The sequence below is a fragment of the Trichosurus vulpecula genome, chromosome 4, assembly GCF_011100635.1.
Source record: "Trichosurus vulpecula isolate mTriVul1 chromosome 4, mTriVul1.pri, whole genome shotgun sequence".
Taxonomy (NCBI): Eukaryota; Metazoa; Chordata; class Mammalia; order Diprotodontia; family Phalangeridae; genus Trichosurus; species Trichosurus vulpecula.
The window spans coordinates 294,778,496-294,850,584 of NC_050576.1; the positions used below are offsets into that span (position 1 = coordinate 294,778,496).

A 72,089-nucleotide genomic window follows, 5' to 3' on the forward strand; every position below is an offset into this window, starting at 1 on the left:
CCGGGCTCGCTGGACATTACTCCCTCTTGTACATTCTGCAATTCAGGCAAACTGGCCTTCTCTCTATTACCCACACATAATACTCCATCTCCTGTCTCTGATTATTTGCAATGACCAACCCACATGCCTGAAATGGATTCCCTTTTTACTTCCTCCCAGTAGAATTAATTCTTTCCAATAAGATGAAGCTCAGGTATCACATTTTCTGCTTGAAGTCTTTCCTAATCCACCTAACCACTTAATTCCCTCCCTCCTAAGTTAACTTGAGAAGTAAATACACATTTAAACTAATTTTTTTTAAATTTAAATTTTTAAATAACAAAACATCAATTTTTTTAAAATTTGTACTCTTTATTTATGTTGTATACATTTATATATGTCCTTGCTGTTCTCCCATTAGAAAATAAGCTCCTTGAGACTCAGGATTGTTTTTGCATCCCTAAAGCCTAACACATAGTAGGTGCTTAATAAATATGTATTCATGTTTTATTTATCTTCATTCCAAAGTGGTAAAGTCTAAGAAGAATGAATCCTTCATCAAGGAATTGATTTCTTCCTTACAGCAAATTTTTCTTCTCAAATCAAAATTAAATGTAATAAAATATCTCATAATAATACACATATTAAAGAAATACCTCTAAAGTTCTACTACATTGGAAACCCAGAGATCTAATTGGTCATATGAATGGGAAAACTGTTGTTACATCCCATTGTAAGCCACTGGGCAGCTCTTCCATGGCAAGGAGATTAATTGATGACATTTGTTGCAGATTAAGCCTAGAACTAGACATCTGATCCTCTTTGTCAGAGCTGCCTGGCATCTGGAGTCTGAAGCAGCAGATGCCCAAGCTGTGGACCTCCATTCAGTCAGGGAACACAGACATGCCACATGGACTCCTGACTTCCTTTCCCAGGGGATCAGACAAGCTGCCTAGCACATCAATGTAAAGGTTAACACAAAGAAACTCTAGACTTCCCGGAACCAAGCTGCTAGCCTTACCTGGCCATCCTTGTAACGTTCTCTCTTACCCTGGAAAGTTTGTCCTGTCTTAAGTCTCTTCCTAAACTGTGTGCGTGTGGAAATGCCAATTTTAATCTCCATTAAGTGGTCCAAATGGCACTATTTCCTCTCCCTCATTTTAATGTTTTCTCATAGACTGGTTCCTCCTATTTGAGGTCAGAAAGCATAGGCCTAACCCCTGAGTGTTCTCCCTGGATTTAAAGTTTATTCATTCAGATATCAGAGGTGAGGGATAGTCATTTGTAACATCCCTGGTCCTAGTTATAAGCTGAATCTGGGGGAAAATAAAAAAAAAACAGAGGGGGAGATGGAGATAGAGAATTCTTGCCCCAATGTATAAGGGTATTTAGAGCTTGAGGCTGTGTATACTTTTCTGGTTTACAAAAATATTTACATAATAATTCGTTTCTGAAGCTCTTTAGGACAGCTCGGTGGTAGAGTGGATAGAGTGTCCAGTCTACAGTCAGGAAGACTAATCTTTCTGAGCTCAGATCTGACCTCAGACACTTACTAGATGTGTGACCCTGGACAAGTCAGTTTTTCTCAATTTCCTCATTTGTAAAATGAGCCAGATAAAGAAATGGCAAACCACTGCAATATCTTTGCCAAGACAATGCCAGACAGGGTCATGAAGAGTTGGGCACAACTGGAATGACGGAACAACAACAAAGCTCTTTAAATTTCCTAAAGTACCTTACAAATGTCATCTCACTGGAGCCTCACAACCACCCACAGAAACATGGGTTAGTTTTGTTATCCTCATTTTACACAATAAAAAATAATGAGGCTCAGAGAGATAAAGTATCTTGACCATGGTCACACAGTTGTTAAGGGTCAGAGGCAATCTTCAAAGCCAATTCTTCCTGACTTCCTGTCCACTAATCTTTCTATCATAGGTACCTTCTTCATTCAGCAGTCATTTCATTCATATAAATGCCGTGTGAGGTGTATAGTATCTGAATTATCATTTCCATTTATTTTACTGATGCTCAGAGACACTGAATCACCCAAGATCACACAGATAGTAAGTGCAAAGCTGGGTCTTTGAACTTTCCAAAGCCCATGCTTTCTTCAACATGTATGCTATCCCCTCTGGAGTGAAGGAAAACATCATCTTCTGGCTGGAAGGCTAGGCTGACAGACAAGAAATTATAGAGTTGGGAAGGGAACAGTTTCTGGATCAGAAAATATAAACTGGGTGCCCCACCTACCAGCAGTTTCCCCTTGCTTAGTTATAATAATAAATAGTTGACATTTATGTAATTCTCAATGTTTGCAAAGTACTTCGTAGACACAATCTCATTTGAACAATTGGTTTATCGCTGCCTTTGTTGCTCTATGGGTCAAATGGATCCACATTGTTTAAACTGGACATGTGTGTTTATAGGACCTTGGTAATGCTGGGATAGTCCTCTGGGAAATTTTTTCTTTCTAAAATCAATTACAATTATTTTTTGAGATGGAGTTCCCAATCAGTAACGATGGTTTTAGTCATTCACCTACTCAAGTGTGGTTCCTGATGGCTCTAAACTAAAATATAAATTTTGATTTTTAAAGCCCTTGAAGACCTAGCCCTGACCTGCCTTTTGAGCCTTATTATATATTACTTCCCTTCCCATACTCTCTACTCCAGTCAAACTCATCATCTGGCTCTCTACATCTTTGTACTGGCTATCCCTCAAACCTGGAATCCACTCCTTCCCAACCTCTGCCATTTTGGATCCCTTACTTCTTTTAAGACAGCTCAAGCACTACCTGCTAGGACAAAGGTCCTGAATCTAGGGTCCGCAAATACCTACAGGATCTGTGAATTTGTTGTTTTTTAAGAATATATCATGGTAACCATTTCAGCTTAATTGGCTTTCTTTGTAGTCCTATCTATTTTATGCATTTAAAAACATTATTTTAAGAAGGGAGCCATGGGTTTCACTAGACTGGCAATGGAGACCATGACAAAAAAGAGGGTCTCGAGGAAACCTTTCCTGATTCCCCCAACTACTAGCATTCTCCCTCCAAAAACTAACTTGTATTTATTCTGTATAAGCGCATGTATGTGGATGTTGTATACCTTGATAAAATATAAGATCCTCAAAAAGCAGGGACAATTTCATTTTTATTGCTACATTTCTGGTGCCTAGCACAACGATTTGAACTTGATAGTAGGTACTTAATAAATGATCATTAATCAGATGATTCATTTTATATGGGTCCCTTATCTCTTATGCACTAAATTGTACAGTCACAACTTTTAGTCATTGATACGAGCTGTCTTCCTTGTTAAATCATTTGCTTTCTGTACAACAAACAAATATTTTGAAAGTACAGTGCTCTGAACTTTCATTGAATTGAGTTCACTTGAATTATATCCACAAGAATAGGGATTCCTAGTGGAGCTGTGACAGATGTCCTTAAAAGAAAAGCATGAGTGACAGGAAGACACTGAGCCCTATGGCAGCTGGGGAGAGCACCACTGCTCTGCCTGAGCCCCATTCTTTCTTATAGATCTCCTCAAGCATGCACAGGACAGCTGTCATGGTCTCCTCACAAGTGGGCTGGATCTGGTTTTCTGGAAGCATGAACTTATAGGTTCCATTGTCTCTCAATTCAAATGTGTAAGCAAAAGGAATCCCAATATCATAAGCCCAGTCTCGTGAGGATCCAGATAGAGAGTCTATTAAGTAAAACAAGAAGAGAGGATAAATAGCATGGATACCAGTCTCTGACAATGGCAGGGAAGGGGGTGACTTCAGAGGAGTAAAATGCACATTCTGATGAAATAAATTTTAGAAATGTAGAATCTAAGAGTAGGAAGGGACATCAGAGGTCATCCAGGTCCTGGACCCATTGGATCAATTGGATCCATCCAATCCTCATGCAAAGCATGAATCCCATTGACAAGAAAATATGTCGCTTTAGCTTTTGTCTGAACATCTCTAATGAGAAGAAATCCATGAGGCAGCCCATTTAAATTTTTAAAAGCTCTATTTTTTTAAACCTGACCTATGATGCCACCATTTATAGGGAAACTTACTGAGGAAACTCCCTCTACCAATACAGGCTGGCACCTGCTTTAAACCTTCCAGTCTTAAAGCACCCAAGAGCTTCGGTGTCTTGCCCAAGGTTACACAGCCATTATGTGTCATAGACAGGATTAAAATCTAGGTCTTTCTGACACAAAGACCAGCTCTCTCCCTGTGATGCCACATTGTCTCTCCTAGCTATTATTTAGTTCTTATTTTAATCTAAAATCTGTCTGTTGGCCATTTCTACTTCTCACCCCAAGCAGACCAAGGTCTTTTTCATGACAATTTTTCAAATACTAAAGGTGAAGCTCATATCCACCCTAAATCTCCCTTTTCCATTGCAATACATGCCCAGTCCTTTCAGTCAATCTTCATACGACATCATTTGGGGTCCCCTTATCATTCTCTTTTAAGGAAGTAAGAGGTAACTTAATAATTTAAAAATATGAAATTATTCGAATCGATGATCCGAGTTTGAATGACTTACGTGTTAATGTAATCTGGGTGGGCTCTGGAGGTGTACAGAAGAAAAAAAATCTCTTCCTAGATTCTTTTGCTTTCAGATCTATCCTCCCAGCCCCACCCTACACTACTCTTGTTGCCTGATAAGTCCTCTGGGAGCTGAGTCAACAGATCAGCTGCCACTGGACATCATCCTTTCTTCTAACTTCCAGAAGAGAGTCTGGGCTGAGCCTGGGAGTTCATTCTTTTTTCTGGTTCACACCTTGTCCCTAGAGATCACAGTTCAGATTGTGTACAAAAAAATCCCTTCTCTCCAGCTGCTAAGCCCAGGATCTTCCCTTTCTCCCTTGAAGTCCAGTAACTTCCTCCATGCCTTGGATAATGTCAAAGAAGCCAAACAGACACTTACATAACATTTCTGAGCTTGATCCAACTTTATAATTGCTCCCATGCTTTGCTTTCAATTCTTTTGCTGTCTTCTGTCCAATTCGAATCTGTTAGTGGGAAATGCAGAAAAAGATGCCTGGTTTTAAAACAGAAACAACAACTCATGGAGTTTTGCATTTTATTTTTTAAAAGCTAGAGAGAATAATACAAGAAGCTCTCCTCTCTCTCCTTCTCTCCTCTCTCTCTCTCTCTCTCTCTCTCTCTCTCTCTCTCTCTCTCTCTCTCTCTTTCTCTCTCTCTCTGTGTGTCTCTCTTCTCTTTGTCTCTGTCTCTCCCCCGCCCCCCAACTTGATTCCGTAGGTAGTACTGCCTTGAAATTTTATCATCGCTAATTAGCATGTCTTCAGAAGAAACTGAGCACAACATTTCAGGATATGACAGAGCTGGCGTTTTCATGCTAGAAAAAAATCACCCTATCAGTCGTATATTCCCTGAAAGCCAGAGTGTGAAAAACCAAAGTTCCTCTCAAGTTTAGCTTGCCACCCATATCTTTAAGCCCATTTTAACCAAGGGATCATGGCTACATAAAAATGGGTGCCTGGGGACAGATGATGGGGTGAAGAAGACAGATGACAAAAAGAGGAAAAAAAATTGTTGAGTCAAGGAAGTAATGAGAAGAGATAATAAGATAGGTATCAAATATGGTGAACATTTGCTGAGAAAGGATGATAATGGTGGGAAGGACCGAGATTCTGAGGAAGGAACATAAATTAGGATGTATAACTAGGGTGGTGTAATTGGGATTTTTCCCAAGGGGTCAAAATTTAGAAAGTGTTGACAGCAATTGTATTGCTTTACCATGTAGAAACAACCAAACTTAGAACTTAGTTACCAAGAATAATGCGTTAAAATAAAAAGAGAAGCAGATCTCTTCCCTCTAGTGATTCCATCCTAAGTAAGCTCCTTTTAGTTCCCTCCCCCTGAGCTACAACCTCAACAGTGGCAGCCTCTTAATGTCTTGGGTTCTCTGTTTCTCCACATCTCCCTTATGGGATTCCTCCCATGCATTGTACCTTGTTTGCTGAAGTCTACTCGCAAGTTTTCTTTCTCCTATATCCTCCCCACCCCTACCACTCAAATTACTTTGTCATAAAAATTAATCTAACAGAATCTTTTGTCCTGCTTGCTTCAGATGCATCTTATGGTGCTTAGCCTAGGGAAACAATAACTAGTTACAAGTCTACATGTTAAAACATCATATTTTTACTTTAAAACTGATTTTTATAGCTGTTGAGATCTTTAGCTACTATGCTTAACTATGTATCTAGTGATTGTTCTAAGAAAGCAAGATGGCCCCTAGCATATTGGGTGAACCATTGGTGGGAGATCTTTGGGAGGACATGGACATGAGTTACACAGAACGGACAAGCATGGATGGGTTGCAAACTGGACTAAGAAGAAATTCCAGAATTAATGAGATCATGGGTCAATCGATATATCTGAAATAATTTGTATATGTTGATTTTACATACCTATGTGTATATAAGTACATAATGTATGTGTGTGCAGACATGCCCAAACACACACACATGCACACACACACAAAGTTTTATTCTGATGCCTTCTTATGGTCTAGAAGTTATTCTGGGCTCCTACAGGCTATAATCACTGAAGAACAAACTCAAAAAGGCTCTACCAAGCTGAAAGTTTCCCTTATAGGTCTGACAATAGATTTCTATTGTCCAAAGACAAGACTAAATTTAGAGAGATTAATTCCAGAGGGTTCCTTTCCAAGTTATTTTTTTTAATTGGCCAGAGCAATTCATGAAGACTATATGTTAAAGGCATGGAGAGGTTTCAACTAGAGAAAAAAGTAAGTACCTATACTAATTAAATCCTGGATCATCAAAGCTTGATTTTAAGATTATAAATTATATAATATTATGTATAACATGTACATTGCATTACATATATTATATAATTTAGTATTAGTTTGACCTAACCATCTATATAGGAAAAGACACATGGATAAGGAATGTCTATTGTTCAGATTAGAACATACAGTTAGATGGATAGCCCATAGAGCTTGTCCATCTGTCTATATGTCTTGGGCAGATGGTGCAAATGGACATTGAGTTGGACCTATAATTAAATAGGATGATGGGAGCAAGCTGGATTGCCTTTAGGAAATCACGGAACTTCTTTAATAACCCTAGGCTTCTTCCAGAAATAAAAGCCCATCTTTTTAATGTCAATATTATTCTGGTACTGTGTGTTTGTGAGTCATGGAACACCACAGTCTACAAGAAATTAAAAATGAGTATCACTTAGAAGGGAATAGAGAGGCTTATGGTGGGTATAATCACAGAACAACACATAGCGCGCACACACAAAACCCAGAAATAAAGAATGTGCACAAAGGCTGAACAAATTGTGGTATATGAATGTAATGGAATACTATTGTGCTATAAGAAATGATGAGCAGGTGGACTTCAGAAAATACCTGGAAAGACTTATACGAACTGATGCTGAGTGAAGTGAGCAGAACCAGGAGAACACTGTACACAGTCAGAGCCACATTGTGTGATGACTGACTTTCATAGACTTTGCTCTTCTCAGCAATGCAAGGATCTAAGACAACTCCAAGACTCATGATGGAAAATGCTATCCATATCCAGAGAAAGAACCATGGCATCTGAATGCAGATTGAGGCATGCTATTTGTTCTCTCTCTCTCTTTTTTTGTTTTGCTCCTTTTCTCAAAGTTTTCCCCATTGGTTCTAATTCTTCTTTACAACATGACATGTGAAAATATGTTTAATATGAATGTATATGTGGTGCCTATAAGAGACTGCATGCTGTCTTGGAGAGGGGGATGGGGAGGGAGTGGGAGAAAATTTAAAACTTAAAAGCTTATTAAAAGCTTAATATTGAAAACTAAAAATAATTAATTAAAGAAAAGAATGTGCACAGATAAATATGGGACTTAAAAATGAGGTGAATTGGTTGCAGGCAAGAAGAAGAAATAGCTAGTACACAAACTACTAGCCCATTTGATATCCTTGCCCAGCTGATACCCTTAGATGTCAGGAGAAAGAAAGAGAGGAGGCCTTCAGCAAGTAGGCTGGCCCTCCTGTGGCAAAACTATGGAATGATATTGACAAGAGTTGCACAAGATAGACAATCACAGATAGGTTGCCATTTGCATTATTGGATGGAGCTTCCAAACTGTTAAGCTTACAGATCCATTTGAATTGTTTTGAATATTTAATCATCCAAATCTCTAAAATATATGCATATGAGTGTGTATATGTACACATACACAATAGAGATGGATATGTGAGTAATTTCTGAGAATTTAAAATTGATCCTAATTTGAACATTTGGTCAGTAATTTCTGGGAACTTTAAATTGATCTTAATTTGAGCACTTAATCAATTATTTTTGGCTTTGAAAAGCAGATGCCATAGTGAATAGATTATTAGAAATGGAGGAACATTATTCTTCTGATATTTAATGTGTAACCATGGTCAAATCTTCCAAATTCTCTAAAGCTTCCATCTCACAGAGGTTGTTGGGAGGCAGGTCAGTGGATAGAGAAGTGGACCTAGGATCAGGAAGACCTGAATTCAAATCCGGCCTTAGATACTTTTAAGCTGTGTGACTCTGACTTTTTCCCACTTAATAGCATTTTATTTTTTCCAATTACATGTAAAAATAGTTTTCAGCATTCACTTTTCTAAAATTTTGAGTTCCAATTTTTTTCTTCCTCTCCCTCTCCTCTCCCTCTTCCCCAAGATGGGAAGCAATCTGATACAGACCACACATGTACAATCATATTAAACATATCTCTACACTAGTCATGTTGTGAAAGAAGAATCAAAGCAAAAGGGAAAAACCATGAGAAAGAAAAAAAGAGAAAATAGTGCACTTCGATCTACATTCAGACTCCATAATTCTTTCTCTGGTTGTGGATAGCATTTCCTATCATGAGTCTTTTGGAATTGTCTTAGTTGCATTGCTGAGAAGAGCTAGTCTATCAAATTTGATCATTGCACAGTGCTGCTGTTACTGTGTACAGTGTTCTGGTTCTGCTCACTTCACTCAGCATCAGTTCATGTAAGTCTTTCCAGGTTTTCTGAAATCTACCTGCTCATCATTTCTTATATCACAATAGTATTCCATTACATTCTTATACCACAACTTGTTCAGCCATTCCCCATTTGATGGACATCCCCTCACTTTCTAATTATTGGCCACCACAAAAAGAGTGGCTATAAATATTTTTGCACATGTGAGTGCTTTTCCCTTTTTTATGATCTCTTTAGGATACAGACCTAATAGTGATATTGCTGGATCAAAGGGTATGCACACTTTTATAGCCCTTTGGGCTATAGCTCCAAATTGCTCTCCAGAATACTCAGATCAGATCACAACTCCACCAACAATGCATTAGTGTTCCAATTTTCCCACATCTTCTCCAACACCTAACATTTTCCTTTTTTGTCATATTAGCCAATCAGATAGATGTGAGGTAATATCTCAGAGTTGTTTTAATTTGCATTTTCTTTAATCAGTAGTGATTTAGAGCATTTTTTATGACCATAAATAGCTTTAATTTCTTTGTCTGGAAACTTCCTGTTCATATCTTTTGACAATTTATCAACTGAGGAATGACTTGTGTTCTTATAAATTTGATTCAGTCCCCTACATATTTTAGAAATTAGGCCTTTATCAGAAACACTGGCAGTAAAAATTATTTCCTAGTTTTCTGCTTTCCTTCTAATCTTGCTTGCATTGGTTTTGTTTGTGCAAAACCTTTTAATTTAATGTAATCAAAATTATCAACTTTGCGTTTCATAATGTTCTCTATCTCTTGTTTGGTTATAAATTCTTCCATTCTCCATAAATCTCACAGGCAAACTATTCCTTGTTCTCCTAATTTGCTTATGGTACCAACCTTTATGTCTAAGTCATTGACTAATTTTGACCTTATCTTGGTATACAGTGTAAGATGTTGGTCTACGCCTAGGTCTGCCATACTGTTTTCCAGTTTTCTCAGCAGTTTTTGTCAAATACTGAGTTCTTTTTATATATATATATATATATATACATATATATATATATATATATATATATGTATGTATGTATGTATTTTTTATTTTTTTTATCCTTTTTATTTATTTATTTATTTATTTAACATATTTAGTTTTCAGCATTGATTTTCATAAGAGTTTGAATTACAAATTTTCTCCCCATTTCTACCCTCCCCCCACTCCAAGATGGCATATATTCTGGTTGCCCTGTTCCCCAGTCAGCCCTCCCTTCTGTCATCCCACTCCCCTGCCATCACCTTTTCCCTTCCTTTCTTGTAGGGCAACATAAATTTCTACGCCCCATTGCCTGTGTATCTTATTTTCTAGTTGCATGCAAAAACTTTTTTTTTTGTTGTTTTTGAACATCTGTTTTTAAACCTTTGAGTTCCAAATTCTCCCCCCTCTTCACTTCCCACCCACCCTCCCTAAGAAGTCAAGCAATTCAACACAGGCCACATGTGTATCATTATGTATAACACTTCCACAATACTCACGTTGTGAAAGACTAACTATATTTTGCTCCTTCCCAACCCATCCCCCTCCATTGAAATTTCTCCCTTGACCCTTTCCCCTTTCAAAAGTGTTTGTTTTTGATTACCTCCACTGCCATCTGCCCTTCCCTCCATCAATACCTCCCTCTTTTTTATCTTCTTCCCTCTTCTTTCCTGTGGGGTAAGATACCCAATTGAGTATGTATGGTATTCCCTCCTCAGGCCAAATCTGAGGAGAGCAAGATTCGCTCATTCCCCCCTCACCTGCCCTCTCCCCTCCTCCCACAGAACTGCTTCCTCTTGCCACCTTTATGTGAGATAATCCACCCCATTCTATCTCTCCCTATCTCCCTCTCTCAATATATTCCTCTCTCATCCCTTAATTTGATTTTATTTCTTTTAGATATCTTCCCTTCATCTTCAACTCACCCTGTGTCCTCTCTCTCTCTCTCTCTCTCTCTCTCTCTATATATATATATATATATATATATATATATATATATATATGTATGTATATATGTATGTGTGTATATGTATATATATGTATACATATATACATGCATACACATTCACTTATATAAAAATATATACATAAACATAAACATATATATATATATGCATATTCCCTTCAGCTTCCCTAATACTGAGGTCTCATGAATCATACAAATCATCTTTCCATGTAGGAATGTAAACAAAACAGTTCAACTTTAGTAAGTCCCTTGCAATTTCTTTTTTCTTGATTACCTTTTCATACTTCTCTTGATTCTTGTGTTTGAAAGTCAAATTTTCTATTCAGCTCTGGTCTTTTCACTGAGAAAGCTTGGAAGTCCTCTATTTTATTGAAAATCCATATTTTCCCTTGGAGCATGATACTCAGTTTTGCTGGGTAGGTGAGTCTAGGTTTTAATCCTAGTTCCATTGATCTCCGGAATATCGTATTCCAAGCTCTTCGATCTCTTAATGTAGAAGCTGCCAGATCTTGGGTTATTCTAATTGTGTTTCCACAATACTCAAATTGTTTCTTTCTGGCTGCTTGATCTGGGAGCTCTGGAATTTGGCGACAATATTCCTAGGAGATTTCTTTTTGGGATCTATTTGAGGAGGCGATCGGTGGATTCTTTCAATTTCTATTTTGCCCTGTGGCTCTAGAATATCAGGGCAGTTCTCCTTGATAATTTCTTGAAAGATGGTATCTAAGCTCTTTTTTTGATCATGGCTTTCAGGTAGTCCAATAATTTTTAAATTATCTCTCCTGGATCTATTTTCCAGGTCAGTGGTTTTTCCAATGAGATATTTTACAGTCTTCCATTTTTTTCATTCCTTTGGTTCTGTTTTATAATATCTTGATTTCTCATAAAGTCACTAGCTTCAACTTGCTGCAATCTAATTTTTAAGGTGGTATTTTCTTCAGTGGTCCGTTGGACCTCCTTTTCCATTTGGGTAATTATGCCTTTCAAGGCATTCTTCTCCTCATTGGCTTTTTGGAGCTCTTTTGACATTTTTTAAGGTGTTGTTTTCTTCCGTGTATTTTTCAGTATTTTTTTGGCTCTCCTTTAGCAATCATTGAGTTGTTTTTCATGGTTTTCTCGCATCCTTCTCAATTTTTCCTCTAGTTCTCTAAATTGCTTTTCCAAATGCTTTTTGAGCTCTTCCATGGCCTGGGACCAGTTCATGTTTTTCTTGGAGGCTTCTGTTGTAGACTCTTTGTCTTTGTTGACTTCTTCTGCCTGTATGTTTTGGTCTTCTTTGTCTCTAAAGAAAGAATCCAAAGTCTGAAACTGAATCTGGGTGTGTTTTCACTGCCTGGCCATATTCCCAACCAACTAACTTGACCCTTGAGTTTTTCAATGGTGTATGACTGCTTGTAGACTAAAGAGTTCTATCTTCCACGTTTGGGGGGGATGTGCCAGCTCTGCCACACCAGCACTCCTCCTTCCCCAAGAACCCCCAACTGGTTCTGGGCTTAAATCTTCAGCAGGCTGTGCACTCCTGCTCTGATACACCACTTAATTCCTCCCACCAGGTGGGCCTGGGGCTGGAAGCAACTGCAGCTGTAGCTGCCCCACCTCCACTGCCCCGGGGGTGGTGGCCGAACCTGGAACTCCTTCCACTCCAACAGCTTTTCCCACTAACCTTCTCCGCTGTCTTTGGTGTTCGTGGGTTGAGACGTCTAGGAACTGCCACAGCTCACTGATTCAGGGCTCTAGGGCATGCTCCACCTGGCTCCTGGTCTGGTTGGTCCACGCCACTCATGCTGGGCTCTGCTCTGCTCTGCTCCCAGCTCCATGTGGGATAGACCTCACCCAGAGACCATCCAGGCTGTCCTGGGCTGGAGCCCTGCTTCCCTCTGCTGTTTTGTGGGTTCTGTAGTTCTAAAATTGGTTCAGAGCCATTTTTGTAGGCTTTTGGAGGGACTCGGTGGGGAGCTCATGCTAGTCCCTGCTTTCCAGCTGCCATCTTGGTTCCGCCCTCCCCAAATAGTGAGTTCTTATCCTAGAAGCTGGAGACTTTGAGTTTATGTAAAGGTAGATTACTATAGTCATTGACTATTCTGTCTTGCAGTTACCTATTCCACTGATCCACCACTCTACTTCTTAGCCAGTACCAAACGGTTTTGATGATTGCTGCTTTATGATATGGTATGAGATCTGGTTCATCTAGGTCACCTTCCTTTGCATTTTTTCATTAATTCCCTTGATATTCTTGATCTTTTGTTCTTCCAGATGAATTTTGTTATTATTTTTCTTAACTGTGTTACTCTGGACAAAGTCCCTGAACCTTTGTCAGCCTTGGTTCCTCATTGCGAAAATTGGGATAATAGCAGCACCTACATTCCAGAGTTGTTAGGAGATAATAATTGTAAAGCATTTTGCCCACCTTAAAGTACTTTTTAAATGATTGCTATTAAAATGAGGTAATGTATATGAAGTAGTTTCCAACTCTTGCAATGCTATGTAATGCCAGTTATTGTGACATTATATCTTTAAATGCTTATGCCCATTGCTCAATGTCTGAGAAAGTAAAAGATGTAGAAATGAAGCAATCTTTCCCATTTGGACACATGAGCCATTCTGAGAATGTACTACCCCCTTTCACTTAGATCAATGATGCTACCAGCCAACTATTTGTAGGGCATGCTCTCTGAGTTGCTTTCTGGTAATGACAGAATTACACCAATCCAGTCCCACTCTCTTGGTCCATTATAATGAGATCAAATATACACATCAGCAAGGTACCTGCACTCTCCCCAGGCCCTGTTCTCCATGACTCAGTCATTTCTAAACTCATAGAAGAAATGATCTAATTCAACCTCATCCTGAAGAGGAAGAATTTGAAGCCCCGAGTGGTGAAAGAATTTCTCCAGGGTTACGTAGCAGGTGAAGCCACAACCTTTAACTCCTAGTTTGAACCAAATCAACTAGCCCACAGAGTCTTCACATGTTTGAAACCAGAGCCATAACTATAGTGGGGCAGCCAGGGCTTTGTTCCAGGACAAAAAATTTAGAAGGCACCAACAATGCTTTGGGGGGTGGGGTGGGGGAGGGCAGTATTTCAACCGTGACTTCTTAGTGATGGTGCCCTTTTCCGCCAACCAGTTCCTCTTCTTCCCCTGTCCAGCTCTGACTCCTACAGTAGCACTGCATTTCTTCCCCTCAGCAGAAGCAATCTCAGAACAGAAACCTTGGGCAAATCAAGGTGTCATTCCTCCCCCTAGTGGTGACACTCCAGTTGAACAGAAATTTAGGCTTGATGTAGGTCACATTTGGGGTTCTGTGTTCAGCTCTTGGAATCGTATTTTAGAAATGATATTTGTAAGTGAGAGATTCCAGAGGAAGCAAATTAGTCCTGGGATCATACTATAGATTGTTTGGGACAACTGGGAATATTTCGCTTGGAGAAGACTCAGGGAAGACATGATTAATGGTCTTCCTATCTGCTTGTGCCAATGAAGAAATGAGTAGAAAGTGTTAAAAGGTAAATTTAGGTTTGAAGTAAGGAAGAACTTTCTAACAGTATACAAATGTGGAATAGGTCTCCTCCCTCAGAGAATAGAGGTTTGCCCTTCGTTGAAGGTCTGGATAATCACTTGTAGGATATATGTTGTAAAGGAGATTCTTACACATGGACTCCATGATTATGAGGTCTCCTAGTTCACTAAAACATCCAGACTTTCCCCCCATGAATCTAGCCATCTATTGCCCCATCCCATGCTTGGAAAATATTTTAAAACCCCAATATTTTATATTTATTCCCATTAAGTTTCATCTTAGTTTCAGTCCATCATTCTAGCTTGTTAAGATTTTTATACATTTAGCCACCAATCAACCAAGATATATTTATTAAGGACCTACTATGTGCCAGGGCCTGGTTCTTCCTTGAGTCTTTTTAACCAAAGTTCAAGGTTCATGTCATACACCAATTTAGCAAGCTTCTCTTTATTTGAGTCACCAATAAAAATGTTGAACAGCCCAAGGCCCAGGACAAAGGGAGCTCTACTAGAGACATCTTTCCCAATTAACACTAAGAACTAATTTTTGGATCTGGAAATTCAGCCAGTTCTGAATCCTCTTAACCCGTCACCTAGCCTGGCCTTTATCTTTCCACATGTTCACAAGGAGACTGTATGACAGTGGTGTCAAGCTCCTATAGAAACTGGGCAAGGAATACTAAACCCCACAAAAGCATCTCTGTGGTAGAAAGCCACAAATTACTATTATCTATGTTTTATTATATTTTTTGTTTTGTTAATATTTCCCAATTACATTTTAATCTGGGCCATACTCAAGAGTGTTTTAGGCCACCTGCAGACTGCTGGCAGCTTGGGTGACACCTCTTGTATAAATTAGTAGAGGGAGATAACCCATTCAGGAGTTCCCTACATGAATGAAATCAGAGGTTCAGTCCCTATTCCTTACTTCTTTCCTAAGCCTCAGTTTACTCACCTGTAAGATGGGAAAAACTTTGTTACCTTTTTCACAGGGTTGTTGAAAGGATAGTGTTTTGAAGATTCATTTCAACTCCAACAGTTATTAAATGCTTACTGTGTGTCAAGTACCATCCAGGCACTGAGGATATAAAGACACATACACGTGTGCATGTGCACACACATATACACACACACACACAAACATACATACATACACACATTCAGTGCCTACCTTCAAGAAGCTTATATCCCACAAGGAGGAAGTAGGGAGAGAGGTGGGGAGGGAAGGAGGCAAGGAAGGAAAGAAGGAAGGGAGGAAGGGAAGAAGGGAGGAAGGAAAGAAGGAAGGAAAAAAAGAAGGGAGGAAGGAAAGAAGGAAGGAAGGTAGAAAGGAAGGAAGGAAGGAAGGTAGAAAGGAAGGAAGGAAGCATTTATTAAGCACCTATTATGTTCCAGGCTCTGTGCTAAGCACTTTACAAATATCATCTCATTTGATCCTCAAAACAACCCTGTGAGGCAGATGTTATTATAGTCCTCATTTTAGTGGGGGAAATTGAGGCATATGGAGGTTAAATGACTTGCCCAGGGTCCCACAGCTAGTATCTATCAGAAGCCCTATTTGAATTCACGTCTTTCCGACTCCAGGTCCACATGCTCTGTTCACTGTACCATCTAAATACAAAAATACATACAAAACAAATACAAATAATTGAGGGGGGGTGTCACAAATGGAGGAAAAAGACCTCTTGTAGTAAAAGGCACTTAAGTTGAGCCTTGAAAGGACCTGAAGGCTCCTACCTTTAAGTTCTATGGAAACTTGACACTATGATCACAACTGTACAACACACAGTGGCTTGCACATAGTAGGTGTTTAATAAAATGTTTGAATTGAATTAGGTTCAAACAATTCCAAATGGGCAATCAGTTTTTCTTGTTGCCCTTGGGTACTCACAAAGAAGCAAAAATCAGAAGCCTTTTCCACTACTGCTCTTGTTCTGGCTCAGGTTTACATTGCCTGGTGAAATATAAGATGCCATTCCATAATGTGGATATGCATTTTCATTTGCAACACACTTTACAAATATTATCTCATTTTATTTTTACTATAACCTTTGGAGGTAGGTGCTATTATTATTCCCATTTCACAAATGAGTAAACTGAGGCATGTAGGGGTTAAATGATTTGCTCAGAGTCACACAGTTAGTAAGGGTCTGAGGCAACATTTAAACCTAGGTCTTCCTCACTCTAAGTTCAATGCTCTGTCCACTACACCACCTAGCTGCCTATTTTCATTGACATTTGCTCCTTAAAAGGCTCAGCAGAAAAATAAGAGGGGACAAAGTTGGGGGGGGGGGGGATGAGCATTGTGTATGGAAGAAAAGGGAGCAGAGATTACTTTGGGATTTTGTGGGGTTTTTTCTTGTTGTCATTTGGTTTCTTTGTTTTTAAAGAAAACATATTCCACTTTTGAGAACTCACAGCTGGTAACTTCTCAACAGACATCCAAGTGCTCTCTGGGGCTATAGTGATAAAGATGAAAGATTATCATTTCAAATGTTTAATATACTTACCTTATTTTTCTTATACTTATGAAAATGGAAGGTGTTTCTCAATTTGACACTTAAAGAAACAATATGGTACTTATTTAAAGTAGAGTAATGCTATTCAGACCTAGAGACAACACAGCAGGAATCTGGGAAAGCGGTGTAAATAGGAGAAAAAAAGAAAGGTGGAGAAAAGGAAAGGGAAGGATGGACATGATAGACCTAAATCAAACCCTAGCCTTGAAATTTAGAAGGCAGAGAAAGGGTGCTTTACTTTAACAGGGAGTGGACCAGAGGGGCTGATCTCTTACCAACTCAGCATAGTTACGTGGTCTCTTTTTGGTATAACCATAGGGAGTGAGGATGAACTGGCCATGAGAATGTATTGACAGGTAGCATAGGATGCTGCCCTTCTTGCCTTCAATAAAAGTAGAGATGGCTTTTGTTTCAGGTTCAGAGACTGGTCCTGTTCCACAGAATGTTGTGTGTTTGCAATTTTTAGAGGCTCCAATACCTGAAAAAGGGAAAGGAAAGAGACTATGAAAGTATGAATTCTGAAGTGATAGATGAAGAGTAGGTATTGGGGTCCTGGACCCAAAAGGCTTGACTTTGCCACTTACTAGCAGTGTAACCTTGTGTGAGGGGGGAGGGGAGGTCACTTTTGGGGGCCTCTGTTTCCTTTTCCATATAATGATAGGACCGAAATGGGTGGTCTCTAAGCCCCCTTCAAGCTTCAGCATTCTATGCTTCTACGTGGTAGAACTGAACAATACAGGACATTCCACTTGGAATTAGATTTGAGATTTGGCTTCCAGGTTGGTCATTCTAAACAACTAAAGGCTTCTTCAAAGATGAAATTCTAGGCAATCTGTGTCATGATAGCATATTCTCTGCCACTATACATTGAATCACTAAGTAAATATTCATTAAAAGCCTACTATAGCACTAATGACCCTAGGTGTTGAGAGATATAGAGAGACAAATAAAACACAGCCTCTGCCCTCAGAGAGCTTAAAGTCTGATGCAAAAGTTAATTTATATTCACAAATACTTAAAACACAAGAAAGCACTAAAAACATACATTATCGATATCTGACTCATAAAGGAAGCTATAAACCCAATGATGTTTAACTTACCATTTTCAAAGTCTCAAGGCAATATGGTGGAGTGGATAGTGTGCTGGGTATGGAGTCAGGAAGACCTGAGTTCAAATCCTGCCAATGACATTTACTGGTTGTAGAATCCTGGACAAATCACTTAATCTCTTTGTGCCCCCAGGCAACTCCAGTTGCCTATAACTCCTAAGTTGTAGAAGAGTTGTTGGTCTTTGGAATAAAGGGATGAAGGATGTTCCCAAATAGATTAAAAAAAAACCCTTTATCTGGGATCAATAGTTTTTTTTAAAAAATTAGTTTAGTAATTGCATCTCAAAATAATTGATTTCCTTTGTAATTCTATGTATTTTAACAGCTTAGGCATTTAAAAATATTCTGAGAAAGGGTTCATAGGTTTCATCTAACTGCCAAAGGGGCTCATGACACAAAAAAAAGATAAGAACCCCTATAATAGTAGGAGGTTGTTCTTATACCTAAGGGTCCTCCATTGGCAAAATTATATTTTCAAATTGACATTAGGCACTCATTTAAGTGGTTAAAATTGAGTATTTGAAATTCTATCCAATGTGCTAATTCTATATCACAGGCCAATATCTGCCATTGACCCTTTTGTGCTTTGTGTTTCCATTCTCAGCCACTTCCAGTTCATATAGGAATGTGTTACAGGGAGCATACTGGTAAATGTTTAACAACCAGCTCATCAAAACAATGTACCCAGGATAAACTTTAAAGTTTAATGTGCATTATCAACATTATCTCCATTACTTTCTTGTCTATAAGTTAATAACACAATAAATCAAGCCCTTGTTTGTAGGATTTGCTGATTGAAAACTTAACAATTGGCTCTCAAGAACCAGTCCAAGCTGACTCCAGCACACCTCTGGATGTATAGAATGGAACATGGATACCTTAGAACCCTCCAGCCCCCTCGAAAGAAAACCTGTCCCTTAGGATCCTTGGAGCATAGATTGTTATAGATTGAGTTAACAGGTAAAAAGACCTGTTGACCTAAAAAAGACCTCTTGCATACCTTAATATTTTAAATATTTGTGATTTCATTTGTGCAGCTATTCCTTGCACCAATGCAGATGGGCCACAACAGTATCCTTCTTTGGAGTCCATATCATTAGTTGCTGTGGCCCCAAACTTCCTCATTTGATGAGCCTCTTCTAATTTAGCTACATTGATATTTGGAGTACAGTTATCCCTTCTCCATCACAACTTTCCCCATCATGATTTTGACATAAGAAATTAAATGGCATTTTGGGAGGAGTCATGCAGAAGCTGCAGATGACACATAAAAGCTAACAGATGACACAGAAAATGTTTAAAAACTCAGAAATGCATAAAATATATGCATGGTATTGTATAATACCAACATATTTTATCTTTTAATACCATAATAATTCAGATTTCTTCTCTGGAATAAAGGGAGGGACAAAAAATTTTAATGGGTTTTCCAGATCGAGGCAGTGGAGTGGGTGAGGGTTGCCAAGCCGCTAACCCCCATGTGGTGGAAGGGATAACTAGATAGATCACAATCCATTTACTAAGCTAAGCTTTCAATTTGGTAGGACTTGACAAGATTGATGGTTAACTAGCATAGCTTTCAAAAGTCCATAGTTTCCATCATGACAGAAGGACTTTTGATGAAGTCTTGTAGTGTAGTTTAGAAAAATCATTACTGCCTTTCGAATGTATAGGTACGTATAAGTATGGCCAAATTAGTCCCAAAGTCCACCATGGGCTTCTCAACCTCACCTGGTCCAAGTAGAATACAAGATCGAAATTCTAATGTTTCTTATTGATGGATAACGATCATCTGACTAGGAGGAACATGATGAAGAAAGGAATTGGTGAAGACATCTGAGCTTGAGTATATTTTTGTAAGCGATATCTCTAGGAACTCATACCTTCCTGTTGCTTCTCTGCCTCCTATGCAGTTATCAACTCATGTCTCAAACTTGCACTTACTACACCAGGATGAGTTGAAATTCCTATTGAGGTCAGTCCCAAAGCAGGTGCCATTATTGTGGGATGAACGAGATTTTCTCCAGAGGCGATCCTAAATAGAAATACATAGCTGTTACAGCACCCAAAGATGTTCTAAACACCACAACATAAATCACTGTGTCAATGATTACATTTTGATTCTTGACTGTGAGGATGGTCATCCCAGGTTGACCTACTGGGGGAAATTTGTCAGCAACACTTCTGAGTGTTCTCAAGTAATTTTCAGTCATCCTGTTGGACCCATCATATGGCTTGAAACTACAGGAAGCAGGCATTTCTGTATACCCCAAAGGGTTAATTCCTCAAGGGAAACACAATCGTTGTTTCATACATTTAGAGTCGAAAGAGACCTCAGACACCATCTAGTCCAGATATTTTTAATGTGGCATCCCTGAATTTTATTTTAAAAATATTTTTATGATAACTGTATTTCAATATAATTGGTTTTCCTTTGCAATTCCACTAATTTTATTTTTCACTTTAAAAACATTCTGTCAGACATTAGTGTATGCCTATAACTTCTGCTACTGGGAAGGTTGGATTTGGCATCTCTCTTGAGGTTGGGAGATCTGACTCAAGTGGGATAAGCTGACCAGAGGCCCAAACTAGGTTTGGCATCACTATGGCCAGCCCAGGGAATCAAGGGGACACCAGGTTGCCTGTGGAGAGGCAAACTGTTTCAAGTCACAAAGGGGTACAGTAGATCAAATCTCTCATGCTAGCAGAGTGGACTGGCCATAGGTAATAGGGAGAACCAGCCTTAAACAAAACAAAACAAACAAACCAATAAAAACATTCTCTTGAAAAGGGTTCTATAGGTTTCACCAGGCCACCAAGGCCAAAGGAGTCCCTGACAAAAAAAATAGTTAAGTGCCACTAAACACATCTCCCATGCAGTGAAACAGAATCAGTTTGCTTACAGTTCTCCAGCTGTAGACATAGCCATCAATATTCAGAACAGGGAGGATATAGAAGTCCAGCTTCCTAAGAATTTTGCTTATCCTTAGGTCTGTTTTGTAGTTTTGTAGAATCTACAAATAAAAAGATGGAAACACCTGGAAGATTTTGGAGAGATTTCTTTCTCTTTTCCCTCTCCTCATCTCCCCAGCCTGATCACAAGAAATTATTGCATTCTTTTCCTCAGGACTTCTATTTTCCATGACTTCATAGGTTGCCAAGATTTGAAACTATTAATTTTGAAAACTTTATAAGCTGTTTGATATCCTCTTTTGAAGGTTAGTATATGTTCTGTTTAATATAGCTAATATGAAGATTTTCTTTAAAAAAATATCTTGGGTTCACACATATAGCTGTGTCAAATGTTGGCCTTCTCTAGTACAGGGATGGGAGGGATTGGTGTGTTTCATGTATATGCATATATACATATGTGTTGTGTATATGTGTGTATATAGATGTGCATATGTATATATATGTATATATGTGTATGCATATGTGTATATATGTGTATTATGTATATGTGTGTGAGAAAGGACTTAAATCCAGGACCTCCTAACTCCAAAGATGACCTTCTCACCATTATACTACACTGTCTTTCCCTTAAATTCCATTGAAAGCAAATTTTTAATGCCAAGGATAAGACCAGATTCTGCAATTCAGTTTTGTTTCCCAACCCGTTGATATACCTTGCTCCCTTGGAAGTAATGGATAGTTCTATCCATGTGCAAAAGAAAAAAGGCATTTTTCAGTAGCTGAGAGGTGACCACTGTCCCTATCATCATCTTCTTTATCATTGAACTCTTTGAAGGTGTTTTTCAGTTCACAAAGTGCTTTGCATACCTTCTTTCATCAACCTTGATAAATATGATAGGGGCACTCACTTCTCTCACAAACCACTGGCAAAAAGCAGGTGCAATCCACTCTCTGGCATGAATTCCACATTCTATCCAGATGATCTTTTTCAGGATATTTGTTGGCACTCTGATCTAAAGGGGATACACGTGGCAGTTTGAAAACAATCACCTGTTACAAGAACCCATCCCACCATATTTTAGTTGTCGAGGGCCAACCTCGGGCCAAATTAAACCCTGCGCAAATTTACTGTTTGGCATCTGAGGAGTCCTCCTTTATGGTTGTAAGCAGCAATAAGGATTCAGAAAGACACTTCAACCAATATGAGCCTCTCCCCTGCAACTGTTGAACCCCTGCTGAAAGTATAATTCAAGGTACAGTAAGTAGGAGGAATTCCAGTGGTCACAGCATAAAGTACACACACTTGCACAGGCCAAGGACTTAACTCATTAAAAGGCGCCTCATTCTCCTTTCCAGAAGTCAGAGCTATGGGTGTGGAACACTGTATACTATACCATCAGACTTTTTTGATACCCTGGTTGGTTTTGCTGAAATGCCCTCCTCCCCTGCCCACACACCTTTTATTTTTGTCTTAGTTGGAATGAATTGCTCACTAGGAAGGGCAGAGGGTATTTTGGGTAAATAGCCAATGTGGGAATTTATTTTCTTTGAGTATGTGTATGTGTTAGGAGGATTTTGTCCTTCCTTCCTTCCTTCCTTCCTTCCTTCCTTCCTTCCTTCCTTCCTTCCTTCCACATTTGGGGTTTTCTTGGCAAAGATACTGGAGCAGTTTGCTATTTCCTTTTCAAGATCATTTTACAGATGAGAAAACTGAGGCAAACAGGGTTAAGTGACTTGCTCAAGGTCACACAACTACTGAGTACCTGAGGTCACATTTGAATTCAAGAAGATGAATCTCGCTGATTCCAGACCCAGAGCTCTATCTACTGCACTGCCTCACTGCTTCTTTTAAATCATAGTAGCATCTTAAGCCCTTTTACTCACCTTCAGGTAATACATTGGTCGAACCTCATAGGTCATGCCTAGAAAGTGCTTTGTCACCACTTTACTGTACTTCTTTTCTATCTGAATCATCCATTTATAGATCTGAAATAGTCATACAGAATGGTTTATATCAATAAGATCACCATCTCCCTATCTCAGCTGAAGATAACTTATTTTTCTCAGTTACAGAGACTACACTGAACTCTATAGAGTATGGAATAAGTAAGTTGCACATCTGTATGGAAAACATTTTTTAAATAATATCCAGACTTATGATTTCAGCAATGAAGCTTAACTCTGGAAATTCCCTCCATTAATGTAGATTAGCAACTTCTCTCTAACTGATGGTTGTGGAGATTTGCCTGGGCCACTGAGAAGGGAGTGATTGGCTCATGATCACATAGATAAATGAGTAAGAGGCAAGATTCAAATTTGATGTTCTTTTATTTTTTCCTGACATTTATTTTATCTACTACCTCTCATGGAGAAAGTCTAATGGCTTTAAACTAATATATAAATACTATTGGCTTATTGGATTTTAAAAAAAGCTTTCTTTGCCACACTACCCAGGATACTTTCATAAGCATTTTTTAAAAATCACAATCATTGATCATCATTGAGCATCATTCTAAAACAGAAGAAATCAATAAATGTATCTGTCAAAATATTCACCAACCATAATTTCAAGGGGACATAAGGTCACAGAGAAATTGAAAGCCACATCAATTTGGAGAGATACCAAACTACACTCCTCCATACTTTGATGGACCAAAGGTGGTAAAATATCAGTAGCTGGCACTGATGCATGGCATCCGGGGCAACTAAATCATATTAATGCTGTTTTCTTTTCAATTTGGTAGTTTGGGTGGGCTGATTTAGATGATGAAGGAAAGGAGGGAAGGTATCTTATACTTTTGCCTAAAATACAATAAACTCAGGTTCCATGAGGATCGATAAGGTAAGAGAATTTGAAAAAGTCAGCAACTCAAAGATGGCACCATCAGCATGTCGCTGAGTCATTCCCCATGCGTATATGTCATGATAAATTTGGAAGCCCTGAATGAAAGCAACTAGAGACGCTCATTAGAAATGCCAGTGATCTATTTCAAAATGATTATGAAGTGATTAGCTTTCTTTCTCATTTGTGGGAACTGCAGTCAAATAGAATCATAGTGTAAGAATTATCATAACAATAATCATCATAAAGAGGCTTGGGTCTTTTCTGTGCAGTTCAGCGATCAGACACAACTGGAGAGAAGAAAAGAAAACTAGGCAAATGAATGTTAAGATAGTGTTATGAATAAGGATTACAGATGATGGAATTATATACACAAACACATACATATAATTTCTAGATTATGTTCATACATGTATACATACATGTATGCATACACGCATGCTTAATATAGATTAATATATTATATAATTAATATATTGAATACATTTGGTGGACCTCATGGAGAGAACATGGACAAGAGTCATATATGACGGGCAGGCAAGTATACGCATACACATACATAATATATATTAAGTACACATATATACATACACATACATATACACACATATGTTCCTTGGGAAACTCTAGTCAAGAATATTGTGGAGATATATGTGTACATGTATATATGTTTATATGTTTGTATGTTTATGTATGTAAACAAATATACATATATTTGTATACAATGTACATGCAAATGTACACACACATATATAAAATTTCTTTGGAGAAAACAATCAAATCAGCTTTGTCATTATTGAAACTACTTTGGAAAAGCAATTTTAATGCTTTTCCACCTGGAAACAGTCCCTCCCCCTTGCATCTTAATTCTTTATTTAGGGTCCATGATCTTTTAAAAAATATTTTTGATAACCATATTTCATTATAATTGGTTTCCTTTGTAAAACAACATACTTTATTTTATGCGTTTATGCACAATGTTCTGAGAAGAGATTTGTAAGTTTCACCAGATAGTCAAAGGAGCCTATGAAACAAAAAGAGATTAAGAACTCCCAACAGTACTGCTTTCAGATGAATATGCTTGGAGTAAGGGCCATTTCCCCTAACCCCCTACCCTCAGTGCACACACACAGGCATACATATACAACCTTACTTTTACTCTCGCTACTTAAAACTTGCTAGGGATTGAGAAACAGGCATAAACTGTAATTTGGGTTATTTATACATCTTTTTCTAATATCACGAAAGTTTGAAGGAGACTCAAAAGATCCATGACTTTGCCTCTCCCAACCCCCAACCTAGACATGTCCATTAGCTTGTTTTCATTTCTAGACAACATCCTTCCAATAGCCCAAGCCTCTTTGCCTTCCATGGGGCCCTACAAGTCATCTACCTCAGAAGCGTTCAATTATTTCCTGATAAGAAGGCTGTTCCCTCTTTGGGTCCTTGCTTACCTCCTCAATGGGATGATACTTCTTATAGTCATAGTCCTCCAAGTTGATCCCGGGACTCTGTTTCTCCGCCACCATTCCATGTCCATCATTTGCCAAGGTTCTTTGAGGGGAAGCCATGAAAATTCTGAAATCAGTAGGTGCTGGATGGGACCTCAGAAGCCACGTAGTCCAACCCCTCTCCTTTTACATATGGGAAAATTGAGACTCAAAGAGTTTGTGATGCCTAAAGTCACACAGAGAACTTCAGAGAGAGGATTTGAACCCAGGTTTTCTGACTATAGAGTCAATGTTCTGTCCACTATACTAATTGGGAATATCGCATCGATTGATAAATAGCTATTTTATGAAAGTTTTTACATCCCCTGCTGAAAGGCATCATACAAGCACCTACAAGTCATAAGACTGACATTCTGACACCTATGATATTAATTAATTTGTTCAGAAGCACCTGATGGTGACATGCATAGAGCATAAGGCCTTTAGTCAAGAAGACCTGAGTTCAAATCTGGCCTCAGACACTAGCTATGTGACTCTGGGCAAGTCACAACCTCCATTTGCTTCAGGTTCTTCAGGTATAAAATGGGGATAATAAGGGCACCTGCCTCCCAAGGTTGTGGTGAGGATCGAATGGGATAATATTTGTAAAAAATGCTCAGCACCGTGCCTGGCATATAGTAATATAAATGCTTGTTTCCTTCCCCTTCCTTCTCCCCTCCCATTCATTCAACAAACATTTATTGAGCACCTTTTGTATATTTGATGCTAAGTTAGGCACTTCAGAGATCACAAAAAGGTATAAGACACAGTCCCTGTTCTTGATCAATTTATAATTCACTTAGGGAAGTCCAACAGAAATAAGAAAAATTAACAGCACACATACAAAAACATGAGAGATGTAACAAGGCTGTACGTGCTAAGTGCCAAGTAAATGGCTGTAACAAAAGAAGGGCTGTTCTGCTTCCACAGCCAAGGGACCGTGAGATATTAAAAAATTTAACTATGTTTCCACACGGGGGGGAGGGGGGAGTGGGTATTCTTCTCAGAGAACTAGTCTCTTTTTGCAAAAGCAATTCTCAGAAAGAGCGGAAACCAGTCTGTGATCAAAAGTAGGGCAAAGGGTAAGCTAGACCTGAAATAAGCATGCTTAATCGCCTCATGAATACTAACTGGCACACCCCGCATAAAATTATCCCTCTGTTTTCTGTACATGCGACATATAAGGTGGGTGAGGTAATGTGATAAAGAGTAGTACGTAGTGGGAGCAGAAGGAAAGTGCAACCCAGGAGGATTGGGACCAATCCCAATTTGGAAGGGAGGGACCTTAATCAACTAATCTATATAAGTTGGCTCAGCCTCTCTATCCATGCACTCGTGCATCTTAGCATGGGGTGCCTGCTTCTCACAAGAACCGTAATAAAATTTTCCTTCTCTCACTCCTGTGTAAGATTTTGGTTTTGGACATTTCTAACAATGGCAAAAATAACCACAATCTACAATTGCCAAGAAGAAAGAGATCCATGTGGAGAAGAAAATCTAGGTTTATAACCAAGATTAGGAGTCAGAGAACCTGGGTTTGAATCCCAACTTTGTCACCAACTATTTATGTGATGAGGCAAGTCATTAAAACTCATTGGGCCTCATCTGTAAAATGTGTGGGTTTGACTCCCTCTAAGGTCCTGTAAAATCCTTTTCTTAAATCACCAACCATCCAACTGGTAGTAACACCAGGAAGTGTATGCAAAGGGCAAGGGTCTAATCAAAAACAAGTTTATTATTCCTAAATTACTGTGTATTCTTGTTTGTGAATACTAATTATAACATGCAATCCCCATCATGAATGGTCTTCAATGGGTTACTTGTGCCTGCTTTCATAGGGAAGGCATATGCTGAGCCAGTTTATAGCCCAGGACCTCTAAAAGCATCCCAGACCTATTATTCCTCAAACTTGGGTAGGTAAAGGCCCTAAGAAGTTGGGCCACTGACTACTGTGCATCTCATTAGCATGCCAGAGTCCCATTTGTTATTGGAATTAACCAGACAAATTGCTCAACCAAGACTGGCCATGCACCAGTGATCTAGCTCCAAATCTCTTGCTTGTGAACAAACATGTATCTTCCTGATTAACACCAGTATGTCTACTTGTTAACTAAGCAAGAAAATTTCCAAACAGGAATTCATTATAACTTGACAATTTTAGCAATTGGCACAGCCATTTCCTGAGTAAGCCCTGTAAGTCTTGAAGGAACAGAGACTGAAGGGGAGCCTTCCAAGGGCAAAAATCAGGGACATTTAAAGATTAAATATGGGATACTAAGGAAGTATACATTTCCAAACAGTAACCATATGAGACAAGTTTTCCAAACAAGAAGAGAAACACATACTTCTGAAATGATACTCATCTTTTAAAAGGCGATTCTGCTGCTGCTGGAATTGCAGTCAGAATGGGGGAAATGGAAAAGGCAATGGAAAGGGAGTTAGAACTCAAGTATGGGAAATAATCCTTGAAAGACAACCTTGGTTACCATCCCCCACTCCTGCCCATCACAACCTTTTTTTTTTTGTATGAGAAACATTCTGGCAATGTATAGAGCTCTGGAGACCCCATTCAAATCCAGCCAAACCCAAACACTTATTAGCTGTGCAACTCTGAGCCTTGGTTTCATCACCAGTAAAATGAGAATAATACTAAAAATTATCCCTTCCCCATCACAGGGATTAGGAACACAGGGTTTAGGGGCAGGCACCCCCAGTATCTGGAAAATCCATGTAAAATTTTTTGGCCCTCTCTTCATATCAGATGACAAGTCTGATTTATTTTTCTTTTTCTCTTATAGGGTGTTTGCAGTATCTTATTGTAAAATTTGGTTAAGTATTTGGTCATAGGCTCTGTGTTATCTGTGTCTTCTGCAAAACTCCCCCAAAATTTCCATTTGATTTTTTATGCCAGCCATGATGGGGAAAGTCATGATGTTGAAAGGATCACTGTACTAAGACCTACCACACAGGACTGTTGCAAAGATCAAATGAGACTTCTTTAAAGTGTTTTGCAAAACTCACAGTCCTGTGTAACTATAGTCTATCATTATTTCTGTCCACAAGCACCTAAATTTCGAAAGAAGAAATGCTCTTTTACTGAGCCCAAGTTTCCCAGGAAAGCAAAGATTCATCTTTTCAACATTAACATTGAATTATTATTGTCTCTATATGACAGTAACACAGGGAGCACCTTTGCCTCCAAAGAACCAAAATGAGTATCTCACAGAGAATAATGGGGAGTTCATGGTGTGGTTGCACAAACTGTAATGCAGAACCAAGGAGGAACTTCTAAGAAGCAAAAGAACATCATGAAGGAATTATCTGCCAGGAAGAGATGATGGGCTGGTCATGTGGCAAGAGCAAGGCATGACATGTGGACAGCCAGAAAGCTCTCCTGGCACACTTGTTCAGAAGCCAGGAGAATTCAAGGAAGTCTTCGAATATGTTTGGCAGACCCCACTGGGAGAACTTCAGGAAGAACATGGACAAGAGTCATATATGATGGGCAGGAAAGTATAGGTTGCAATCTGCATCATTGGGAAGAACCTCCAGATTGATGTGATTAAATACAGAGCCATTTGCATATTTGAGCATTGAGAGGAGAGGAGGAAGAGCCTTCTAGGGCAAATGGGACAGTCTGCGCCTCATTGGGACAGGAGATGGAATGTGCACAGGAAATAGGTGGGCCAGTTTGGTTACAATGGAGGGTGCACTAACGTACAATTAGGCTGAGAAGATGTGTTGGAGTCACATTGGGAAGGGTTTTAAATGCAAAACGGAGATTTTTGTATTATTGAGCAGGGGAATGGCGTGTTTTCAGGTAGTAGAGGAGCAAGTGGATAGAGATGGAAGGTTATAAATAGAGAAGATGCCTGAAGGAGCAAGCTCCCAGAGGAAAGAGGAAGGGATGGGACCAAGGGTGAAAGTAGAGGAATAGGCCTTGGCCCAGAGGAGGGACCACTTCCTTTTCAAAGAGAGGAGCAGAAGAGCAGGAAGTAGGGAATGCTGTTGAGGGAATCTCAGGACTATAAGTGAAGAAAAGAGGGAGCCCCTGACAGATGGCCTTAATTTTCTCAAGGATCTTTGCTGGAGAGGTGAGGCAAGGGCATCATGGATCTTAAAGAAAGGTTTGGAATAAATGTTCTATAGAGCGAATTGAGGAGGCAATCAGAGAAAATAAAAAAGATTTTAGTATAGCAGGAAGGTCCCAGTTGACATTTAATACCATGAATTTATGGTGGACCCCCGCAGCACAGTTGTGTGACTTCCTTCAACAGTGTTCCATAGTTCCTTTATAGGAACAGAGAAGGCAGATGGTGAGAAATAGTCTAGGGTTGGAATCTGGAATGGGATGAGCAGCATCCCAGGACAAAAGGGCAGGGGATTTGAAGATACAGAATAGGGTAAAATTGAACTGGTATTTTCCTATAAGGTGACAAATTCTTTCCCTGAAAATAACCATGTACTCCTTAATGAAGGCTCTTCCTATCCATATCATATCAAAGAGCCAGTTTAAAAGTGAAGAACAGAGTCAACCAACTGGCGTTTTGTCCAAAAATAACTGAATGGACTGATTTTTAGACTGAATTTGGATGAGCATGGCAACCTAATAGAGACACAACTGAAGCCATGATGAAGTATCAGTTAAGACATGCTGCACAAGTAGATAATTTACTAGAAGATAAAAACAAAGCAAACCAAAATAAAGTTGATTTCAGCCAAACATTCTTTTCTGTGGGACACAGTGCAACTGGATAGATTGAATTTTTCAGTTCTGACTCGATTATTTTTCAATCACATAGCGACAACTACAGTCCCTGACAATTAGGATAATACCAGATCACATTTCTACGTGCTTTCCCTTCAACAACCCAGTGTGAGAGAGGCAGTGCAAGCATTTCACAGGTGGGGAAACTGAGCCTCAGAGTCATTAAGTCATGGCCATTTTAAGCAAATTCAACATATGAAATACATGGTTACAAAAATGATAAATTAGGAGGTTTACTTTAAAAAACAATGCTTTGCTTTTAAAAGATTCCCCTATAAACTTAAATAGTTCTCTCCCCTAGTGAAGTTATAATTTACAAAAGTAAGATTTATACACACCTTTTTTTTTTCATTTATCGTTCAGTACAAGGAACATTAGACTTGGGTTAGAAGACATGGGTTTGAATTCTGCCTTTCCTACCTGCTCTCTATCTCACTTAAGTTCTCCATGTCTCATATTCCTCCCATGGAAAAGTGAAGGGACTAGGCTAGATGTTACCCAAAATTCACTTTCAGTGTTAAATAAAATATTTAACACAGAGATAATAGATCAAATAGGTCCTAATAGCTGAGAGTTCAGAGGCGGGATTGTCCCTCTTCTCCCTGCCCCCCAGCTGGAGTCATCTAGAAAGCTTCATGGCAGAAATGTGTTTGCAGTTGGGTTGAAGTTTTATCACAGCCTTGAAAATAAATGCAAACATTTATTCCTCTGTGAACCACCTAGTGCTTTAAGATTTGCATAGTTCTTTGCAACTGTTAACTCATTTGTATAAATGAGGATACAAAAATGGCAGCCACTGGGTATTACCATGGCCATAACTTTAACAAATCTTTCAGAACTGGGCTTTTCTGCCTACATCTAGACAGTCTGGACACTACTCAACATAATTGAATTCTATTAAAAAACATTTGTTTACTTATTACTGTACTGAACTAAGTTCTGGAGATACAAAAACAAAAATACAAGTCCTTGCCTTCCAGAAGCTTACATTCTGCTGTGTACACAGACATGTAAATATAATGTATATACAAAGAAATACAATTTAATCTGGGAACAACCAAGGGGATAGGGACCTGAGGGATTCCATCAGGCAGAGGTAAGAAGGCAGCACATTCCAAACATGGGGAACAGCCTTTCCAAAGGTATGGAAGATGGAATGTTATCTCTGGGGGAACAGTTAGCTGGCCAGTTTTGACTAGCACAGAAAGTGTGACCATAAAATTAGACTGGTCAGGTGAGCAGGGGCCAGCTAACAAAGGATTTTAAATCTTAGGCTGGCCATCTTGGGGGGGGTGGAAGGAGGGAGTAAGGGTGAGAAACTGAAATTCAAAATTTAAAAAAAGTGTTAAAAAACATTTTTATATGTAATTGGAAAAATTATTCAAAAAAGTTAGGTTGAAATACAAAGTAAAAAAGGAGAAAAAATAAGTTAGAATAATAAATCAAAGAACTTGATAGATAAATAGATAAATAAATGAACTCTATAGATCATTAGCAAATTTCTAATCCAGATCCATTTCACTGAAAGGAATACCAAGGGTCCAGTCTTGGGCTTTTACTTTGTTTGCTCTGAAGTGGTTGTCAGGTCTACTGAATAGAGGTTCTTAGTCTTGGTCTGTGAACTTGGGTTTTGTAATAAGCATCTTGATAATTATATTTCAATATAACCAGTGTCCTTTGTAAACCTATGTATTTTATTTTATGCATTTAAAAACATTTTTCTGAAAAGGCATCAATAAATTTCACTAGACTAGCAAAAATATTTACAACAAAATAGGAGAAGAACTTTTGTTCTATAATAACACATGGATATTTTTGTCATTTGAAAGAAGTCATTCCTCACAGGGTCAATTCCTCTTAAGGCATACATGGGTTGGGGACAGGAAGAAGAATCATTACGCAGGTCTTAGAGGTGAAATAAGACCTCAGACATCCCGTGGTCTAGCTCTCCTCCCCCATTGCCATTTTACTGATTAAAGGTCCAAAAGAGATAAATGATTGTGTTAATATTTCTCAGCATCTTGGTAAGCATGACCCTCATGCTCCCTCACTAACCATTTTCAGAAGTTATCTTTTTGACGTGATTGGCTTCTAGACTAAGGCAAGGAAGGATCAAGAATCCTTTCTTTCTTTCTACTGAGTTCATCTAAGATGGGAAAAAGCTGACCCTCCAGTGTTCAGGTGAAGGCTTTTGATATTAAAAAGAGCTTACCCTTTTAATATCGAACCAAAATATGATACTTAATCTCCCCAAGTCAAATAGAACACTTAAGCCAATATTTAAACCCCTCATTCAGAGCCTGCTATTGCTTTTACCTTGTCAATTTCTAGGCTGATGCATAATACATGAGGAATGGGAAAGAGAGGGAAAGCTAGCTAATCCCCCAAATTAGCACCCTTCTTATTTCATATGACCAAATGGAAGGATTATTGTATTTTGTGTATTCTTTTTGAACTGGAACTCATAAAATGTTTAACAGAGAAAATGATTCTTTGGGATTCATCATTAATAAATTCCCCAGATCAAAGATCACCAACCAGAGTTTTGACAGGCATCCACAAAGAGGTTTCTATATAACAAATATTGGGGGCCCTCAGGGGAAAAGAAGCTACTTAAGCATTTTGTGGTGTTTTATTTTCAAAGCAATTAACAGAAGTCTAGCGAGTTTCCAGAATGGAAATAATAGCCAGTAATTACTGTTTCTTGGAGTTGATAGGAATCACGAAACAAGGAGAGTTTTGTTTCAATACTGGTAAATGAAAATGAATATGAAAATGATAAGCAAGGACAAATAGACACATTCTAAACTGTTGTTTTTCCCCAAGTTCTATAATGAGGTGAAGTCAGCAGGGAGCCAGCTCATTTGAAGCCCCCTGACTGGGGTCAGCCTCTTCAGTGGGTTGCATAGGCCTTGGTAATCATCTTTATTATTCTTCTGTCCAACCCCTTGTGAAGCTGATGAATATTCTTAGCTCTGCTTGTAGATAAGGCATTTCAGGAACAAAGATTATTGCTATCAGTAATGTTGGCAATGGTCATGATGATGGTCACAGTGACGATGGTGATGACATGTGGTGAAAGGAGCGCTGTATTTGAAGTTAGAGGGCTCCTAATCCGATCTGGACTTGAATCACAGACCTGCAACTCTCTGTTGCCTTGGGTGCATTAATTCATTTCTCTGGGCCTCAGTTTCCTCATATGTAAAACAAGGTGAATGGACTAGATCAGAGTTTCTTAAACCTTTGGTAGTCTGCTGAAACCCATGGACCCATTCTTAGAATATATATTTTTTAATTTGTAGTTGAAGGAAGTGCTAAATTTCAATTCGGAAATAATGAAAAGTAATATAGAAAGTTATGAAAATAAAAATGTGTTTTTTCCTCATTCAAGTTCATAGACTCCCCCTCCCCCTTTGCCTTAAAATCTCTCCATTTCTCTGAATCTAGATTAGACCAGACCAAATGACTTCTGAGGTTGCCTCCCAGTTGTAAGTCACTGGTCTTATGACCGTAAGAACAATTCATATTTACATAGTGCCTTAAAGCTGATGAACATGACATCCTCAAAGCCGCCCCATGAGGTAAGGAGCACAAGTATTATCATGACTTTTTACAGATTAGGAAACCGAGGCTAAGAGAGGTTAAGTAACTTTTCCCGTGGTCATCTGGGCAGTGTTGAAGTTGGGATTCAAAATCTCATCTCCATGCTTTTGACTCCTTCACATGTTTCCTCTAGAAGGTAGCATATTATCAGTGTAAGATGAAGTCCTAGGTATGGCACAGTGGAAAGAATGCTGACTAGTGTCAAAGGACCTGGAATCCCATCCTGCCTCTAAAGCTTACTCTCCTTGTGACCTTAGGGCAAGTTACTAAAACTCACTCTGTCCTCATTTTTCTCAATCAAGTGGCATCTGAGATCCATCTAATACCAGATCTATGATCTTGATAGGGCAGCTAGGTAACGCAGTAGGTACTTGCCCAAGCCTGGTATCAGAAAGACTCATCTTCCTGATTAAAAAAAATCTGGCCTCAGACATTTACTAGCTCTGTGACCCTGGGCAACTCACTTAACCCTGCTTGTCTCAATTTCCTCATCTATAAAATGAACTGGAGAAGGAAATGGCAAACCACTCCATTATTTGCCAAGAAAACCCCAGAAAAGGTTTTGAAGAGTTGGACACAACTGAAATAACTGAACAACCACAAAAATGATCCTGACGGTGGAAAAAAGGGTTCAAGCACATTATTTGGTAACATAGAGAAGCCAGATTTCAGCAGTTTGACTGAATTTAATCTGTGTATCTGATGACCTTGTCCCCAGCCACAGCACATGTTGGGGGCTGGGAAGAGAAGGGAATTTGGGATGATCTAAGACTAACTCTATTTGCTCAGTTTACTCAGTCATGTGGCATAAATCCATGTTGGCAACAAAGAACAGGCTGAGAGTAGCATGTCAAATAGACTAGATAAGTGAACCAGAGGAAGCAAACTTAGAGAGGATGAAAACATGAAATATAGATTTCTTTCCTTTTGCCTTTAATATTCACACTTTATTGAACTAAGGAAAAATATTTCCAAGAACTGGCATGTGCTAGGCAAATGTTTGCTGTTAGATATTATTTCCTTTTTCTAAGTAAATTTGGTTGATAAAAGTTGCAGTACTTTTATCACTTTTATTGCTGAATTGAGGAAAACTATTTATCTTGGAATGTTTGGCTTTCTTCAAGGCTCAGCTGATATGTCAATGCCTACTGGACGTCTTTTCCGATTCCCCTAGCTGTCTCACCATCCTAAAATAATCAGGTTTCTTTTTTATCTGTTTACATGTTGTCCCTCATCTCCCCTACCCCAGGAGAATATAAGTTCTTGAAGGGAAGGGATTGTTTTTCAGTTTGTCTTTATATTACCAGAGCCTAGTAACTGCTCATTGGACTGGATCTTGAATGTACTGTAATGGCCCAGAACTGGACCCCATTGGACTGTCCCTCTCCCCCACTTTGCATTACTAAAAGTTTTCTATTCAAACTATATGCAATAGTTTCCTTTCTAAAATGACAGGGTTGTACTAGGTACCTTATCCAATGTCACTTCCAGCTCTAACATCATATGTTTCTACAAGTTTCTAAATTTCCCTTTCCATTTCATACTCACCGATTATACTGCACTTTCAGTCCAAACCTTCGAGGGACAAGAATTCCCAAGAGACAAACAGTCCAAAGCAGCTTCTTCATTCTTCTGCAGAGATCTTATAGCTGCCTAAGCCCCACTTACAGGAAAAGATGTCTCAGATAAAATAGGAAAGGACCACTGTCACAAATCAAGATGAGATACAGCACAGCCGTGCCCTCTGATTTTTATGAGTGACCTAAGTGAGCAAGTCTAAAGTAAGGGTGGGATAAACCAAGGAAATATGAATCCTGGTCCCTATGAAATTTGACACCAAGCACTTAGTTGTTAATTATGTTTTTCTTCCATCTCCTCTAGCCCCTTTCCAGATCTCCTTCCTGCTGATCAGTAGAGGAACACTGAGGCCCTTAAGCAAGATAAAAATAGCTGACAGATTGAAGATATGCAAAGAACTTTACATATACTGCCTCATTTGAGTCTCTCTACAACACTGTGAAGTAGGTGCTATCAGCAGTATTATCCCCTTTTTACAGATGAGGAAACAAAGGCTCAGAGAGTTTGGATGACTTGCTGTGACTTGGGTCACACTGTGACTAAGTACACACTAAGTTACTAAGTACTAAGGGGGTTGGGATTTGAACTGAGGCAGGTGTTGAAAGAGAATGTAGTGCAGGTAGGACTCTTCTTGAATGACTTACCAAAAAAAGGAGGAATGATTTGATAGGTAAAAACACAGCCAAGGTTGAATCTAAAGGCTTGGCTATGCATAGATAAGTGGGTTATGGTGGAGAAAGTCTGAGGGTTGTTGGATTTTAGTTCTAGGACCTGAGACATGACAAGATGGCAAAAGGTTCTGTTCCCATAGGAGCTTATAGCAGACATAATCCAATGGAGAAGATAGGGGATGAGGCAGAGGAAAGCACATCAAAGCATACTTTTTTCCACTTTCTTTATTTTTCTTCTTTGCTTTGTGTTTTCTTTCACAACATAACTAATATGGAAATATGTTTTGTTTGACTACACATGTATAACCTATATCAAATTGCTTGCCTTCTCAATGAGGGGGAAGAGGAGGGAGAAAATTTGTAACTCAAAAATTTTAAAAATGAATATTAAATATTGTTTTTACATGTAATTGGAGGATGAAAATGGAGGCAAAAAAGAAAGTAACCTGACTCGGTCTACTGATTAGCTCTCGCCAGGCTGTCCAGTTCTGTGTTTCAAACTGATGTCAGCCTTTAGCTGACTTATTTAGGTAGAATTGTCACAGAGAAGAAAATTTATCATTTGCTCAGCAATAAAGCCACATGCATCTAAATTATCAGCCTAGAGCAGAAAGAACCAAAGGACCCAAATCCCAACTGGACTCATTTGCCTTTTCTTGTCCTGGGGAACTTCTGGGAAAGAAGAGTCAGAGGAAATGCTGTTACATAGGTCATGGCAATTAAAGGCTCTGTGGTTCATGCGCAAGTGCCTTCATTTACAGCAATAAAACAAGATTATGTTCTTGTTTGATGATCAAAAGACATGTAGCAGCAAATCAAGTCACCTGCTAAACAAAATGTTTCATCCTGCCATATGGCCTCATTTAAGAGCCAATTTGTTTACTTGCTCATTCACTCGTTCAGCCATTCACTTATTTATTCGTTCATTTATTCATCCAGTTGTTCATTGTTCACTTTGTCTGTTTATTGATTGATTGGTGAAGTGGGGAGAAGTGGGGAAGAGGTGAGGTGCAGGTTCCAGAAAATATTTTAAGGACTTGGAAATACTATTGGGGAATTTCTCAACCAGGGAAGTGCCTGGGGAGAATTTCACTCACCAGTGGGTAGAGTGACTAGATATCAAATAAGTTGAGGAGCTGGACTAAAGAGGAAAGGATATGTTAGTTCACCAGGAAACTATCTGCGGAAAGAAGTTTCAGTTTTCCCAGGGAGTGGCATTTGCTACATGGCCATACAGCCAAGTAGGGTATGAAAAACACAGTCACTATATAGCATTCTGCTGTAAAAATTCGAGAGAATGGCATGTTTCCTAATAAAGAGCATAAGAATAATAGCTAGCATGTGCATGTTGGCAAAGTTTAAAGTTGGCAAAGCACACTACATACATTATCTCATTTGTTCCTGTGAAGGAAGCATTAACATTGTCCCCATTTTACAGATAGTAGTAATAATAAGAATAGCTTACATTTACATAGCACTTTAAGGTTCACAAAGTCCTTTGCATATATTCTTATTTCATTCTCACAACAACCCTTGAGAGGTAGGTCTTTTTGTTCTCCATTTTACAGATGAGAAAATTGAGATTGAGAGGTGTGACTTACCCAAGGTCACATTGCTACTAAATGTCTGTGGCACAATTATGTCTTCCTGACTTTGCGTCCTCCATTCTATGCATTGCACCAGTGAACTGTCAGTGAGTGTTGTTCTCAGAAGGGATAGGGAAGGGCTTTGTCTGGAACAGACTACCCCTTTCCCAGACACTGTGGCTTCCAGTATGTTTCTCACCTCGTTAATCAGATCTCAGCATTTCTTTCTAAACTAGGGAATTTCCACTTGCTGAGTTCAGTGACTAGACATGGGAGTCATCTGAGATGGAATTTCTAGAAAAAATGGAGTAAGTTTTACACAGCCCTTTTCTATCGTATTAGCTGACCCCTATAGTACTTACCTAGTAACATTTGCAAGTCTCAGTAGCACTGTTATTTGGAGACCATGGCATATGGTTTTGCTCCCTCTTCCTGAGGCTCTCTGTCTCTATCTGTCTCTGTCTCTGTCTGTTTCTCTCTCTCTCTCTCTCTCTCTCTCTCTCTCTCTCTGTCTCTCTCTGTCTCTGTCTCTGTCTCTCTCTCTCTCTCTCCCACTTCCTCAACTAAATAATTTATTGTTCAGTTGTATCCAACTCTTCATGACCCCATTTGGGATTTTCTTCACAAAAATACTGCAGTGCTCTGCCATTTCCTTCTCCAGTTCGTTTTACAGATAAGGAAACTGAGGCAAACAGGGCTAAGTGACTTGCCCAAGGTTACACAGCTAAGTGACTGAGTCCAGATTTGAACTCAGGTAGATGAGTCTTCCTGACTCCAGGCTTAGCGCTTTATCTACTTCACCACCTAAGTGCCCACGTCTAGATAGTGGCCTGCTCATATCTTATTTGACTTACTTTCACAATTCAACAATCACCTATTGAGCATCTATTATATGTTCAAGGTAAGGAGCCAGATCAGCAATGACTCTTTCAGAAAGAGCTTTAAGGATAGGCAGCCAGGTATAGTAGCTAGAGAGCTAGTCTGGCAATCAGGAAGACCCCAGTTCAGGTCACACAGCTCACACTACTGGCCATTGGATGCTAGGTAAATCATGACACTTCTCAGCTATAGGTTGCAGAAATGGTACTGACCTCCAAAAACAGAAGGAATCTCTTCCTTGGGGAGTTCCCTACACCAATAAGATCACAGGGACAGGCCCTATCCTTTAAGGCTTACAAAGTACTGTCCATGATACAAGGGGACTATGATTCTTTTCTCTATTTTGAGGAGTAGGAAAGTCAGCCTCACAGAGGTAAAGCGCCTTGCCCTAGGACCTCTCGCTAATAAATGTGAGGGCCAGCTCTGTTGACTCCAAGTCCAGAATTCTTTGCAGCACACTATGGCTGCTTTGTGGCACAGTCTCTGCCTTCCAACTGCCCCTCAGTTTAGGGGACTGGGGTAAAAACCAATGAATGTAACACGTTAGAAAATGAATGTACTGGAGAGGTGGACAAGAGAGGCATGGGAGACTGAGGGAGTGGACTTCTCTCTTGTACATTGATTTTTTCTGCAGTTCATTCATGTATGAGCACAGTTTTCATTAATTCCCTCTTGGTCTGGATGACAATGTAGTCCGCTGACCTTCAACTCTGCCCGAATCCTCCTCCTCTTTTTGTGTGAACCCACTAGGGCTAGTATAGACTCAAGCAACTAACAAGCTTTTATTAAGATATATATATATATATATATATATATATATATATATATATATATATATATATATATATATATATACACACATATATATATACATATATATAATATACATACATATGTGTATATATACATATGTGTGTATGTATATATGTGTGTATACATACATGTATATACACATATGTGTATTTATGCATATCTGTATATGTATGTACATATGTGTATATGTCTATGCATATATAAAATTTATTAATTAAGCACCTACCACATACACTTTGCTGGCAGCTGGGAATACAAGGACAAAAAACCCCTCATACCTTCAAGGGTCTTATAGCTTATCAAGGGAGGGAGAAAACATGTAAATATATACAAATAGACAAACTAGATACAAAGTCAGGCCTTTAGCCACTAGATGATGGACAACCATAGTGTACTTTCTCTGTCCCTCTCCTTTTCTTTGACACATTCACCAAGAGTCTTTAGAATGCAAGAGGTTTTCCTCATTTAACTGTATTTACAATATCATTCAATGCTGAGGGTGATTGGCTGAAAGAGAGGCCATTATGCAAAAATCTAAACTTACCAAATAGATAAATTAGGGTGTAATTATCTGCCTTACAAGAGGATTCTTCCGTTCTAAGATGACTCACTGCAGGATCCCTTTAAATAAGGGAGTTCCTGCTGTGTGTAAAATAGGCTTGATTTGATAAAAATTAAACTTCCATACAACTTTTCAGGAATATATCTTTTGCCTAAAATGAAGCATACCTAGGCTATTTAAACTTAGGTTATATCAAATAATAATAATTATAGCAAACATTTATATCGTACTTTAAGACTTTCAATATGCTTTGCAAATATCATTTCACTTAATTTTCATAACAACCCCAGGAGGTAAGTGCTAGTATTATCCTGATTTCATAGATGAGTAAACTAAGACAGACAAAAATTAAGTGACTTGTTCAAGGTCCTGCAGCTAAAGTCTGAGGCTGGATTTGAACTCAGGTCTTCCTGACTTCATGTACAGTGCTCCATCCATTGTACCATCAAATAAAAGATAAGATCAAAGGATTGTAGATTTACAACTGAAAGGGATCTCAGAGAGGTCATGTAGTTCAACCCTCTCTTTACAGAAGAGGAAGCTTAGGCCCATGGAGGCTAAAACTCTTGTCTTTGGCCACGCAGATCTTTGAAACAGGTACAACCTTCAAATTTTGTGACTTAAAAAAATTACATTGCTATATATGAATATCCCTGTTGACCTATGAGTTGCTCCTTAACTTCTGCTCTTACACAGTCCATTTTTGGTTCTGAGATTAAATTGTGTATGCAGCGTAATTATATATGTGCAGATACAGGTATCTTTAGAATCATTAGTCCATTGAGTCTTTATTAAATACAGAGCTTAAGCACATTAAGGAGACTTCATTCAGGACAGGATGACCAAACATCTCTAGATTTCACTGGTTTCCCTTACAAATTATAGGCTACTTGTACTACCAAACAACAGCTCATACCCAGGAGCAACTTTAGAAGGTTATTTACTTCATTAAGCCTAAATCGTTGCATTTATATCCCCAGTGCCTAGCACAGTAAATGGCACAAATAGGTGTTTAGTCAAGGTGGCTGATTGATATCAGTGACTAGAATTTTGAAGACTAGCCTGATATCGACGGCATTCTATTTCTACTGTGATCTTAGGCTCTAGAACCCTTTATTAATATGCCTTATTAACGGATTTTGTTAAGATGCCAAAGCGGAAAAAACGACTTCTAATTTATATCCTAGAGGTGATTCGGGGAATAAAAATTCAGGGAGGTTCTATTAAAGCATGAATTTTTGTTAAGATAGAATCTTCCAGCACCTAAGCTATAACACATAAAGATGAATAACACTCAGGACCTACCTGTGAGTTCCTTGAGAACAAGGATGGTTTTTTTTTGTCTTTCTTTGTATCCCTGGCACTTAGCAGGGTTCCTGGCACATAGTAGGTGCCTAATAGGATTCTTATCAGTGGACTGTGTAAATAACCACTGAGAAATAGATGTGATAGGAACCATAACAGAAATTATAAACAGAACTTTGGGAGTTTGGAAGAAGGCAAGAAACCACTCTTAGGTTGCAAACCGGGCAAGGACATCTGCATAGTCTGAACCCTAAGGTTTACACTGTTGTATTGCTTTATCATTCAGTGAGGGAGACAATGTGATATAATACAAAGAGCACTGGTTTGGGAATCAGGAGACCTGCATTCTAGTCCTGGTTCTGACAGGAATTCATTGTGTGTTCTTGAACAAATGCCTTTTTCTCTCTGGGCTTCAGTTTCCCCATCTGTAATAATAAAGATTGTCCTTTTGTTCTCTCATTCTAATTTTTGGTAATGCAGGGTGTCCCAAAAGTCATAGTGCAATTTTATGCTTAGTCCCCCCTCTTTTTTTTAAGCTTCAGTAATTGAAAACTTTACTATAACTTTTGGGACACCCTGTACAGCTCTTTACTGACCACCAGATTGTCCCCATATGAGCCATACACAGGTTTTCTACTGAATTGGAGAAAATATAACTTATATTCTGATCAGCACCATTACTTGTCAAGGACTTAATAGTACAATAGTTCTATCCTTTCACATGAACGTCATGCTTAGTGATTCAGAGTAAGTATGCAGGTGTCCACAAAGTCTTACTGAAGTTGCAAGTTTGTTAAAACTTGGATATAATGTGTTCTAGACAGTGGTATGAAACTCAAAAAGAAATGGTGATCATTATAACAAACATAAGAATTCCTTATTGGGAATCTGCATATTGACTTAGAAGAATACACACACACACACACACACACACACACACACACAGAGCCAATCCTCAACTTTTGAGGGAAAAAGTTCTTAGAAAATGGTACAAAAGTTGAAAACATGAATATTGATACATTGAACCTATGGGAAACCAAAAACTCTAATCTTTCAACAATTGCTGAAAATATACTTTTCTGCATGTAATTCATTGTAACAAAACATTAAATCTGATAATATGCACTTTTCTAACACAGTTACCATGAAATAACCCATAAAATACAGTGTACAAAATAAAACTGGTAACATGCAAAACATTTTCTCACTAGTAATTCCCTAGAATTCTGTGACCCTTTTGTGCTAACATCTCAATAAAAAAGAAAAAAACCCTAAAAATAAATAACTTAATTTTAAAAATTTTAAATAAAGTTTAAAAAAAGAAAAAAACATTGATTTCAGATATTTACTTTTTATAACACATGAAATCTACAGTGCCATAATACGGTACAGCAAATAAAAATCTTAAAATTAAAACTTTTTTTTACCTGACTCTTACCTTCTACTCTGTCAAATGACATGGGAGGGCATTGTAACTGCATACTATACTGTTGTGAACCTCTCTACCTTGGCCACCCTCTGAAAACCAAGAGAGAGGTTTCTGGGACTTTAGGTGCAACTATCAGAAGATGTTGAGCCTGGCAAAGTCTCAATATCACTTCTGATGCTGTGTCCTTCAAAGCAGGTGGATGACATTGGAGATCATGAAATATGCACCAGTTTGAAATAATCTATTAGTGATGTCTGCTTCGCATGCTGTTTGAGATCCTTAAGGATCTCAGAATATAGGAAAATAGCTTTTCCATATTTTCAATTCCCCCATCAAACACCTGAGAGGTTACTTTAGCACTTTCCAGAGTAGATTCATGAACACGTTTATAAATACTTTCCTCCTTTTTGCAGATATAACAAATCATGGATTCATTAGCACCAAATTTGTGACTGACAGTGGCCACAGACAGTATGAAGTTTATCTAACACCTATATTTTCTCACTAAGCCACATCACTGACTTTGCACACTTGAGCTCAGAGTCCAGAGGACTTGCATTGCACTTTGGGATCATAATTACAACACAAAACTTGAGTTTTAAAGCCAAACAATGAAAATAGGCAATGAACACATGGGGAGATCTTTACAACAGTAGAGTGAACAAGATCAGATGTTCCACCAACTTGCATGCATCACGCCTCTCATTTTTATTCTCTACTGTGCATGGCCCTGAATATGTGTAGTTGCCAATGCAACAGTGAAAATGAGGCTACTAATAAAATCCCTCAAATGTTTGAAGTCATGACAGTTAAACATGCAAATGTTGAGGATTGACTGTATATACATATGTATATATAAACATACACATGTATATGTACATACATACATACATATGTGTGTATATATACACACATACACATGTGTATTTAATGAATACATCAACATATAAAAACCAGATAGGAACTACGTTTTAATATGGTTCCTGGTTCGGACTGCATTTGTGAGCGTTGTGATATGTCTAGAAAGATTCCTGAAGCTTTTGACTCTTCACTGAAGACTTCAGGTGGGCTTATTTTTGAGAGAAGATCATTGGCCTTCTGAGTATGGGCTCTCTGCAGATTCCTAAAGCTAAGAAGACAAAGTTTTCAGGGGTTTATTCTTAGTATAGCTTTTCTAGAGGTTGGAAGTGGGAGGAACAGAACCCAGAAGAACACAGAAGTCCTTGTCCTCAAGGAGCATCAGGATATGAGGATTCTGTTCTCAGCTCTGCTCCCAACCTTTCTGATGTTAAAAGTATTCAACAAAATTTCTCTGGAGAAAATGGATAGATAAAGGCCAGACAAAAGTGCAGTTAGACAGGTAGTTGAACTACATATCCAAAGAGTCATCACTAATGACTTGATGTCGGGTTGGAAGAGATCTCGGTGGAGGAACTTGAGGATCTCTTCTTGGCCCTTTGCTATTCAACACTTCTATCAATGACATGGACTTATGGCATAGATGATATATTTCTCAAATTTTAAGATGACATGAAGTTGGGAGGGGTGGCCATCATATTGGAGGACAGTCAAGATCCAAAAAGATCTTAAAAGGCTAAGGTGGTGGGCCAAATATAATAAGATCAATTCAATTCTAGTCAACAAGCACATATTAAGCAGCCTACCATGTACAAGGTACTAGGAAGAAAGAGACTTTCACTGTCAAGGAATTTAAATTATAGAGCAACATGTACTAATTGAATAGAGATAATAAGAGCCTCATAGATTCAAGACTGAAAGGGACTTTAGAGGCCATTGAATCTAATCCCCTCATCTTACAGATGAGGAAACTGCTGTAGTTGCTATTTCAAAAGTCATCACTGATGATGGTTGGCATAGCTGCCATGTCCTCAAAGGCAGCCTAGATCTGGTCTTCTGGTGGGACTAGAGAATGGTGTCCTAATACCATGAACACTTTCAGGTGAGTTCCCCAAATGGTAATCTACAAATCTACAATTGACAACAGGCCTCACTATAGTGTAACAGTGGGATCAGGACAGATAATCTTCAGCTTAATATTATCTGATCTACAGGGAAAATAAGAAGTCAGGTTCCTACTTAAACCTATAGTTACAAAAACATAACATGGATGTAATTGTAATCTTTAGATACCTAAAGGCCAGCAAGGGAAGATATTATTGCACAAAATTTTCCATGTCTATGAATTCTTGTGTTTTTTTTTTCTGTATGTCTTCTGATTTATGTGCCTCTGTCTTTTTCCCAACATTTCTTACTCTCTCTATTTTCCTTTCTTCCTCTTTTCCATCCCATCTCTCTCCTTTAATTGACTGCAATAGAGAAACAAATTAAATTTTAAATTATTTGTATTCATTTCTTTTATATTTAAGTTTTAGATTTTCTTTTTAGCAAATTCTGTTTATCTCTATCTAAAAGCAAGAAAAAAACTAATAAATTTGCATTTCATTTATGCTGTTGTAAACTGTCCCATTCTCTCTCTCTCTCTCTCTCTCTCTCTCTCTCACACACACACACACACACACACACACACACAGCACTCTTAGGTCAATGGCTCATGTTAATAAAAAGCTTCTCTATCTGCCTATAGATGGTAGGCATTAGAAGAAAACAGGATAAATTAATCTTTGCATAGCATTAAACTGGTATAAGGATTTTTGACATGATATGATTAAGGACATTTCCTCCAACAGACATGTGCTAGGATATTAAGGCTAAAGTTGGGAAAAAATTTCTGGCACAGTGGAAAATGCTCTGACCTTGGCTTTGAAATCCCTGGTTGTGAGTTCTTAATCTACTGCTTTTAGCTGTATAATAACCATGAGAAAGTCACCAAGCCTCTTTTGTCTCAGTTTCCTCACCTGTAAATTGAAGATAGGAAGCCCGCATTACCCAACCCTATGGAATTGTTAGGGGTTAACCTTTAATAAGATTAACTCAAACTTTCTAGAAGAAAGTTAAATTATACAAATTGTCTCAGTACATTCTTCAATTAAATTGTTTCTCAGTCATGTCCAACTCCAGTGACTCCATTTGGGGTTTTCTTGACAAAGATACCGGAGTGATTTGCCATTTTCTTCTCCAGTTCATTTTATAGATGAAGAAACTGAAGCAAACAGGGTTAAGTGACTTGCCCAGGGACACACAGCTAAGGCTGGATTTAAACTCAGGAAGATGTCTTCCTGACTCCAGTCCCAGAACTCTATACACTGTGCCACCTAGCTGCCCAGCAGCACATCATTGAAGCATTTTTTTTCATATTCCACAAACCCATAAGGTATAGTGTGTTATTGTTGTTGTTGTGTTTGTCCTCCATTCTCGAAGAGGACCATGGCATCAGGGAAATGATGACATGACTTGCACTTGACTTTGATTTGAGTGAGGGAGGGCTGCACAAGGTCACCAGCCTCACTTTCTCCTCCAGAGCCATCTGGGTCCAGTGGCCCAATAATCAGCAGGACAGCTGGAATGACCCCGGATACATTGGGAGACCCTGGCCCTTTCAGGCTAAGGTCTTTTCAGGTTCTCACTTTGAGTCAGGTAATACCCATTCAGTGAATAGGCCTCTTTAATGGTTATAATGTTATAATGACATAAGAGAGTGTGAAATTTGAAGGAAGAGGATCTGGATTTAAATCCCAGCTTTGTTTTTTGTTCTTTCTGTGACTTTGAGCAAGTCATTTCATACCCTCCTGACCTCAACTTCCATATCTGTAAAATGGGTTGGACTAGATGCCTACTAAGGTCCTTTCCAGCTCTAAATCCTGTGAACTATTTACTCCATTATCCCTTGTGATTGTCAAAGTAATCTTCTATTTGCTTCTTGTTTTCTTCTTAGGTTCAAGTCAAGCAGACTGATTACAAATGCTTTGCACTCATGTTAGTGAACCTGAATCATCATTTTAAAAAAAAATCTGATTTCTTCTATGATGATCTATTTATTCATCTGATAATTTATTCCGTTTAGGGCAAGGCATGTTTTTAAAAGAGGCAGATGTTTTTTAGAAGCTGAGGGGAGGGAAGAATTCTAGGAAAGATTTTGAAGAAATGGCAAGGGGGTCACAGTAAGCACAGTTGTCAAGCTTTAAATAACTATTTGGTCCTTAAAGTTGCAAGACAGAGCATGAGCTTTCATATTTTATAAAGGCAGTTGTTGAGAGGCTTATAAATTCTTGGATTGTTTGAACTAGATGGGATCATAGAGATCACCCAGTCATACCCTTTGTAAATACAGCTGAGACACTGTAGAAAGGAATGGGCAGAAAACTGGCTTCAGGGTCAAGAAGATCTGGATTCAGGTGCCCCTCTGACACGTATTGGCTGTGAGACCAAGACTCTAAGTTGCAGAACAGTCAAAGATCTGCTTTGTCAGAAGAACTTTCCTCATCTAGAATTCTCCAAACTCCTGAAATCTCAGGCCCTGACAAAAACACACTAAAGCCAGAAAGATTGCCTTGCTCCTGGTTGTGTAATTTAATGACAGAGATGAACCAACTCCCAACTTCAGGGTGAGGGATAATGAAATTCCACAGGGAGGAGATTTAAGAACGATGCTTTGAAATGATGTCAGAGGCAGACAATAGATTCATGCTGAGAGAAATGATTATTAATAACCAATTAATATCAGAGGATCCAGGGTTTTTTCCCTTCCTATTTCCTCATTCTCTACTAGGTCAAAGCAATCTCTGAAAGACAGTGTTGACAGGAAGATTGGATTAACATTCTTCTCAATCTTGGACAAAACCCCACCCAACTGGGAAAGCTTAATTCTGATTAAAGGGTAAAGGGAATCTAATCTAGGTAAATTCCTGCTTGGGTGTAGGTAGATCCTCTTGTCTTAGAAAGATGAGTCTCTCTGTCAAAGAGAGATATAATCAGAGTCAGATACCCAGCCACTCATTAGGCCTACCTCGAATATCAAAGTCAACCTCAAGTCATGTCACCATTTCCCTGATGTCATGGTCCTCTTTGAGAACAAAGGACAAACACAATATAATAGTCATTCTTTTATTAATTGTTAATCAATTAGAGTTGATTTCCACCTGTTGGGAATACTCTTCCAAAGGTATTTAAACGTTCAGCAGCCTTCAATGTTCATCATTGGTTCATGAAAGAAAGCCGATGGACATCATTTTATTAATTACTTGCTAGCTATAATTAATAGATTATTAATTACCCAGAAATTATGACTCTCTGACTTTTCATTCATTACCACAGAAAAGATCTGGACTTTGAATTATATTATAATGATTCCATGGTTCTCCTTCAAGGTGTCTCCTGCCTTTTTTGTTTGTTTGTTTCCAATATGGCACAGTAGATAAGAGTGTTGGACTTGGAATGAGGAAGACCTGAGTTTGAATCCTGCCTCAGACACTAGCTATGTGACTAAGGTTTTATAACTTCTCTCAGACTCAGTTTCTTCATCTGTAAAAGGTTATAAAGTAGCACCTACTTCCCAGGATTGTTGGAAGACTCAAATGAGATAACTTATGTAAAGAACTTTGTAAGCCTTAAAGCATTATATAAATGCAAACTAGCTATTATTTATGATTCTATCAGCTGAATGAATGAATGACAAAATGAATTTCACTTCCTTAGTTTTTCAAAGACCCTACTCAAATCCCACCTTCTGCAAGAAGTGTTTCTCAGTCACTCCCACTAGCAGTACCTTCTCTGTGAGATTACTTCCCATTGGGGTGCATGGGGTGCTCAGGAGGACTAATACCTCTGGTGTGAGGGCTTACCAAGCCCTTTTCAGGGTTGTTTAACCACCTTTGGTGTCCAACTGATTCACTCAACTCATATTCATGGCTCTAAGACTGCAGAATGTCCATCAGCTACACCTGGCATCAGGCTTCAAGCCCTTTGATGAGTTAGGGAGATGTCTGCTCCAAGCATGTGAAGACTCCCCCATGCAGAATGGAAGGATGAGAACAATTTGTTCCAACAGCCATAAAGGGGGCTGAAGCAGGCAATGTGGAGTGCTTAGAGCTTGGTCAGATATTGAAGATGCCAAGGTCATCCACTGCATACTGGGCCACCAAGAGTCATATTGACTTTCGTCCTGTCACTGGACTTCAATGACTCTGGAAGAGAGAGTGAAGCTGACAACTTTGTGTGACTCTGCCTCACTTAAATGCAATTCACACATAAGTCAAGACATCATCCTGCTATGTCATTGGTCATCTTTAATAACAAAGAACAACTTTGGAGTCTGAAAGCAGATGGAAGCATACTATTTGCTCTCTTTTTTTGGTTCCTCCCATTGGTTCTAATTCTTTACAATGTGACTAATGTGAAAATATGTTTAATATGAATGTATATGTGTAGCCACTGGGTCATCTTCAGTCATCCTGGTGAATATCAGGCCACTGGACCCAGATGGCTCTGGAGGAGAAAGTGAGGCTGGTGGCCTTCCCTCACTCAAATCAAAGTCAACTGCAAATCATGTCATCATTTCCCTGATGCCATGGTCCTCTTTGAGAACAAAGGACAAACACAACAATATGTATAGCCTATATGAGACTGCACACCATCTTGGGGAGAGGGGGCAGTGAGGGAGGGAGAGAAAATTTAAAATTCAAAATCCTATGGAAGTGAAAGTTGAAAACTAAAAAGAAAGTTGAAAAAAGAAAATGAAGGACAAATAAGTTTGCATATTGTCTTTCCCCACTAGAATGTGAGTTCCTTGAGGGCAGAGACTGTTTCGCCTTTTTGTTTTTGTATCCCCAGGACTTAGCACAATGCCTAGGGTATTGTTGTTGTTCTTTAGTCATGTCCATTTCTTGGTAACCTCATTTGGGATTTTCTTGGCAAAGATACTGGAATGGTTTCTATTTCCTTCTCCTGTTCATTCTTTAGATGAGGAAACTGAGGCAAACAGGGTTAAGTGACTTGCCCAGGTTCACACGGATAAGAAGTGTCTGAGGCCATATTTGAACTCAGGAAGATGAGTCTTCTTGACTCTAGGCCTGGCACTATATCCTCTGCACTACCCAGCTGTCCCTCAGGTGTAGCAAGTGCTTTAAAAAGTCTTGTTGATTGATTAGTTAAAACATATCTTTAAGAAGCATTTTAGTCTTCCCTGTATTCCCCTTCCCATAAATGTTGTATATATACATTTTGCCATTCTAAATGAGTGTATCTAGATTCAGTACCAAAAACATTCTGTGTCTAAGTTGGTGGTTTTCATTCTGTAAATAAAAGAATACCCCTGGAAAAAAAATATGGATCATCAATCACGTTTACATGAAATATGTGTACTGAAAACCAAGGTCCTTGTCCAAATGAGCAATCTTTTTTGAGTCTTAAATCTATTTCAACCCAAGTAATGTGATTTGGACTTGGGTGAGGATTTTCTCTGCACAAGAAATATGATTGAGTTACCTGTTAGTGATGGACTTTCCAGACTTCCTCTCCAAATGCTTAACAAAAGAATTTACTGGATAAAAAAAGTGATTAAGTCTGAGCTTCCTTGGGAATGTTCCCAACTTTGGCACAAGGAGATCAATAAGTGACAGTAGGAAGTGCGTGTAAGAGACAGAGAAAAAGAGTGAAGTAAACTCAAAAAAACACCTCAAAGGCAGAAAAATAGAGCATCTCTAATCATGATGAAGAGGTGGCGTCAGAGCCATCACCTTTCCAATCCATTATGGTAGCTTGGTGGCTTCTGTGTATAACTGTAATGGTGAGTGGTAGGCGATGGTAGAGAGAGGAAGCTCTGGTTAGGAGAAACCAAATGGCAGCCTTCCTTCTTTCTACAAGAAAGATAGCTTCTGCCAGAAACAACAGCTGTCATCTGGAATTCAGATGCAGGTCTTGCCCCATAAAATAGTGTCTCCTAAAAATCTCCAAAGGCCCTTATAGCATCAGGGAAAGTAGTTCTTCATTTCAAACCAGCAGAAGCCCCTAGATCATTCCTGTTTGTCAGGAACTGAATGGATCAAGAATGCAAAAATTGGGTACTTCTACATAGCTAGGTCTTGACACTTTTGATGCTAATCCTGAAAAAGCCCTGAAAATTCAGTGTTATTTCAATTGGGCAGCCACCCCTGATGTGAAAACAAACACCATTTCTGTATTTGTGCCTGGCTTAAAAACAATTAAGAGTTAATAAATCTCACCGGATCTCAAGGTACTTAGTGTAACTACTTTTATCTAATGGACCAATACAACTTATACAGTCAACACTGAAGAAGGTATGGACTAGATAGGACTAGCTTTAAGACAAGGTAGACCTATTAGAGTGACTTCAGGAGCACACAGAAGGATCCTTCTGCCAAATTTAAAAAAAAAAAGGTCCCTGATTGGTTTGCTCATACTGGGAAATCTATTCATTCAGTTTTATCTAAACAGAGACTTTTGGCCCTGCTAAATGCTAATATCCATGAGAGAGGTAATATAAAATTTAGCTGTTAGTGTGAAGTAGTTTGTAAGGTGTTTTCCTGAGCATAGGACAGGGTGTTTGAGAATAATCATCACTACTGAGAAGAGAAATGCAAGCAGAAAAGGAAGATTTGGGTTACCAAAGACAAATTTTTGCCTATTTTGTAGTGCTGTAGAATCTGGTAGAGTTATAAGGCTAGATAAATTGTTAAGAAAACATTTAGTCTATGCCCCCAGCTTTGCAGATATATTACCTGTCTTTTAGGCAAATGATCTGTCTCCTACTTCGATTCGAAGTTATGCATGTTTTTGCTGAAAAAAATCCCTCCCTCTGGAATCATGGTTGGTCACTGCATTGATCAGAATTCTTAAGTATTTCTTCAATGTTTTTCTTTACATAATAATCTTCCAGACAGAGTGCACCCAATCTGGTCAGGGTTTTCCCAGCAGCCTCTTGGAACAATATGAATATCAAAGGAGACATAGGCTGCTTATTTTCAGAGTTCCCCAAGTCTAGTCCAAACACCCTCATTTTACAGATGAAAAAAGTGAAGCCTTTGCCCAATGGGGTCATGAAGACAGTAAGTGCCAGAGAGAGGATTTGAATCCAGATCTTTTCACTCCCAGATCAGCAATCTTTTTGCCTCATCACACCCACATTGCCTTGCATTAAGCAGAAAGCTCAAAATTAAGTCAAGGAAACAAACAGCCTCTGTTTTAAGAATACTTAATTTACTCATCCCTTTTTGCTGTGATGAATTTATGATTACTGGTACCCAGTCCTTCTGTGTCTCTCCTCATCCAAACAACTGGAATGATATTCTCTCTTCTGTCCTCACATTACACTTTATCTGTACCTCCCTCATGAACTTACTGTGTTTCTTTTTTACATTAATTACTTGTGGATGTCTTCCTAAATCATTAGCTCCATGAGGGCAGGTACATTCTCTAATTTATCTTTGTGCCTCCAGGACCTAACATGGTTCTTTGAACATAACAGGTGCTTAATGAACTTTTTTAGATTCAATCAAATTGAGCTGCCATGAATTGGATTGCTTGGTTTCCAGCCTCCTGGCACTCAAATTCTTCCAGTAGACTCCATACCCTTATGACCAAGTTTTGTTTTGGGATTTTTTTCCCCTGAATTCAGAAAGCTGATCTTATATCCCATAGGCTCCTAGCCTGGGTTCCTGATCTCTCAAGATTCTGACTCATGTGGACCTCCACACAAGTCCAATCATCCCACCCTACCTGCACTGACTTCTCGAGTCCTTAGACTCACCCTGTCTATTTCATGTCTATCTCCTCCTTCTGGTCTAATTAAGGTTCCAGGCATGACTTCTTTATCTTATTGCTGCTAAGAGCTAATGTGATTTGAAAAATCCTCCCTCTAAGCTACACTGAGAGCTGGGGGAAATGAGGATTTGGTACAGGTACTAGAATATTGCTTTCAAGATATTTTAAAATGCATAGGATGTTTTGTTTGCAAGATATTTAAAAATTCAAAGAATCTTTGATGGATCTTCTTAGATCTAGCCCATCTCACGTAACTATTTGGAGTGTAGCTTGAGTATTGCTCAGGAGGGGAAAAGAACGGACAAATGGTGTAATTTTACAGAGTCATCAGATTTTCCGTGCTGCCTTCTTCAAGAGGCCTTTCCCGATTCCCCAGTTAGTGCCACACCCCATAATCACTTTGTATTTTTTTGGTATGCATTCTACATCTACTTCTCTGAATATGTGTTGTGTCCTCACCTATAGAATGTAAGGTCTTTGAGGGCAGGGACTTTCTAACCTTTGTGTATATATGTATATATACATATATACATACATACATATACACATATACACACACACATACCTTGGACCATCCTTTCCCATCATAACGTGATAAGTAGCTACCTAACGCACCCGTGCAGTAGGTGGCTACTTACCAGGTAGGATTTAAAGAGTCCAGAAAAGCCAGGCCTTAATCAATATGTCTCCTCCATTTATGCCTGAAATTCTATCATTTAGTAAATCACTCATTTGAGGTAAGTCTGGAGAGGACAAAGGATACTCCTGAAGGGTTGGAGGCAGGGACATTAGAAAAGAGGACATTGAAAGTTAGCAGCCGGCAAAAAAGGTGGTGTTTGTTAGAGAATGAGATTTGGCATTCTGCATCTCAGTACAGAAAATGCATGTGTGTGCTAGTGCCTTCTCCTATCTACTTTTGTTGTTATTGTTGAGTCATTTCAGTTGTATCCAACTCTGTGTGACCCCATTTGGAGTTTTTTTGGCAAAGATACTGGAGTGGTTTGCCATTTCCTTCTCCAGCTCATTTTACAAATGAGGAAACTGAGGTAAACAGGGTTAAGTGACTTGTCCGGGGTCACAAAACTAATAAGTATCTGAGGCCAGATTTGAACTCAAGAAGATGAGGTTCCCTGACTCCAGGCCTGACCTTCTATCCCACTGAACCACCCAGCTGTCCTCTGATTTATTTCCATGTTATCTCTATCAATAGACTGTAAGCTTTTGAGGGCAGGGCCTGTTAATTTTTCTCTTAGTATTCCTACTGCCTAGTACATAGGATCACAGATATAAAATTGCACCTCAGACAGAAGCTAATCCATGTTGTCTTTGACTTGGGGTCCATGAACTTACGTTTTTTAAAATATTTTGGTAACTATTTAAATATAATTGGTTTCCATGGTAATCCTGTGTATTTTATTTTATGCATTTCAAAACATTATTCTGAGAAAGGATCCTTAGGCTTTTCCCAAACTTTCAAAGACATCCATAACACACAAAAGATTAAAAGCTCCTGACCTAGTCCTCCCCATTACCTATGAGGAAATTCAGACCCAAATTATTTGCCTTGCCCAAGATCAGAAAGGTAATATATGTCAGGAGTAAGATTTGAATCCAGATCCTCTGATTTTAGAGCCAGTTTTTTTTCTACCACTCCAAACTGCCAAGCACTTAATAGATGGCTGTGGACTGATTAGTTCTTTGTGTCCAAATAGTACTTCCTAGGATATCTATCAAAGCAAAGTCTGATTAACCAATCTCCACCAATACCATGTGGTCATTTCCTAACAAGTTTTCCAGTAAAGATCACTTATAGGGAAAGTAAGCAGTATCAGTCAACAAATCTACGAAAGCTATCCTTAAACTAAGACCTGATAGTCACCTGGCTTTTGGGAGCTTAGAATAGTGCCAAAGAAAAGAAGCCGAACTTACTAGTCCCCATGAAAAGTTAAGCACCAATGACTAACTGTTCTCATCCATTTGCCATAAAAGGAAGTCATCCATGACTCTCGGACTCTGACACAGGTATGGAATGGAAACGAACATGGATTAAGAACTATGACATGGGAAATAAGAAATTTTGCTTCCTGCAGGGAGAGAATGTGGTCTTAAGTAGCAACCTAAATAATACGAATTTTTTCAGCCCAGGTTCATCCCTACCTTGGTAAGAATCCCAGTTATAAACAACAGAAGGACATCAGAGCTGTATAGGGCTACTTTCTACTGAGGCCTATGGAAAGGGAAAAAAATCATATTCATCTTTATCCAAAAACTCTTGGTAGGAATCTCAGTTATAAAGGAAAAATCTGCGATTATGCCCAAGCATTTCTTTATATGTTATTGTCTACATTAGAAAGATCCAGCAGCTAGTTCTCTCATAGTGACAGAACTGACTTCTTTCACACCCTGCTGGCAGAAAACTGATGTGACCCATTATCTAGTATCAACATCATAATTGATTCAAATGACTTTCTTTTTTTAAAAAAACAAATCTTATTCATAAATTTTCTTTTTACAGAGTCCAAATTTTCCTCTGTAGTAGTACCTCTCCTCCTCCCAGAAACTGATCTCATGGAACAAGGAATTAAAAAAAAAGAAAAGAAAAATAGGAAAAAGAGAAAAAATCAGCGAAACCAATCACTTTGCAAAAAACAAATCAGCCAATATATTGCAATATATCACATCCACAGATTTGCCATCTCCACAAAGAAGTTAACAGAAGTGTCTTTGCAATATCTCTTCTTTGGGGTCAAACTCATTATTTGTAACTTTGTAAGATTCAATTGTGTTTTGTAGTGCTTTTTCTTTCCATTTATATTGCTGTCATTATACATACATATATATATATACATATATATGTATATATACACATATATATGTATATATTTTTTTAGTCTGCTGACTTCCCTCAGCATCAGTTTATGCAAGTCTTCCCATGCTCAGGTGTATCCTACCTGTATGATCCTGGGAAAATAACTTAACCTCATTCTCTTATTAACTATCACATTCTAATATATGGCTGTTTCAGACACCTTTTCCTTTTAAGCTCCCAGATTCCCTCCTCCCCTCATTTTCAGCAGATAGAGCCTTACCTCCTATTTTACTGAAAAGACTCAGGTTATCCTACATGAACTTCCTCAACTTTATTCCACTTAACCTCATAGCTTCCTTACTCATCCAATCCTATTTCTTAGATTCAGAGAAAGAGATGATTCCCCTCCTTGTCAAGCCTAACATATAAACCTAAGCTTTAATTCTGTTCTTTTCTAACTCCTTCATGACCTTAATCCATCACTTTATCTCCTCTCTCATGCACCTTCAAACGCTTTCCTAGATTCTTCCTCAATCTTCAAATATTCTCATCTCCTCAACTATAAGAAAGTCTTTGCTTGACCCTGCCACTCCCTCAAGGTATGGCCCTTTCTCTCTCCTCCTTATGACTAAAGCAAATATGGACTGGATCCAATATGGTATAATGAACAGAAGGAATGGGCTTGGAATCAGGGAAGACCTGGGCTTGAATTCTGCCTTTAATACTAACCAGTTATGATAGTTATGGGCAAATCACTTCATTTCTCTGAAACTATTTCCCTCATCTATGATAAAAAGGATAATTTAGCAATAGAGATAATAGTAGTCACAGTACTGTCTTCACATGGTTGTTGAAAGGATCAAGTGATTTGCAACGTTAAATCATGTTGTAAACATTTAGGCGCTGTCAATGTCATATCTTTTTATTCTTTATGTCTTCTTCCTCCTTGACCTTTTTGTGGCATTTGGGATTATTGATGCCCTCTCTTCCATGATACTTTTAAAAGCAGTATATAACTTTAAAGCTCTATTGGTAATTATAGGATGATAATTATAACATATGTAATTTTATACCACAACATACAAATGTTAACAGATATTATTATTACTATTATTATGCTGTCCCATTCCTTGGATTCCATAGCACCTTATTCTCAAGATTTTGCCCCTGTATCTCTAGCTATTCCTTCTTTGTTTCTTTTGCTAGCTTCTCATTTTTCTCCTCCCCCTTAAATACGTATGTCTACTCTCACCAAGGGTTTGTCTTATTCCTTTTATTATCTTCTGTCTGTCTCTATCTCTGTATGCATAAAATATATGTATGTATGCATGTATGCATGTATGTGTGTGTTTGTATGTATATATATATACATGTATATATATATTCTTTCCTATGATGATCGAATTCACTCCAATAGCTACAATTATGAGTGCCTGTATGTAAATAACTTCCAAATCTGTATCTCTTCTCTCAATCTCCACCTGAGCTTTAATCTCATATTTTTAACAGTCTGCTGGTTATTTCTACCTGGCTGTCCTTCTGCTGCCTCAAATTCATTATAACTGAAACTGAATTCATCAAAATTCACCCCCAAACACCGTTTCCCCCTAATTTTTCCATTTCTGTTATTGGTACCATCATCCTCTGAGTATCATTTCGGTGTCAGATGGTGTCATTTTTGACTCTTTCTTCCCCCCCCCCCCCCCGCTCCCCCGTTACTCTTCCTAATACACTGTTCTTATCATGTCATTTTTCTACTCAAGTGTCTCCTCCCTGCCATCCAAACAAAGTATAAAGTCTTTATCTTCATATTTAAAATGTTCAAGAATCCTGTTCCAAACTGTATTTCTAGCCTTATATCATACTACTCTCCTTCAACCACCAGCCAAATCAGAGTTCCCTTCAGCCTCTGTTTTCCTCCTGACCTCTCCTTTTTCTGTTTTCTGGCTTATACCATCCCCCACACCTAGGAAGAATTGTGCTTCTTGCCTAACCAGTCTCCATTTAGGAAAATCTCTTTTTCTTCTCCTCGTCTCTCCCACCCCATCTGCAAGCTGAAAGCAATTCTCTTCCCCAATTTCTCCTAGTTTTCTGCATGGATGCCTCCTTTGTCCTTATTCCCCTCTCTACTAGAATTATTTGAACCCATTCCCCCAATTTGTATCCCTCCCCCACTTAGACTGTAAGCTTACTGAGAGAACGTCTATATCATATCCCCAGTGCCTAACAAAATGGCTTGTATATAGTAGGTCCTCAATAAATGCTTGTTTGTTGCTGAATTGCTGTGAGATCTTGCCTGGCATACTCACTAGTTGCACTAATAAGTATTCACTACTCATATAGCATATATTCCTTGATTCTGGGTGTGTGTGTGTATATGTGTGTCTGGGGTGGGGGTGTGGTAGAGGGAGGGAAACAATATCTGTCTTCCACTGAGGAGAAGTGTGAAAAATCTTTTAGTTCTCTTGTTACTCAAACTGCCATATGTTAGCTTTTCACCAACCATTTTGACATTTTTTTTCTTTGGAAAATAAAAGACACTTTACTAATGATAAAATACAATTTGCTGATTTTTAATTACTGATTACGAAGTGCTGTGATGATATAATTTGAATGTCTCAGATTGGGTCAGATTTTGGAAACATAGAATGCTAGAGATGGAAGAGACCTTCATGACTCTCTAAGTCAATTCTCCCATTTTATAGACAGGGAATTACTCACCTAGGATCCCATAGATGACTAGGGAGACTTGAAGTACCCTTGAAATACAACTAGTTAATGAAAAGAGGTAATGTGTCATGCCCAGGGTGGGGAATGATGATGATGATGATGACAATTCACATTAGAGAAAAAGTGGCATAGTGGATGGAGTCAGGATAATCAGGATTCAAGTACCGCCTTTGATGCACAATAGATCTATGAAGATGGCTGTAACTCCCTTAATCTCTCAGGATGTCAGGTAGAAATGCTGCCAACCTGTACAGGTAGAGGTATTTGCTATGCTGTTAATTACCTACCATAATGAAATTGTTGGTCAATATGCCCCCCAAGTTAGTACATATTTATACATAAATATTTATATACATACACATACAAATATGTAGATATTTGTATATCTACATATAGGTGTATATAGGTGTATATGTACACATGTATATCTTAACTTCCTTCGTAACAGTCCCATGAGGCATTGCCAATATTGTTCTCCCCATTTTATAGATGACGAAACTAAAATTTAGAGAAATAAGGTCACTTTCCAATGGTCCCACAGCTGGTGAGGATGCTTTAGGGTTAGGATTTATACCCACAAATCTTGGGCCTCCATTCCAGTGTCCGTTTCCTTTAGACTCTACTTCACCATCCAGAATGTTTATTGGTGGATTTTGGGAAGGAAAACCATGAGAACAAAGAGGCAATTAATGTACCCAACAGAAGAGTTAGCAAGCAAGAAGAGGGGAGTGTGGGAGAGAAAGACAATCCCAGAATCTCGATGTTGGAAGGAACCTCAAAGGCCAACTCATTCAATTGGTATTAGAACAAGAATTGTCTCTAAATATCTCTGAGATATTCTAGCCATTATTGGAAAACCCCTCTGGGGAATCCAATTCCTTCAAAGACAAACTATTCTACTTTGGGATAGCTCTAAACATTAGAAAAATTTCCCTTAACATAAGCATCTGTCATTTCACAAGAGCCACTCATTGCTTCCAATCCTTCCTTTAGAAGCCAGACAAAACAAATCTAATCCCTCTTTCATACAATTTAGCTGGAAAGTTTGGATGGCCTTGAAACCAATGATGATCAGTGTAACTGGATATGGAATAGATTTAAGTATCTAATTAGGGATCTTTGTGCCTTATAACGAATGACAGTGGCTATATCATCTTCCTTTTTCCCTCTTCTCAGTTTACATTTGTAAACTCTAATGAGTCATCCTATTCCAAAATTATCTCAACTAAAATGGCTGTTCTTTCATTTAGTCTGTGACACCATCTGAGTGCCCATTGTATCATTATAGCAGCCTACAAAGTATTACTGTGGCAGGAAGTGGTATGGAGGTGGGATGGAAAGTGGGCATACAGTGTAAAGACTATAATATCAGAGTTCAGGAGATGTGAATTTGAGTTCTGGCCTTACCACTAACTAGATGGATAACATTGGACAAGTGACTTAACTTTACTATTCCTCTATTTGTCCTCACGTAAAATGGGCATATTGACACTTTTGCTACCTCACAAAGCTATTTTGAAAATCAAATCCTTATATGTAATGGGGGCAGAAATAAAATATTAAATAAATATATTTTTAAAAGAAAATCAAATCCATGATGAATGTAAAAGTGATTTAATTAGAATAATTATAAGTAGCTAGAAAACAAGTTCAGTAAGTTGTATTGATATTCACTATTAAGTTTATAAGAAATAATTTTAAAGTAAATAAAAATGTGCTGAAAAGAATAATGTGCTGAAGTTGAGGGGTTCTTAATCTATTTTGTGTCATGGATCCCTTTGGCAGCAGTCTGGTGAAGCCTGTGGACCCCTTCTCAGTCAGTCAATCAACTGTAAAACCTATCATGTGTCAGACACTGTGCAAAGTGGTGGGATTTTCAGAATAATGTTTAAAAATGTAGAAAAGAAAATACAGAGTATCACAAAGGAAACCAATTATATTGAAACATAATTATCAAAAGACTTTTGAAAATTCACAGACCCCTGAAATCTGTTCACGGAGCCTTTGGAGGGGACCCCAAGTTAAGAATCCCCGTACTAGATAAAGTTATATTAGTAAGAGAGACATGAGGAATAGAATAAATGAAGAATTCAGGGTGAACTGTGACCACAAGGACATTAAGAGAGGAAGTAACTGCATTTAAATGCAGCTTTCTATGTACATGATTGAAAAAAGAAATAAACCAAGTGCTTTTAGGAGAGCAGTGGTGTGATCCAAGCAGGACACAAGAAAAAAAATGCTTCTGACTGCTTAGATCTGGACTAACCAAACTGGGAGAAGCTGGCAGCCTAATGGTCAAAAGGAAGGCATAACAATGGACCATATTTGTGATGAATGGGGTAAGAAGGAGGCTTTATGAATATGAAGGATGAGCAGCAATGAAATGGATCTGAAAACCATTTAAAACTGAGAAAAAGATCAGTGTTAAAGACTTTCCCAGGATTACAGAACTGGAAATTTGAGGATGCAGCTCAATCTTGAGCCTTAGAAAGAAGAGATGATGCTCGTTCAAGAAAAAGTTCAAAGTTCTCTGAATTAAGAGATTAACCGAAGATGAATGTAGAAAGAAAAACCTGCCACAAAGATGGGGAAAAAGAAAGGGTCCATAATGGTTAGTGCTGAAACAGGGAAGGAATCAAAAAAATCATAGAAAATTAAAGTTGGGAGGGGCCCTAGAGAATCATCTAGTCCAACATGCACCTAAGTATAATTATCTTCTGTAAAAGGAGTTCTTAACCTAACATCTTTAAACTTTTTTCAAAAAGTATATTATAATAACTATATTAATTTTTTATATTTTATTATTTCCAATTGTACGTAAAATAGTTTTAGCATTCATTTTTTTAAATTTTGAGTTTTGATTTCTCTCCCTTACTCCCTCCCTTGCCCTTTCCCTGAGAGGGTAAGCAATTTGGTATAGGTTATACATGTGCAACCATGTAAAACATATTTGCATATTAGCCATGTTGAAAAAAACCAAAATACACAGATCAAAACAAAAACGAAAATAACAAAAGTTAAAGAAAATATGCTTTGATCTGTATTCAGACTCCATCAGTTCTTTCTCTGGAGGTGGATGGCATTTTTATCATGTCCTTTTTAATTGTCTTGGATTGTCATTTTGCTGGGAAGAGCTAAGTCATTCACAGTTGATCACTGTACAATATTGCTATCACTGTGTACAATGTTCTGGTTCTGTTTGCTTCACTTTGCATCAGTTCATGTAAGTCTTTCCAGATTTTTCTGAAATCCGCCTGCTCATCATTTCTTACAGCACAGTAGTATTCCATCACATTCATATACCACAACTTGTTCAGCCATTCCCCAATTGATGGGCATCCCCTCATTGTCTAATTCTTCACTATCATGAAAACAGCTACACTAAATATTTCTGTACACATAGGTCCTTTTCCTTTTTTCTTTTTCTTTTTTGGTTCTCTTTGGGATAGAGCAGTGTTGCTGGGTTGCGTGGTTTTGTAGTCCTTTGGGCATAGTTTCAAATTGTTCTCCAGAATGGTTGAATCATTTCAAAACTCTACCAATAGTGCTTTAGGGTCCAATTTTCCCACATCTCCTCCAATATTTGTCATTTTCCATGTTAGTGCCAATCTGATAAGTGTGAAGTGGTACCTCATAGTTGTTTTAATTTGAGTTTCTCTAATCAATAGTGATTTAGAGCATTTTTTCATATGACTATAGATAGCTTTGATTTTTTTTTCATCTGAAAATAGGCTATTCATATCCTTTGACCATTGGGGAATGACTTATTTTCTTATCAATTTGACTCAGTTCTCTATACATAAGAAATGAGGCCTTTATGAGAGAAACCTGTTGTAAATTTTTCACAGTTATGAGTACTGTGTATTTCTTCCATCCTATTTTCCCCTGTTTATCCTTCTCTCTCTCCTTTCATGCTGTCCCTCCTCAAAAAGTGTTTTGCTTCTGACCACTGCCTCTCCCAATCCATCATCCCTTCTATTAGCATCCCCCTCCTCTTATCCCCATCCTTTCCTGCTTTCCTGTAGGGTAAGAGATTTTTATACCCAATTAAGCATATATATTATTCCCCCTTTGAGCCAATTCTGATTAGAGTAAGGTTCAAATGTTGTCTACCACACTCCCATCTTCTCCTCCACTACAAAAGCTCTTTTGAGCCTCTTTTAGGTGAGATAATTTACCACATTCTATCTCTCTCTTCCCCCTTCTTCCAGTGTATATTTTAGATTCTTTTAGATAATCTTCCCATCATAGTCAACTCACACCCATGCCCTCTGTCCATGTATACTCCTTCTAACTGTCTGAATAATGAGAAAGTTCTTAGGAGTTACAAGTTGGATAACTACATTTCAATGTAATTAGTTTTCTTTGTAATCCTAATTGTTTTACTTTATGCATTTAAAAACATTATGTTGGGAAGGAGTTTATAGAATTCACCTGACTGTCAAAGGGGTCCATAACACATGCAAAAAGACTTACCTGGGTTGCCTTCTACCTTTCCAGTCTTCCTATACCTAACTTTCTTCCCTCTCACCCCCTCCCACCTTCTCCCACCTCTACTACTCTCCTGCAATACTATTCTGTAATCCATTGATGCTGGCCTTCTTACTGGTCTCCTAATGAGACCCTCTACCTCTAGACTACAGGGATTTTCACTGGATGGTCCCCATACTTGGAGGGAATCCCTCCCCCCTCATTTCTGCTTCCTGGATTCCCTAGCTTCCTTCAAGTCCTAGTGAAAATCCCATCTTCTTGGGGCAGCTAGGTGGCTCAAGGGATAGAGCGCCAGCCATGGAGTCAGGAGGACCTGAGTTCAAATCTGACTCAGACATTTGACACTTAACTGTGTCACCCTGGGCAAATCACTTAACCCATTGCCTGGCCAAAAAAAAAATTTAAAAAAAACCCTACATCTTCTATAAGAAGCCTTTCCTGATCTTCCTTAGTTCCTTGCCTTTGCTGCTTATTTCCAATTTATCTTGAATATGGATTGTTTGTACATTGTTTTCACGTTGTCTCCCCATTCTTGAGTTCCTTCAAAGGAGGGATTGCCTTTACTTTTCTCTATATCCCCAGCACTTAGTACAGTGCCTGGCACCTAACAGATGCTTAATCAATGCTGATTAAAGACACTCACTGGATAATATTCCCCAAAGGGGCGTTTTCATAGGAATCACCCCCTCTAGGGGCCTTACAGGTCAGCTAGCCCAAATTTCTCATTTTATATATGAGAAAAGTGAAGCCCAGAAAGGTCAAGTTACTTGACTAGGGTCACACAGCTAGGTTCTATGAAATGCTTAAGAATAATGAGAGAAACAGGTTAAAGTTGCAGAAAGTACAGCATCTATAGAGTCTGTGATGGGGAGAGTCTCAAGGGGAAGAAGGTGATATAAAATATCAAATCTTTAATGAATTGATCAATAAATTTGTTGCAGCTCATACTATTCTCTCTAAATACTTTAAGACAGATAGAAAACAAACATTTACTAAATACCTACAGTGTGCCTGGAACTGTTCTAAGCCTTTTACAAACATGATCTCATTTGGTCCTCACAACAACTTATAGAGAGAGGTGCTAATATTATCCCCAATTTATAGATAAGGAAACTGAGGCATCCAGAGGATAAGTGACTGGCTGAATCACATAGCTAGTAAATGTCTGAGGCTAGATTTGAACTCAGGTCTTCTTGACTCTAAGTCCAACACTGTGACACCTAGCTGCCTCTAAACTATTAGAAACAATGATTTGATTTTAGTGAGTACTAAGATATCTCATAAAGATCCCAGTAACTCAGCACCTTATTAGAACTTCCTAATGAGGAACTATGAAAAAAAAATCATTCCCTGGTTTACAACTTTCTGGTAGTGAGCCTTTCCAAACTTAGCTAGACTCTTCCTTGGATGACAGGCACAATTGGGCTATATTTAAAGTCTTCCTAGCTTGGCTTAGACTGCCAGAACTTTCATTCTGCTAGCATAGATTTCAAGGGCCCAAGATCACTGCCATACCAGAATGAGGCTTCCAAATAGGGATGTGTTGGATGTGGGTCAATAGCACAACTAGAACAGTACTGACTAGGACTAACTTCTAGGTTCATCAGCAGTTCCCCTAGACCTCTGGGTCAGTCTGGATGACTTTGAAAAAACTTTGATTCTTCATTTTGAAAGCAAACAAATTTGACCTTACATTTATAGCATTTTCCCATTCGTTTGCTTGAATGTTACCTAATTCATTACTCATGACACAAAGAGTCAAGTTGTTAAATAGGGCATCCATGAGGCTGATCAGAAAGGCTAAAGGCAAGAATGAGCTGAGGCTCGAGGTGGAAGCTACGTACAACAAGAAGGGCTTTTGAAAACAATGTTATTGGAGGCAAGAACACCAAGGAAGGAATAGGGCATACTTCTTGGAGGGGCTGGGACCATAACAATGGTTGAAAGGAAGAAGGCAGATTTCAGTGGCGGGATTCAAATGAATTAACAACCTGTTCTCCATGGAACCAAGCTAAGGCACCACTCCAACTGCTGATGTGGCAGGCACAGGCCCTGTAGGAGGGCCCACCCCCCCCCCCAACAACCGGTTCACTGAACTCAACCAAAAATTAGGTACCAGTCCTACCTAACCGGTGGAAACCAGCTGAATCCCACCACTGGCAGACCTACTCAGAATGTTTTGTGTTCTATTTTGTCAACCAAGAAGAATCAGTTTCAACTATGATTGACTTAGTTCTTCTCAGCAATACAATGAGCCAAGATATTTCCAAAAGATTCATGATGGAAGATGCTATCCATAGCCAGAGAAAGAACTGATGGAGTCTGAATGCAGATTGAAGCACACTATTTTTACTTTCTGTATTGTTTAATAGTATTTTTCTTTTGTTCTGTTTCTTCTTTCACAACATGACTAATATGGAAATACGTTTTGCATGATTACATATATATAACATATATCCAATTAAACAATGTCTTAGAGAGCAAGGAGGGGAAAGAAGGAGGGAGGGGAGGGAGGGGAGGGAGGGAAGGAGAAAATTTGGAACTCAAAATTTTATTTTAAAATGAATGTTAAAAATTGTCTTTACATGTAATTGGAAAAAAGGCTATTAAAAGGAAAAAAAGAAGAACCATCTTTAGACTTGGAGGAATGAAACAAAAATAGTGAAAAGGCGATTAAGACCCAAGAGAATTGAGGAGATACTAAGTGAGAGCCACCTGACTGTCTGTAATAAATTCTAAAGCCTGGACACAGAAAGCTACATATTAAGGTACTAAAAAACCTGATGGTCACAAATTGTGAGATGCTGTCCGTGATCCCTGAACAATCATGGAAAATGGGATAATTTTTGCAAGACATAAATGGGCAAATGTTTTCCTGATTTTCAAAAAAAGAAATAGGTTAAATTCTTCAAGCTCTAGGCCAACAAGTTTGATGTTATTTCCTGGCTAAATTCTCCAATGTATTATTAAAGGCATAATTTGTGAGTTCTGGGAAGGAGAAATGCTAATTACTAGGAACTAACATATATTCACTCAAGATAAATCATTTCAGATGCATCTCACTTCTTTTATTGATAGCATTTTCTAGAACGTTATGTCTGGTCATAGACATAGTAAAATATGATTTCAGTGAGGCATTGATAAATTCATTCATAGTATTCTTGTGTGGAAGATAGAGATGGTATAGTTCAGTTTAGGTGGGTCCAGAACTGATTAAATGACCAGAAAGCAGTGGTTTGATGCCAACCTAGAAGGAGATCTTCAGCAAAGAGCCGCAGGGCTTTGCATTTGGTCCTGTTCACATCAAAGATCCAGAAGTCAGAGGACATCTGGTTCATCCCCCTAATTTTATGGATGAGGAACCTTAGACCTGAGGAGGCTAAGTAAATTTGCCCAAGGTCATAGAGCTAGCAAACATCAGTGGTAGGATTTAAATTCAGGTCCTTTAACTCAAGTAGAGTAGGTAGTTAGGTGGTGAAGGGGACAGAATGCTGGCCTCAGACGGAGGATAACCTAGGTTCAAATATTACCTTAGATACTTAATAGCTATATAATACTTAATCTCCCAACAGCCTCAGTTTTCTCACCTGTAAAATGAGAGGGTTGGACTTTAATGGCTTCTATGGTTCCTTCTGGTTCTAATTTTTTTTATTATATTTTATTTTTTGCAGGAGGGAAGGTAGGGCAACTGGGGTTAAGTGACTTGCCCATGGTTACATAGCTAGTAAGTGTGTCAAGTGTCTGAGGCCGGATTTGAACTCAGGTCCTCCTAACTCCAGGGCTGGTGCTCTACTCATTGCGCCACCTAGCTGCCCCCTGGTTCTAAATTTATGATCCTTTGACTCTAGAACCCATGTATTTTCACTGACCCATGTTATGCTATCAATAATTTAGTTAAAGATAGAGCAGGTATGCTATCACATTTTCAGATGGCATGGAGTTAGGAGGAATAGAACTAAGATCCAAAAATCTCTCAATGGATCATATCAAATAAGATGAAATTTAATAAAGTAAGCATACAGTACTAGCATTCAAAAAAATCAATGGCACATATGCAAGATAGGGGATCAATGGCCAGACAAAAGTTCATGTGACAAGGTGCCCCTGGGAGTTGTTTGGTATGCTAATGTAGTAGAAAAAAATTGTTCTTTAGTTGCACTAAGAAGCAAAATATCTGGAATAAGAAAAGTTACAGTCCCATTGGACAGGTTTCTGGACTCAATGAGTGTATAGAGTAGCTTGTTTCAATCAATCAATTAATCAAGCCATCGATAAAGGACATCTTTAAGCAGTAGCATGTCTAAAGGAGAAAATGCAGGATGGCAACGGGACTTGAAACCACAATCATTTGAAGGAAATGGGGATGTTTATTAGTCCTAGTTCATTTAAGGGTCAATCATGTAGAAAACAGACAGGGTATTTTGTTTGTTTGGCTCTAGAAAACAGAGACAGAACCAAAGGGTGGAAGCTGTAGAATCTCAATGTAAGGAAAATCTCACTAGAAATAGGAGTTGTTGAAAAACAGAAGAGGTTATCTGGAGAGGAAATGAGCTCCCCATCTCCGGGGGTTGGTTAAGCATAGGCTGCACGGCCCCTCGTTACAGATGTTAGAGATGAAATTCCTATATCTGGTCCTGTCTGGACCAGATAGCCTTGGAGGTCTTTTCTAACTCTAGGACTTGATGTTTCTAGCACTGCTATTATTATCTCCATTTTCTTCAGATAAGGAAAACTGAAGCTTGGTGATTTAGAATCAGGATAAAGCTTTCCTGTCTTTTCAATAGACTATACTGCTTTCCCTTAGTAAAGATTTTTGTGTGGCCATTTAAAAAAATACTTCAATTTCCTTGGACAAAGCAAATGAGATCTAATGAAAAATGCACATGAATCTAGGAATTAGCATTTGTGAGAATTTGTTTATTTGCCACCTAGAAAAGAGAATGCCATGAAAACCTCAATTTCTTTTCTTCAAACATATCCAAAACTTGAACCTTACCCAATTATTTCCTCATTCTTTATTTCTGCTCAAATAGCAGGATTATATGTGGTGCTCTAAAAGTCTGAAAAATTGTTTAATATTTATGCATGGGCAGTCAGTGGCAGTGAAGGTTTCTATGAAACTTGTTATTTAAAATGTTCCTAAATGTATTACAAGTTAATTCATTGACAAGAAGACAAGTAATTTTAGATAATCAGCCAAGAATTTTTTTTCACGTCTGAGGAAAGTTTATCCAATCTCCATTATGCATACTACTCCCTTTCTCCCCTTGTCCTCCTCCTCTTTAAAGAATGCACTCACTTTATCTCATACAAAGGTCATGCCTACAAAATGCCATCTTACCACTTACTAGTACTTCTCTCTTATTTGGCTCATTACACTTATTGATATGAAATTGCTGTAAAGGGCTATTGATGTAAACAAAGAATTTCCTATACTTTATAAACACCATCATCGAGTTGAGGTATCTACTTATCTTGCTTAAATAAAAAATATGTAATCTTGCAGTTGGAGGGAGACATGATTGCAAAAGACAAATTTGAAAGCTATAAATGAAATCACATCAGATCCTCTATGATCTCAGCAATATGCATTATTTGTTGTTGCTGTTATTTGTCTTTTGTTCTTGAAGAGGACCATGACATCAGGGAGGTGATGCCATGACATGAAAGTGAATAGGATTTAACTGAGGGATACAATATTGACACTGAAATATAATGCACTAGGGTCCTCATTAGTCTAACCTTAAGAATTTGAGGTTCCCTACAGAACCAGCATGGCATCCGGAGCTTCAGGATTAGAGCCCTCTGTATCTTTTTAAATGGTGTTTAACCTCTTATGGGAAAGGTTAAAGGTCTGGAGTGGGTGGTTCAAAAACATGGAATTTATTCTTGCCTTCTCTTGTAGTTTTCTAACTAACTTTCCAACCAATCACCAACTCTTTCTAGCATGCAAGTTTGTCCTATGTCACTTTCCATGAGTAACTTCTTGCAAAAGGGAATTGGAAACCTTGTTTTCGTATCACTTATGGTTACTTGTTTTTAGGGGTCATAGGGCTTTAAACCCTATCCCTGCTACTAACCGCAAAGTTTAAGAGAGCTCAGAAGCCAAGTTTCTCAGAAATCTATCAATTGACCAAATTTCTTCTAACCAATTGTGATATCTAGGATAGTGATTGTTTGTCAAGCTACTTGAGGGATTCCAGCTTTTCTTTTTTGGGGGCACCATCTAGAATTTGATTAAGATTCTATGAAATTGGAGGGATAATATTGAAAGTCCCTTAAAAGAAAAACTTGAAATAAAAATAACATACTTCTGTAGGTAGTAGTTTGGAGGCACAGGTTACATCAGGGACTGAACTATGCTGGTAGGTATAATGAAATATCTTGTACATGCATTCATTCAATTGCTTTACAACCAAGCCTCTACTGGGAGCCAGACTCTCTACTAGGTACAGTAGAGATGCATCTAGTGTTTAGATTCAGGGATGTCAGGGTTGTTTTTTGGGGAAGTGGGAATACCAGGTTACTCAAGATGATTCATATAAGAAAAGGGCATCTACATATTGTGGATGCAATGCTGTCTGAGATACCTTTCTTCTCTGTGAATGGAGAAAGTGAAACTATAAGGTAGAGTCTCATTGCACTCTGGGTAGTCTCAGTCAGCACAGGCTTCCACAAGTCCAGCTAGGGAGAAAGACACAGTTAAAATGAACAGTTCTAAAACCCTCCTTCCTGCTATACCACAAACATGCCTTCTCCCCGCCCTGCCCCACCCACCCACCCAGTTTTTTCAGGCAATTAAAGAAATCGATGCCAGAATAGTTTGCATTCACATTGTAGGAAAGACAACATTGTGAGTGGCTAGTCATCACAAGTGAAAGATTTTCCCCTTTCCTAAAGTGTTCCACATCCTTTTTCCCCCAATAAAGTCATGCAAAAATGACAAAGATTGTCTACTCAAACTTTGGGCCCTGGGGAAGGTATTAGTAAATATTGTACAAAACAGTTTAGAAATGCCAGTTACTACTTCTCACACTGAGAGAGGTAGGAGGTTAGAATGATCATTGATGTTTTTAATCAATAAAAATGATTTATCTCATTCTTAATTTTATTTCCTATAGACTGGTAACAAATATGTAAGTATAGGCTTACAAAATCTAGGGCCGGAAGACCCCTTAGAAATAGCTCAGCTCGGTCTTCTTATTTTATAGATGGAGGAACTGAATCTGAGAGAAAGGAAATGATGGGTAAGTTAGTGGCAAGTCTGGGATTAAAGCCAAAAGTCTCTAACTCCCAACCTAATGTTCGGCCTAAATGCTGAGGAAGGAAGGAAGGAAGGGAGGGAGGGAGGGAAAAAGGAAGGAAGGAAGGAAGGAAGGAAGGAAGGAAGGTAGGAAAGAAGGAAGGAAGGGAGAGAGGGAGGGAGAGATGGAAGGAGAGGTGGAAGGAGAGAAGGAGGGAAGGAGGAAGGGAGAAAGGAATGTAGGAATGAAGGAAAAGAGGGAGGAAGGAAAGGAGGAGGAACGAAGGAAGGGATAAGGGAAGGAAGGAAGGAACAGAAAGGAAGGAGGGGAGGGAGGGAAGGAAGGGAGGAAAAAATATTAAGGTACAGGATAGCACAAATAAAGACTTTAAATTCTTGTCACCAGTGGTATGACGTAGCTATTGATAAGGCTATTTGATTGCTCAGTAACTAGTATGTCAGTGACTGGTTTAAGTGACAGGGACCAGGGGACCCTGTGCCCTATAAGAGCTTAGCGCCAGCAACATTTTGTTTCATTAGGATCTTCCTTCCTTTACTTAAATCTGAAACTGCCCAAGCAGCCGCTGCTCTGTGTCATCTCTAGTGAAACAGCAGCTAGGTTCCTGGAAGGTTGGCTACCTCAGCCCTCTATAGAGTAGAGGTGTCAAAGATGTGTTCCCCCACACCCCAACCAGAGTAAAATGGAATTGGGAAATATTTAACAAAATTAATAAAAATACAACAGAACACAGATAGCATTAATCTGTGGTTTTCCAAATCAATGTGCAGCTGTAGGGGTCCTTAGGTCTGATTCAATGACCCCTTTTTGTTTAAAAGAAGGGTCTGCTCTAAAGCTCTAAAATGGTGGCTGGTGGATTAGCTCTGAATTCCTTCCTGCCTTTGAGCTTACTAAATGAGTGACCTTGGGTAAATCACAACCTCTTTAGGACTCAGTTTCCTCATCTATAAAATAAAGGATTTGCTCTAGAGAGATCCTGAGGTCCCTTCCATCTCTAGAACTATGACCTTCTGAACTAACCTCAGATATCATGGGCATTTTAGAAAACAAAATAAACTTAATTAGTAAATAAGTGTTTGAGTTGTTAACTTCAAATGCAGGACATTGGTCAGGGAAGCCTGAGTTCATTTGCTCAATTTACTGGGAGGGGAATCATTGAGTATGTTGTTTGTTACTGTTATCGTTGAGCTGTTTGTCATCTGTGTCTGACTGTGACTCCTTTTGGGGCAAAGATATTGGAGTGGTTTGCCATTTCCTTCTCCAGCTTATTTTACATGAGGAAATCAATGGGGTTAAGTGGCTTGCCTGGGGTCACATAGCTAGTAAATGTCTGAGGCTGGATTTGAACTCAGGAAGATGAGTTTTCCTGACTCAAATTGGGCACTATATCCATAGTACGACCTAGCTGCCCTTGTTTTTTGTTTTGTTTTGCTACTTTGGATCTATTTGTGAAGGATATGACCGTGCTTATTGACACTTCAAGTGTGAAGAATCAAGGCTACCCCCAAGTTATGTCAATCACACCTTGTTGAGATCTGCTCTGAAGTTTGAACCTTTGTTTCCTTGGTCATTTTATCTTTCACCCACCATGGTCAATAAAATGGATTCTTCTTCAGAAATTGAGAAGATTCTAACAGCGTTGAGTGCAAAGGAAGTAGCCACAGCAGAGGCGGGGTGGGAGATTGGCTCTGAGACCCTTGGGTGCTTCGGAATAGTTAGTTATATCTTGGCAGGGGCAACATCAGAGAGGCAGGGACAGAGGACATTACAGCTATATGGACTTTCAACAATATGTCTCCAGGAAGAAGGCAAAGAAAGCCACATGATCCAGCCTCATGAATAAAGAGGGAGAATTCCTTTGACAATACTGAATTCCTGGAGAGCTGCCCAGAGCCTGGATCCCAGATAAAGGAGGGGATTTCATGCAGAGTTTTTGGGAAGTTTTGATCCTCCTCCTTTTGGGGGGGTGGAATTCCTGGAGATGCCAATCTTTCATAGAGAAAAGAATCAAGCACATGTCTCCAAACCTGGAGGAACAGCAAGGAGCTGACCTGGAATAAAAAGAACAGCAACTTGAACTTGACCATCCATTCTTACCATGCATTATCTGGACCATGAAGGTTCAATACATAGGGAGCTCCCTCTTTAGAAACCTCAAGTTTATATTCCTTTTGCAGAAAATTCAAACCATAAGGTACTGCTACACAAGTCTGGAGAACAGTATAGACGTGGTTGGGGGTTAGGGGTGGAGGGAAGGAACTCACTACTAAAGAGGAAGGATAATTATATTGACTATTCCTTGACTATTGTCAGTTCTGTATAGTATTTTCTACTTTCTTTTTATGGGGTGAAATAAAGCCTGTCCTATACCCAATGTACATTGTTACATAGAGTGCTTGCAAAGGGAGTTGGAGCCATTTGGTCCTTACCAGTGGAGACCTAGATGGGAGCTATATTTGGAAATTCTCAGAGGATGGATGTTAGGGTGGGATCCCAAAATTGAACCCTTCCCATACAAACCCAAATCTTGAGGGAACTGGGCCACAGGCTACAGAATCAATCAACAA

At 38.6% G+C, this 72,089-nt stretch overlaps 1 protein-coding gene across 1 annotated transcript; it reads right to left on the reverse strand.

Annotated features, from left to right (window-relative positions):
- Positions 1 to 3,429: 3,429 nt before the first annotated feature.
- CPO (carboxypeptidase O) lies at positions 3,430 to 35,339 on the reverse strand. Its single transcript, XM_036753325.1, has 9 exons — positions 35,260 to 35,339; positions 25,305 to 25,404; positions 22,893 to 22,994; positions 21,917 to 22,021; positions 20,999 to 21,109; positions 20,040 to 20,130; positions 17,262 to 17,464; positions 4,916 to 5,000; positions 3,430 to 3,692 (listed from the first exon to the last, which is right to left on the reverse strand). The coding sequence occupies exons 1-9, from the start codon at positions 35,337 to 35,339 to the stop codon at positions 3,430 to 3,432; spliced, it is 1,140 nt and encodes a 379-aa protein (XP_036609220.1).
- Between the last annotated feature and the right edge of the window lie 36,750 nt (positions 35,340 to 72,089).

Bases quoted from the DNA above. Each gene is read 5' to 3' on its own strand.
- CPO (XM_036753325.1), bottom strand. From the start codon at position 35,339: ATGAAGAAGCTGCTTTGGACTGTTTGTCTCTTGGGAATTCTTGTCCCT. The intron at 25,405-35,259 runs GTGAGTATGAAA...TTCCCCTCAAAG, and splicing joins CTGAAAGTGCAGTATAATCG to AACCTTGGCAAATGATGGAC. The intron at 22,022-22,892 runs GTGAGTAAAAGG...TATCCCCTTTAG, and splicing joins GACCAATGTATTACCTGAAG to ATCAGAGTGCCAACAAATAT.